General features: G+C 40.9%; 1 protein-coding gene across 1 annotated transcript; it reads left to right on the forward strand.

Moving 5' to 3' along the window:
• The first annotated feature begins 572 nt into the window (after positions 1 to 572).
• On the forward strand, positions 573 to 31296 carry enc1 (ectodermal-neural cortex 1). The gene is made up of 3 exons (XM_041810247.1): positions 573 to 873; positions 16588 to 18401; positions 30655 to 31296. Exon 2 carries the CDS (start codon positions 16594 to 16596, stop codon positions 18367 to 18369), a length of 1776 nt encoding a protein of 591 aa, XP_041666181.1. The 5' UTR covers positions 573 to 873; positions 16588 to 16593; the 3' UTR covers positions 18370 to 18401; positions 30655 to 31296.
• The last annotated feature ends 40793 nt before the right edge of the window (positions 31297 to 72089 follow it).

The following is a 72089-nucleotide window of genomic DNA, read 5'->3' on the forward strand; positions in this document are numbered from 1 at the left end:
TGCACTTCCAGATTGGCTTCATTTTCAGGACCAGAGGTTGCCGCTTGGATCTAACCAATGACTTTGTACTCAGATGTAATGGTTTGGACCTAAAATGACCTAGAACACTGCAAATACCCATTAGAAATGGTTTCCAGTGTCAGAAGTGTTCTGAAGGCTTACTTAAATTTAAAGCTAATCTCTGTCAGATGCAGGCTACTGATCAGGAGTAAACGTGTGACAACCCTGGTCTCCCCTACATCTTACACAATGTCCCAATTTTTTTGGAAACAGGGTTGCACGTAAACCTTTACCTTTCAATTTGAGTGCAAAAATAGAGTGAATTTTCCCTTTAAGTGCATAAATAGCTGGATTTGTTTAACTACTGGTCAAATGCAATTGAATAGTCAATAAATTTCCACCTCAAGGATTGAAATTCAGTGGGGATGTGTGGGAAGACAATCCACATCTTTCCACCCCCTCCCCTCTCTCCCTCTCTCTTCATTTCCTGCAGGCTGACGGTCCTCCCCCTCTCTCTCCCTCCCCGTAAACACACCCATCCCTCCCAGTGAGAGGAGGAGGACTGGGAGCGCAGGAGGAGGAAGCTCACAGAGGAGCAGAGCCTCGGCACAGGAGCCTCCAAACATCTCCCTGCCTCTCCGTTCGTCCTCTTTTTACCGTCTGTCCGTGTTGGTGTCGGAGTCTGCAGACAGCTCGGTGTGACTCTGAGTGTGTGAGCACAGGTCGTCCTCACCCTGACTGTGGGCATTTTTGGGAAATAAACGCGGAGTTGTTCACACTCCCCGGGCGCAGGCTTGCATCGTGGCTCTACCAGAAGTGGCATGTTCGAGGGATACTGCGGGCACTATTGAACTCCTGCTTTCACCCAAACAGGTAAAATTCACTTTAAATACAACCTGTACGCTTTTAGTTTACGCAGCTCACCTACAGCAGCTGCTGCTTCATTTTCTCTCCAACTGAAGATGGAAAAATCACCAAAACGCACCAGAAAACAGCCTTAGGGACAAAGGATTATTAATGGCACCCATTCATTTTACTAATATCATCTTATTTCTGCATTATACCCTTAAATCTGACAGGTTTTTGCTCTTTTTCACTACTAATGCTACAGATCTGCTCCGGTTCCTTTGCGCGTCTTGTTCCTGCATTCTCATGCATGCTTGAGATGTTTTACATATTTTAAAAGGCACGTCAGGTGTCACGTTTTCTTCTCAGTGATATAAATTGATTGACAGGGCTTTAATCTATCATAAAGAGGCGAAGCTAATTCATTTCAGCAGCAAGGCAATTCAAAGTGCATCACTATAGACATCAGAAGAGCCAAAACAAATGGAAATAGATGCATTTGAAGAGTGCATTTAGTAATGATTGACAAGAGAGATAAGACCTGCAGAAACAGAGGCTAAGACAGTTTTAAAATACAAGCATTAAAGTTAGAGCCCAGTTATAAAAAGTTAAAGTTCCTTTGAATGAGAATTGATTGAGAAATAAGTGTAAAAATAGTCAAATACTTTTATTTTGTTGGGACAAATCACTGAGACTGAGGTCTCCTTTTCCAGAAATGTCATGCATTAATGCAGTAAAAGAGGAATAAAACATGTATAACACAGTTAAAATAGTAAATAAACTTTATTTACACTGCTCTTTACACAGGCAAGGTGCTTTATACCAACAAAAATAAAGGTTAAAGAAACAAAAAGATGGCTCTTAAACCAACATGTTTCAATCCTGCTATGAGTCAGTACAAGAATGCATACATCAGTGGTTCCCAACTGGTAGATCCGGACCCTAAAGTGGGTCACGGAGCTGTTTCAGTGGGTCCTGAATGTATGCCTGGAAAAAATACAGTCAAAACTCAACTCAACTCAAATCCAGACTTATGCATCTTGCCATTTTGGGACAACAAAACTGGCTTTCCCATTATAATGTGTTTACTATCAAAGGTTTCTAAAATGCAACCTAAATGTGCATGCTATCATGGGAAAATGCAAGCATATCCATCCCATCTCTTCACTCAGTCATGTGTTTTGTTCTATCTAAGGTCTAATCTGCATCAGTTTTCATTTATTAAATGTGAGTGGTTGGAAATTCTGGGGGATTTTGGTTGTGGCTTGTCATTATGGAGGAAGTGGTGGGTCCCTGAGGTTAGACCAGTGGCACACACTGGCTGAACATGGTTTTCCCATAGCACTGTCAAAGTATAAACATGATTACAAGTTAGAGATGCACTGATTGTAAAAAGCAAGGACAATAGCTACAGATGACAGTGTTTATCCCGTCACTTCTTTGGTTAACACTACAATGCCGACATTTTTTCTCATGGTCTAAAACAGGCAGCACTGTAGCTTCAGCAGCTTATTCTGGCTGCGATTATAAGCCTACATCAGCTGTACACATCTGCCTTTATAACTGTAAAACCACCTTATATCACCTGTAAATGTCAGAATATATTAGCTGTTAATATCAGTCTGTATTGGCTGATACAAATATCAGCCTATATTAACTCTAATTGTGTTTTTTATAAGTTGTAAATATCAGCATTTACTGGCTGCAAATTTCACTTAATATTGGCTGTAAATATTGACATATACTGACTAAAAATATCAAACTATATTAAATGCAATTTTGGCTTTTCTAAGCTGTATAAATAGTGTCATATGCTGGCTATAAATACAGGCATATATTGACTGCAAATATCCGCCTACATTGGCTGTAATTTTTGCCTTTATCAGCTGTAAATATCAACATATTAAGACTGTAAATATTGGCAGATTCTGCCTGCATTTATCAGCCTATATCAGCTGTAAATTAGGCCTTTATCAGATGCAAATATCAGAATGTACTAGCTGTAATTTAAGCCTGTATCATCTGAAAATATCAGCCTTTACTAGATGTAGTTTATGCCTATATCAGCTCTAAATATCAGCCTATATTGGCTGTAATTTAAGCCTATATCAGCTGTAAATATCAGCCTATATCAGCTGTAATTTAAGCCTATATCAGCTGAAAATATCAGCTTATACTAGCTGTAATTTAAGCCTATATCAGCTGAAAATATCAGCCTATACTAGCTGTAATTTAAACCTATATCAGCTTTAAATATCAGCCTTTACTGGCTGTAATTTCAGCCTGTATCAGCTGTAAATATCAGTCTAGTTCAACTGTAATTTAAGCCTATATCAGCCTATATCGACTGTGGTTTAAGTCTATATCAGCTGTAAATATCAGGATTGTATCATCAGCATAAAGATGTTCTTTGGAATTTTCTATTGTTTCTACAACATCATTAATGTACAATAAAAATTGAAGTGGCACCAGGATTGATCCCTGAGGTCCTCCAGTGTTGATTACCTTAAATTGTGACTGTACATTATAAGCAGAGTCTTGATAATCAAATACTTGTGGATGCAGTTTGTAGCTATCATACTTACACTGCCTACCAGATATAATGGAGTCTCAAACAGTATCACAAGGCTTTGATTTGTCATGAATTTAATAGTACAAGGGGCAGGGATTCCATCTAAACACACTAAACCTCATTCAGATGTGCGTTGAAAGCCATAAATAAGAGATTTAGATGGACGTAGACACCCAGATCAATAGCTGACATATTCTTTCGTCTCTTGCATCTTGTTTGATTCTTTTCTCTTATAAGCAGCAGATGTATAAAAAAGCTTCGGTGATGTTTACTTTTGAAGTCACTCGCTCCCATCCCTCTTCCTGCATGAGTCTCTGGTTGACTGTGAACACCTGGCAATGATTTAAAACAGACTGAGAGCCAGCCCAGGCTGCAGATAGGGAGCAGAGTCTGCTGTGTGTGTGTGTGTGTGTGTGTGTGTACATGCCTTTCTTCTGTGTGTGTTTTCTGAGTGTGGCATGTCTGCGCTTTCCGGGTCTGGTGCTGTTTTCTGAGACGGGACGAGGACGACGACTCCAAAAAACATTGAACCAGGACACTCATGCTAACTGTTAGTGTGTAAGAGAAAATTTCAAATTTAGAGCACTGGTTTCAGATAGAAATGATTTAAAAAGTAGCTGCAAAACTCCATGCATTTGTCAGTATAGTGCTAAACGATCTTTGTCTAACAGGTTAATTGTGCAGAAACCTAAACTGAACATGCATCTGTAGCGGTTGTAGACTTTCTCTTGCATTGTGTCATGAGCCAGGAATAAACTTTAATTCTTGGCACCAGCGCAAAATTGGTTCTGATAACAACAGAAGCATACGAGGTCTCCACAGCCATTCCTGTTGTAATGAGCTCCAAAAATTCTATTAACAAATACTTAAGGTTGATGCTTGCTAACAAGCTACACCACAGAGATCAATACTAAAGCTACGAGTTCAGCAAGAAAAGCTTAACAATGTGGTGAGCCTTAATTACCCCAAAATAAATCAATATCCTCACAGAAATGTCTGATATTGATTTTAGAGATTTTTCCAAACATTTATAAATATTGCTTTAACCAAAAAAAAATCTAATTTTGAATGTTTTTGTGAGGTTATCACTAGTGAACTTGCTGCAAGGACAGCATGCAGACTGACTACAAGACTACAAGGGTTTAGCATGCAGTTCTGCAGGGGTCCAGCAGAGGGTGCTCATGCTACAGAGTACCAGGCTCAGTGGAAACTCATTAAACACATTATAAGTAGTATTAATGCAAGCAAGCATTTCTGAGAATAACAAAGCTGGTCTTCCTGGTATAACAGACTTATTTATCATATTTACTCAGGATAAAATGACCATTTCTGTTGATCTACAAACCGTTTATGTTAATATTCTAATCACCTTAAAAGGCCTGATCACACCATGCTTAGTTATGGGAAAGTGGAGTGAATAACAAAGATGCATATCCACTTCAGGCTTACATGAACCGATTTAGCAGATTTTCTGAGCTGTTGATCACATTCATGAACTTCCTCAGAACTCATTCATGTCATTGTGGTCTTATATAAACAGAATTGGCCAATCATCACACTTGAAACTGTCATATATTCTATTACTTTGGATTGAAATGAATCAAACTGTCAAAAGTTGTGTGTTATTCTTCTGTCAATCACAGTGGAGTTTAATTCATAAGAGACTTAAAAGCTTTCTGTCCATCTGCTGTTATTTTCCCTCTCAGCTGCTAAAAACAGCTCTTTTTACTTTGACACCTGATGACTCACTTTGTGCCAATTATATTCCCCATCACAAGTTATGTAAATGTTACACAACTACAAGTCAGAAAGTTGATTTTACTCACTGACAACTGAACATGTCTGCTCACAAGGCTGTCAGATCTTCGGCACTTTAGTGTATCACTTGTTTTAAATTAGTGCTGCCTCCATTGTTTTAATGATTGATGGAAGTTTTTTGCTGCTGATATTGATCATTTATGAGTGAAAAAGGCTAAATCATATTTTATGTTTTGATGTAGCAGCTGGTTTAGTTTTTGGCCGGTCTACCTAGCTTTGGAGTGTACTTGAACCTCCTACAGGGGGCAGCGTAACCTGGTAAAAGGGGCACAAAGTCATCCTTATTCACTCAACAACTTGCCTTTACTTCCTTTGTCCAACAAAGCACCACAAAAACCTCTAACTGCAGCAATTATGTCACATTTCTAAGAAATTTATCCTTCAAGAGACTTGTTCAAGTTCATCACCTTAACCACAGGTGAACAGTGTTGTGTTTAGTGCCTAGAGGAATTTATTCTGATCTAATGATCATTAGTGTTATTGTGATAATAGTCAGACAGTTATAGGCAGCTATCAGTGAAGCATCTCTTAGAACTATTGAAAAAGAATAATTGATATAGCATAATTGAATGTATATCATCAGTTTGGTGTCAGCATTTATTAGCTTACATAGTAAAGTATCAGTAAGTATGAAAATTTCACCAGATATTTAAACCTTTATCAATATGAATATCACCCTATATTAGCTGTATTTATCGGGGTGAATTGGCTGTAAATATCAGCCTGTGTTCACTGTGAATTTCAGCTTGGTCAGCTGTTAGGTATCTGCCTGTATTGGCTAAAAGTATTGACCTATATCAGCTGTAAATATCAGCCTATACAAGCTGAAATATGAACCTTTATCACATTGAAATATGAGCCTGTGTCTGTTGAAATATTGACCTGTGTCAAATTTAAATATAAGCCTTTATCATGTGAAAATATTGGCTTACATCTGGCTGTAGATATCACCCTACATTGTCCCATATTGACTGTATTTATCGGCTGTAATGGCTGTAACTTTCAGCCTGTGTCAGCTGTAAGTACAGGCCTATACTGACTTTAAATATTTGCCTATATCAGGCCTGTGTCTGCTTTAAATGTTGAACTATTTCATCCCAAAAAATTGGCCTATATTTGCTTTAAATGTCAGCCAATATCAGCCATAAATATCCACCTTTATCAGCTTTAAGTATTGACATATATTAGCTGTAAATACCAGCTTCTGTCGGCTTTAAATATTGGCCCAAATCTGCCAAAATTATTGACTTGTATTGCCTTTTAATATTTGACTATATCAGCTGTAAATATTGGCCTGTATTGGCTTTAAATATTTGACTATATCAGCTGTAAATATTGGCCTGTATTGGCCTCAAGTATTGGACTATATCAGCTGTAAATATTGGCCTGTATTGGCCTCAAGTATTGGACTATATCAGCTGTAAATATTGGCCTGTATTGGCTTTAAATATTTGACTATATCAGCTGTAAATATTGGCCTGTATTGGCTTTAAATATTGGACTATATCAGCTGTAAATATTGGCCTGTATTGGCTTTAAATATTTGACTATATCAGCTGTAAATATTGGCCTGTATTGGCTTTAAAAATTGGACTATATCAGCTGTAAATATTGGCCTGTATTGGCTTTAAAAATTGGACTATATCAGCTTTAAAATAGTTGTATGTATGAATAACTAAGTAGAGTTTTAGGCAGGATCAACAGATCTACTTCAACTGAATTCTTGTTCTTCATTCATCATTTCTCAAATTTCTGGTTTGTTTGAGGGACTAAAGTTTAAGGTCCGAACTACATTTATAAATCAGTATCAATGTCAGAGTCAGTTAAAATGATTTGTAAATATTTGCATTTTGAATACTAGATAAATTCCAACATCATGCGACCCCATCTATTGAATATGAATATTTAATGCAAAGGATAACTGGGGCATCTCTAATCACTGTTAAAACATACTGTAGTTTTTAAAGTCTTTGTTCCATAAGACAGGGCAAAGGGAAGACAAAAAGCCATTAAAAGTTGCAATAAAAACCTGCACTTTCTGAATTGCACCAAGCATTTGCACCATTTTTTTAACCAAATTGTTGACAGTCCATGCATTATGATGCAGTTTTTGGTCATTAAAATTACAAACTTCTTAACAATGGGTGCCCAGGAATTCTATCTTAGTTGCTGTGGTTTAAAATCAGCATTGTTTGATTTCAACCAGAATAGTATTAAAGTTTTAAAGTCGTTTGACCACGACAGTAGTGAGCGATAACCTTTTAATTTGCTGAACGTTTATTTTGATAATTCATAGATAGTTTTTCTACATTTTTAACTTTTGCATTACCTTGGCCTCTAAGTACTACAGACATAAGAACAACAGAATAACAAATATCTACATGTAAACAGTGCCAATGAAAACCCACAAATCACATGTTGCATGCACCCATATTGATATGATTTGCACAGAAACAGTAACAACAGTAATAAATCACATTAAGGAAAAGAAAATCTCTGTTTTTCATTTTGAAATTTCCCTTTGAAGCACTTCATAATGTCTGTTCTTGATTTAATGAGGTCTAACTGTCTTCACTTACATGCTGGATCATCAGATAAGGTTAAAAAAAGCCATCACAATGTCCGATTGTGCCGTCTTTACATTGTTAAAGTCCTCTTAAGACAACCTCAACAGAGTGACGTCCAGTAAGAATCAACGTCTCATGTCAAAATATCCCCACATCCATTTATATCACATGTTAACAAATCGATTATTTCGGCTCGGAGCAGTTGTCTTTTTAACTGCAGCGAGTTGCTGAAACATGAGACGCTAAAGTCATCCAGACAGTTGTCAAGAATTTCACGGTGACTTGTTTCCCTCAGGATGCAGTGAGCGATCACACTGAAGTAATAATGTGATTTGAGCGCTTATTCTGGATTTAGTAATCTGATTTCCCTAATAATCTGGCTCCATGTGTGCAGAGATGTGTGTGTTAAATACGAGCAGAGCTGTGAAAGTGGAAGCGCTGGAAAACATTTACAAGAACAAATGTCCTCCGCTGCACAGATGTTGGCTCATTATTAACAAAGGACAAACTCTCATTTAAATTACAAATATATGAAGACGGGGTTTTCAGGACCTGCAGGCCTGGTTGGTAATCCAGGCTTTATCCTTTAGTATGCAAATAGTGGAGCAGAAGTATCTGGTGTACTGCTCCTCTCTTTGTGCAGCTTTCCAGCACTCACGGAGCTCTTCATCTGAGGGAAAGTTGCTTTGATTAAATGCAACCCCGAAGAAAACTTTAACTGCTTCAGTACTTTGCAAAACCATGATTTTGGAATAATATAGTCTCTTTTTAAAGACCAACAGTGTCAGAAAGTTTCAAAGCTTTCATTTCTTCAGATCTTCAGTGATATTTTTAACCCAAAGCTGAAATGTGCAAGAAAGAGAGAGAGAGCAGGTGCTGACAATTGAAATTTACAGGTAGACAAAAGCAGCGAGTCTGTCTGAGGTTTTATAGAGATTCAAAAGTCTCATTTAAGTCTCCTTGAAACAGACGGAGCAGAGGTAGCAGTGCCTTAATTGCACAGATGCATTAGTAAGTCAGTGTGCAGGTGTTTCCATGCAAATTTTGGTGATTAAAATCAAGAATAACTTCATTCTGAGTGTCTAGGATTATTCTGTTTGTTGGCACGGTGTCAACAAACCCAAAGTATCACATTCAAATTTGAAATTCTGGTATAGTGACAGCCCTACTCCGTAATTGCATGCAACAGCTTATAATTAGCAGTGGTGTAGTGGTCCCTGCAGAATGGGGCTCTGCTGACAAACTCTGTCAAGTACATCAAAAAGCACACCAATCATTTAAACATGTTGCACAACAAATTAAACACAACAAAACTGGGCTACAAGCTCATGTAAACCATTTTTCCAACACTAAACATAACTCGAACCCCGAGCAATTTAGTGACCACTTATGACAAACATCATAGCTACGCCTAGCCACACAATTTTACCAGTAGCAGCATGTTATTTAATGCAACTTCATGCTGTTCAAACAAATAAGGTGTCACATGAAAGCTGAGACTCCAGCAGTACCATTGATACATGCTTTCCTTTTCATTGTAATAAATCTGCTCTGCTTGGAGTCAAACTTCACTTCCTTGGTATGCTTGCCTTTGAAATGTTGATCAGTTTGGCTGATTTGGGGAAAAAAGAATGAAAAGAGCCAATAAAGTGTTGGGATAGACATCTGGTGAAATTTAAGTGAAAAACACAGTATAGTTTAGTATCTGACACATTCCAAATGGTGCAGATGGTCACAAAATGAGCCAATTTTGGAAATTCAGCCTGAAAACTCAGCACTTAAACCTCTCTTACTTGCTCTGGGGTTCTTTATTAGCATAACAGTTGGCACCAATAATGATAAGAAGTATTCTACAGTTTACAAGTGATCTGGGGCTGCATACCCATAATTCCCAAGAAATATTTCTTTTTTATAAAATTGTATTTTTTGGGGAGCATACAGTTTCACCTCTTCCAACCCAGCCTCCTATTTTATAGCATAAAGCTTCACCTCCTCCACCCCAGCCTCCTCCTTTATAGCAATCAGCTCCACCTCCTCCACCCCAGCCTCCTCCTTTAAAGCATAAATCCTCACCTCCTCCACCCCAGCCTCTTCTTTTAAAGCATAAATCCTCACCTTCTTCACCCCAGCCTCCTCCTTTATAGCAATCAGCTTCACCTTTTTCACCCCAGCCTCCTCATTTAAAGCATAAGTCTTCACCTCCACCCAGCCTCATCCTTTTATGCATAAAGCTTAACATCCTCCACCCCAGGCTCCTTGTTTATAGCAAACAGCTTCACCTCCTCCACCCAGCCTCCTCATTTATAGCATACAGCTTCACCTCCTCCACCCAGCCTCCTCATTTATAGTATACAGCTTCACCTCCTCCACCCCAGCCTCCTCCTTTTTAGCATACAGCTTCACCTCTTCCGCCCCTCCTCCTTTAGCGTAACACTTGTTCCACTCTCATATTCAGGATTATTCTACTGCGGATTAATTGCTTTTGAGTTTATTGCATTGTATTGAGTGTGCAATGTCATAAATGTATCTGTCTATGTGGAGGTTTCTTGCGACATGCTCCTTGGAAAGTCAAAGCATGCTGCCTAGCTAACCCAGGGAGAATCTTTTGAGCAGAGCCTTCTCCACCAAGTAAAACTGTACATCAATTTTCCAATAAAATAGATGCACGTATGATGAGACTGGCTCTGACTGATCTTTATATTGCAAATATTTTTCCTTTTCAAAATAAGAATGAAATAAAAATGATCATTCCCTTAAATGCATATGCTGATTATTTATCTATGCAAAACTGCTCCAAAGTTATAAGGACCACCCGTCAAATAAAGCCTCTTGCTGGCTCCAATTATAAAACATAAGCTGCAGTATCAGCTGCAGTAAGTGTGTGTGTGGGAGGTGACACATGCAGGTGAGAGATTCTTCTTTTAGCTCTGCCAGAGGCCAGAAGGTGACGGTTTGCCAGTTTGTTGTCAGAGCTGGAATGTAATAAATCCTGTTGAACCAACAGAGCATTTTGGTTTTGGATTTCATCAAGTTGTGGTAAATCATTTTCCTTCGCTTGTTGGTTTAGAAGGAGGCTTTAGAAATCATTTCTTTAATTGACTCCACATGCTTTTTGTTTTAAGGATCTTGTTTGGCTTAAATTGTACCTTAGAGCCTTACAAAAACCCCAGAATAAACAGCCAGTTCCTCAGGCTGTAAGCTCTTTGTCTTCTCTCAGGCTTGTCACATTGTATGAGTGAATAAGTCTCGATATTAAAGCAGATTTCTCTTTGATGAGTCACTGAAATGAATGACAGGACTAAAAGGCTTCTCACAGGTGCACACCTTCAAGTTTCTAGAGAATTTCAGACGAGGAAATTCCCATGAAATCTTCCTGAGTTGTTTGCTCAAACCCATGGTCGTTTGCTTTTCAGTCTATGAGCATTCCCAGCCTCTGCTGTTCACTCTGAGGGATTTTCCCTGAATATTTCCTACTGTATCTTCAAATCCACTCACACTGACTTGATCAAGCCCTTTTGTTTGGGTTAATTACACTGGTTAGGTTGGTTTGTGGTCGTAAGGATGGTAGGGATTGTATCATTTAAAGCTGCAGATGGTGTTTTCTGCATTGACAGTTGCAGCAAAATAGTTCATCTTTATGTCCCTTTTAGTTTATATATTAAAACATTTCATAAAGCAGAGTGAACTGGAATAAAATAATGCTCCTGAAACTTCTAATGAGAAACAAAGCCTTTCCTTTGAAGCCATACAAATGCTTTAGGGACTCTGCTAACCAAAAAGCCCTTTGGCCTTTCATTTGCACTGCAGGGTTCACACCTGATTGTGTATTCATGAGGCAGCATTCAGGGGATTTTGGAGCAGATGATGCAACTTAAAGAAAAAGGAAACTGTCCTCTGTTCTCAGCGTCGGCGTTGGTGTTGCAGAGGAATCATTTATGACCCCTGGGAAGGTTTGAACTCTGATTGTCTTGGAGAGAAGCTGTACTAAAAATCCTTTTCACCACCTGTGGGCTTGTATAACACTTCCTCGGCCGTGGTCAGCTTGATTTCAGTCATTTTTACAAGTTTGTTATCGGCTTTCATGGGGGTCAAATAGCACCAAAACAGTCTGTTTTTCATAATAACAAAAGGATGCAATTTATCTGTTGTAAAATTACACTTTTAAGCTGTGAAGCTTTGCAAAAAATCGACACTGACTGCTTTTTATTGGCTTCTTTGGGCATTGGCAGCAGAAGAGTTGGCTAAGATGCAGACATGTTTAAATAAGTTTATTAAAGGGTATTTGCAGCTTTAATGCCTGTATCAATAAAGGCTAAAAGGAACAAGGTTGGGTTTCTCAGCCTGTGACCCCCAAAACAAAGGTGCTACAGACATGGGACCCCCACCCTACTGCAGGTGGTTGAGGCATAGTGTAACACAGCCCCCCCAAACCCCAGCCTCCTTCTTAATAGCTTAAAGCTAGACCACCTACACCCCAGCCCCATACTTTAAAGCATAAAGCCTTGCCTCCTCCACCCCAGCCTCTTCCATTATAATACTAAACACATTCACCTCTACTAACCTCAGCCTCCTCATTCATAGCATACAGCTTCACCTCCTCCACCTCAGCCTCCTCATTCATAGCATACATCTTCACCTCCTCCACCCCAGCCTCCTCGTTTATAGCATACATCTTCACCTTCTCCACCCCAGCCTCCTCGTTTATAGCATACATCTTCACCTCCTCCACCTCAGCCTCCTCATTCATAGCATACATCTTCACCTCCTCCACCCCAGCCTCCACATTCATAGCATACATCTTCACCTCCTCCACCCCAGCCTCCTCATTCATAGCATACATCTTCACCTCCTCCACCCCAGCCTCCTTGTTTATAGCATACAGCTTCCTATGGAAATCCTATGGATTTCTTGGCATTACTTTGAATATAGCATAAATCTCACCAAATTACCATGTTTTTATTTGAGGCTGAAACGCTGGGAATTCACGTCTTAAGGACCAAAACAAAGATCCAGGCATTTGGGGATGCTGCTATCAAGTCTGTGTCAGTGGATGGTGACAGTGTGGAAGTTGTAGAACAGTTCTACTACCTTGGCAGCGTAATCCATTGATCTGCTGACTGCGAAGCTCAGCTCAACCACAGACTTTGACTTGCAGTGGGGTAATGGGTTCGCTTAGCATGGCATTCCTGGTATCTGAGCCTAAAAGTCAGAGTCTTTCAATCCTCGCAGTTTTACTATACTCTTGTGAGGCCTGGATTCTGACTGAAGGTCAGAGGTGCTGGCTGGACTCCTTTGTGACAATTTCTCTTCAACTTCAACATATTTTTGGGTATCGTTGGCAAGACCGTGTGTCTGATGCAGACATGCAAGAAGGGAAGGGTCAGCTGCTTGATTTGGGAATGACAGGTATGATTTTATGGGCACCTGGTGTGCTTTCCCAGGTCTGATCCCTCTGTGCATACTGGGTGGGCTAGTCCAGTCATCAAGGGTGGCTGCTTGCATTGTGGAGGGGTCAGCTGGGAGGATACCTGGAGAGATGGGGCATGGAGGATGGCCATCAGGAGGCCAGAGAAACACAGAACCTGTCAGAAAAGTACATCAATATTTAAACCATCTGGTGCCTGTTTTCATCGTAAACATCAGATTTTGATCTGATTAAACCAGCCTCTCAGTTAACTCTTAAGATTCAACAGTCTGCCTCTGCTCCTTGAGTACGAATAAATTTTCAGAGACCTTGACGAGAGCCTGAAATGTCAATAAATCTGCAGAAACTATCTGACAGCTGTATGACAAGGCCAGCTGGGGATTCAGTACCTCTGGAAATGGAATGCATGATGTTCTTGACATGTCTGGAAATTGGTTGGAATGAAAGCGAGCTGAGAGCGAGGACGAGACAAGGACAGCGAGGATGGGTGCTGCGACTTTCTGGATGGGGTGGGGGAGTGGAGTAAATTCTGAGCATTTCTCAGAGGCTTAAAAGACTCCTGCTGTCTCTTTCTTTCCTCTCCTCTTAAAGAGCTCTGCAGAGGGACTCTTGCATGTAAATTGTGCTATCTCTAAAAGAAGGGGATTAGCTCTGCTCGGGATTGAAACAGAAAAGCCTCCCAGTCTCTGCGTGAAAGACAAGTGTTATCTACTTGACCTTCCTAACTCCCAGAAGTATGCTGTTTTGCAACTTGTAATCACTGGATCTCTTGCTAAATGTCTTGCTATCTCTAGGGGAGGATTGCAGTGCTCTCTGAAAAATGCTCATCGTTCATTGCATTATGGTTGAGCTGCAGAATGAGATATTACAGCGCCGACTTCCCATAAGTTCATCTGAGGGTACGGTTTAATAAGGAAAATGAGGCCTCCGCTATTACAGGAGCTTTTTATCTCAAAGACAAACAGCACAGCACCTCCTCTCTGAAAAATAACATAATTAGCCTGATTAGCAATGCTGAAACAACACTTTTGCATTCAAACTAACAAGTTTTTAAAGCATTTTGCAACTTGAAAAGGATTGGCAAGGAGAAACGGGCGTCTAAAACTGTTACTTCTCTGCTTATTCATTAAAAACTTGCAGGAACAAAATCTCAAGCACATGCTCTACACAAACTACATCTCAAGGGAGATATCACTGCTTTCAATTTAAGAAAGACAAATCAGGATTGGGAGATTTATGACAAAAAAAAGGAACCAAGGGACTAGAGATCTTTATCGTATTTAGGTCAAGCTTTAAAATTCCTATAAAATAAGCCCTAATGATCTTATTTCCATCCTTATGCCGTGTCCTAACATGACATAAACTCACACGTCGTTACTGAAAGCTTTTCCCCTCCTTTTTACGGGAAAACTCATTATTTTGTTGCGAGGCTCTCAACTGCCACCGAGAGATCTGAAAACGTTCCTCGGCTCGCGGATGTAATTGCTCTGAGTCATTCTTTAAACAGAAGACCCTTCCCTCGGGTGTCTTCCTGGCACAGAGAAGGCATCCTTTTATTGAATTTCAAAACTGTTTAGAATTCTTCAGTGGATTTTGTAAGGTACCGAGGCTGTTTGATGGACTGACTTTGCTGTAGGGGAAAGAAATGTCTCCTCTAGTGATCAGAGCCGGCCCAATCCCAAAATATCAGATTTCTATCCCTTTTCTAGTGAAACTCTAACAATATTGATACCATGGCAGCAAATGAAGGAGTCATACACACCCAGTATTGGGCAATTTCTGTTTTTGCCGAAGTATGCCGGAGTATGCCTGCAGTTTCTTAGGATTCATGCCTCTTCTACACCCCGGTCAGATTCAGGAGACTTACATTGCAATCAGAAAGTATTCAGACCCCCTTCACTATTTGCAGTTTTCCTATTTTGCAGCCTGATGCTACTGTTGAAAAAATATTCTTTACTCTCATTAATCTACACTCAGTACCCTATCATGCCAAAGGTATTTAAACCCTTTGCAAAAGTCTCAGTCATTGTAGATGTTTCTACAGCTTGAGTGGAGTCCACCTGTGGTAGATAGAACTGTTTGGACATGATTTGTAAAGGCGCTATCTCTCTATAGAAGGCCCTTACAGCTTACAGTGATATCAGAGCAAAAACCAAGCCATGAGGTCAAAGGAACTGCCTGCAGAGCTCAGAGACAGATTGTTGCAAGGCACAGATCTGGGGAAGGCTACAAAAATGTCTGCTGCACTGAAGATTCCCAAGAGCACAGTGGCCTCGAGAATCTCAACTGGGAGAAGTCTGGCACAACCAGGACTCCTCCAAGAGCTGGTTGCCTTAGTAAGAGAGGTCAACCTGATGGTCTAGCTCCATTCTGGAGTCTCAGAATCTCTGTGCTTTCTGGCCAACCAGCCAGCATTCACACCCATTTAAGTGGAACTAAAGTGGCAGGATGTTGCTCAGGTGGTTTCTTAAATTTTTAATTGTTTGGTCTTGCGATTGGGTAAACCCCACACTTTGCCATCTCTTCCACAAGTTCAGCATATAGCTTGTACTACTCTCCAGCTTCACCTGGAATTCTATTGATGCTGGGATCACAACCAAACATTTTGTCTCCTCAGCAGAAAACTTTTTCTCCATCTTCCACTCATCTTTACAACTTAGAATATGATACGCCCACTAATAATGTCCCGGTTCAAAAGGAAGAACCAACTTTTTCTTGGTTCCAGCCGAGAACCAACTTCTAATTTTTGGGACCAATTTTTGAGGGGTTTGAACGCGCAGGCTGGTTCAAAATTAGACACTGGGCTAGCCTGAAAGGCCTATGACTGAGCTCTAGAGATCCTGTAGAGATGGGACAAAGTTCCAGAAGGACAACCATCACTGTACCTCTCCACTGATCTGGGCTTTATTGTAGAGAAGCTAGATGCCTCTCCTCACTGCAAAACACATGAAAAGCTGCTTGGAGTTTGCAAAAACTCCACGTAAAGGCATGTCTCTGACTTATGCAGGCAGTTTCTTTGACTTCATGATTTAGTTTATGTTTTCTATAGAAACATCTTAGCAAAGATCCAGAGAGATGGGAGAAACCTGAGCTAAATTTGAAGTGTTTTTGCAAAGGGTTCTCTCAGTGTGATAGTTCAGTCTTTTATTTTTAATCAATGTGCAAAAAACTCGAAAATTTGGAACCTTATTGTGACCACTTTTTAAGGACAAGCAACAAGAATCTCAGAGCAGAGAATATGCATCTGCCATCTTCAACCCACACTGTGACTCACACCAACCATAAACACTAGAACCCTTTATGATGGGCTTTAAATATAAAATCCACTAATGGGAGATTTTTCTTGTCCTCTCTTTCAGGATTCAATGAAAATGTCCGTGTGCGTCCATGAGAACCGGAAATCCCGAGCCAGCACTGGCTCAATGAACATCTACCTGTTCCACAAATCTTCGTATGCGGACAGCGTCCTCATGCACCTGAACTCGCTGCGGCAGCAGCGGCTCTTCACAGATGTCCTGCTTCACGCTGGGAGTCGCTCCTTCCCCTGCCACCGTGCCGTTCTGGCCGCCTGCAGCCGATACTTTGAGGCCATGTTCAGCGGCGGGCTGAGGGAGAGCCAGGCCAGTGAGGTCGACTTCAGAGATTCCATCCATCCAGAGGTTTTAGAGCTCCTGCTGGATTACGCCTACTCGTCACGTGTGGTCATCAACGAAGAGAATGCAGAGTCGCTACTGGAGGCTGGGGACATGCTGGAGTTCCAGGACATCCGAGATGCCTGTGCTGAATTCCTGGAGAGGAACCTTCACCCGTCAAACTGCCTAGGCATGCTGTTGCTGTCAGACGCCCACCAGTGCACCAAGCTGTCAGAGCTCTCCTGGGGCATGTGTCTCAGCAACTTTCCTGCTATCTGCAAGACAGAAGACTTCCTCCAACTGCCCAAAGACATGGTGGTGCAGCTTTTGTCACATGAAGAGCTTGAGACAGAAGATGAGAGACTTGTTTACGAAGCTGCCCTAAACTGGATCAACTACGACTTGGAAAAAAGGCACTGCCACCTCCCAGAACTCCTGAGAACAGTCCGTCTGGCTCTCCTGCCGGCCATCTTTCTCATGGAGAACGTATCAACAGAAGAGCTAATCAATGCCCAAGCAAAGAGCAAGGAGCTGGTGGATGAAGCAATCCGATGTAAGCTGAAGATCCTACAGAATGATGGCGTTGTCAACAGTCCATGTGCCAGGCCTAGAAAAACTAGCCATGCCCTCTTTCTCCTGGGTGGGCAGACCTTCATGTGTGACAAGCTGTACCTGGTGGACCAGAAAGCCAAAGAGATCATCCCTAAAGCGGACATTCCCAGCCCTAGAAAAGAGTTCAGCGCCTGCGCCATTGGCTGTAAGGTCTACATCACTGGTGGTAGAGGCTCAGAGAACGGTGTATCCAAAGATGTCTGGGTCTACGACACAGTTCACGAGGAATGGTCCAAAGCAGCGCCTATGCTCATTGCAAGGTTTGGCCATGGTTCTGCAGAGCTCAAACACTGCCTGTACGTGGTAGGAGGTCATACCGCTGCAACTGGATGCCTCCCAGCTTCTCCGTCAGTCTCACTCAAACAAGTTGAGCAGTTCGACCCAGTGGCAAACAAGTGGACCATGGTTGCTCCTTTGAGAGAGGGCGTGAGCAATGCAGCAGTGGTCAGCGTCAAACTCAAGCTCTTCGCCTTTGGAGGAACCAGCGTCACTCATGACAAGCTCCCAAAGGTGCAGTGCTACGATCCCCAGGAGAACCGATGGACTGTTCCTGCGTCCTGCCCGCAACCTTGGCGCTACACCGCCGCAGCCGTGCTAGGAAACCAGATCTTCGTCATGGGCGGGGATACCGAATTCTCAGCATGCTCGGCCTACAAGTTCAGCAGCGAGACCTACCAGTGGACTAAAGTGGGCGATGTAACGGCCAAGCGTATGAGCTGCCAAGCTGTTGCGTCGGGGAATAAACTGTATGTGGTGGGCGGGTACTTTGGCACTCAGCGGTGTAAAACTCTGGACTGCTATGACCCAACGCTGGATGCTTGGAACAGCATCACTACTGTGCCGTACTCGCTCATTCCCACCGCTTTCGTCAGCACCTGGAAACATCTGCCTGCTTGAGCCCCCAAAAACCCCTACACCCTTTTCATGAGGTGAGTTTGAACTTTATTTCCCTTCTCTAAGAATATGAGCTCTCCAGCACTGATACTGCTTTTTAAAAACAGCCCATATGCCACTGATTTAGCCTGACTGATCATGTTGTAGGAGGGAAATGGTGAAATGATGGTGTCCTCCTTGAAGGGTTAGACATCTGCACCATCTCCTTTTCCTTCAACCATCTGTAAAACATTGATATTCAAGCACATTTATATGCATTTTTCATGTATTTTGTTGATACTCCAGTCTGTGCAGACTTTTAAAAGTAAGAAAAATACCTCACAGGGATAAAATCTTTTGGCAGAGATGATTTGGATCTGGCATGCTGTAGCAGGACATTTTACATTTAATTGGGTTTTGTTAGAAGTGCTATCTCTAAATAATTTACACATATAGTAGAGAGGGGCCTAAATTTTATTTGGAAAATATCAAAATAGAATAGTTTCTAGAAATACCAGAGCTGCAGGCAGCACTGAAGGGCCCTCACAGCCTGGTGCAAGTCAAGTTTTGTCACAACAGAAACAGAAAACATGTAGATCATCCTAGGACTGTTATTCATCATGTAAAATGAGAAAAAAAAAACAGGACATTAAATGTTAGAGATGCTTTAGCAATAACATGCAATACACGCAGATGAGACACTGAGATTTGATGCAAATCAGAAATTTCATGTAAGAGTTACAGCGACTTCCTGTAAAATGGCGCCAATAAGAAATGGCCTGATTGGGTCTCTTCCTGTTGCCAGTAGGTGTGCTACATCAAAACAGCGAAATTACCTTTTGAATATGTAGAAGGACAGACCTTCGTTATACATGTGAAATTTGAAGCAAATCAGATGTTTCATTTGAGGGTCATGTCAACTTCCTGTGAAACTGGCGAGACATTGCGATGCTTACCATTGGTAGTAAGGCATCCTTTAATAAGACATGTATTTTTTTGAAGAGGAATATAGAGGCCTTTCTTTCAAAATCTGAGCTTGTTCTGTTCAATTCAGTAATTGGACTGAAGAAATGGCTTAAATGTATCACTTCCTGTCGCCAGTAGAGGGCACTACTATGAGATATTTGCATGTGGGTGTGCTCAGTGTGATACTGTTGTATTGCAAGAAAGAGCAGAAGATCTTAGAATATTGTTCACTTAAAATATAATAGGTTAAAGTCATTTGGCACTGTCAAAAATGCCTTATTTTGAAATTAAGATGAAGCTGGTGAACTTCCTGTTTGGATTAGGGCATTGGTCCTGAGGCTTTTGTGTAGGTCTTATGATGACTCAAATGCACACCAAAAATCATAAGCCTAGGCTGAATGGTGTGCAGGGGCTGGATATTTAAAGAGAAAATTAAAAAATTCAGAAGCGGGAATGTGCAGTTGCCAGAAGGGGTCGCTGTGATGAAGTAATGATACGGATGCATGAATAGATTCAGGATCAAGTTTTGATTATCTCTGTGAAGTTTGGTGATGATTGACATAAGCATTAAAAATTTATAAGTTATTATTGATGTATATTAACTGCAAAAAAACTACAAAAAATAGTTTAAATTTGGGTTCCAGTCACGGCTTCGCCCAATGATGAAAACTCACAGTACTCACAACTTCAGACCTCCAGGTTGTCTAATATGAGCTAAAAAATCTGTAGTCAATCAGATGAAATCCCTTGGACTAGTTGGTTAGAAAATGAAACTTGTGAATCGCACAAAAATGCCAATTTTGACCTTTAGCTGTTTATAGTGCGCTTCCTTTATATTTGAGAGGATGACCCCAAGAGACTTTTTTTTTCATCTAATCATGATACATACATGTACGGATTTTCAAGCCTGTGGGTGTTACCCAGTCCCCTATTTCAACCCCTACGCGCAGTGGAGTTGCACAATTCCACCAAAATGCAAATATTTCCACTGGGGGACACTTTCCTGGAAAGTCTGGTGACTTTCTGAGCATCTTTAAGGCCTCAAATGAGTGGTTCTTCCGACAGAAAAATAGCCCCTACAGATACAATAGGTTCCTTGCCCAGTAAGGTCAGTGCTTAGGCCCTAATTAACATTAAGGAGGCCATAGCAACTTAAAAAAAATGCAAAATGGCTGCAGTTTTTTCTGTGCAAGTCCTTCAAAGTACAATTCATTTTTGACAATTCATAAAACCCAAGCAACTGACGAGCATGTGAAGCTTCTTTAAGGCTCTAGGATTGCCAGAATAAAAGAAATAAGGACAGAACAACCCTCTAGATAGACGAGAGGATGAATTGCCAGAGGAGGGAGGGTGGACCGCTGGGGGGAATGATAGAGGCTTGTGTGCGTTAGTTAAGTGAGTTATGTAGCTGTGGGGATGGGCCGAAGGACAGAGAGGGTAATTGAAAGAGAATAGGATACTTTTATTGCTCCTGTGGGGGAAATCCCTCTAAGCGGGGGAAAAGGGGGTCTGCCAATTAGACAAGCCACACACCAGCAGGCTACAACACCCTGGCGAGGCTAATCCACTCTCAGTCGCCTTGCTTTGATGAGGTTATGGTCTTTACGCTGGGTGAGAGGGAGGCAGCCAGCGACTCACGCCGTGTCGGAAACCATTCATCATCAGTTACAAGCAGAGGTGGCGGAGAGAAGTGGCAGCGGGAGGAAGTGAGGAGGGCGAGTTGTAAGCGCTCCTTCCTCTGCTCAGTCAGACACACAGCATCTTTCAGAGAAAGGGTCTCGTTAGAGCCAAATATGTCCAGTTTTTAGGATGTATCAATACATTCTCAAAGGAGATGTGGAATAAAGCAATATTTCAAAAGTTTATATTGATTTTAAAAATATATGTCAGGTGTAGTGTTGACTTAAAAATAGTTCACTGTAAGAACCAATAAGAACCCACTTAAACGTTTAGTTATGTTTATTTTATTTAATGTTTGAACATTCATATTTGCAAAAACCAGAATAAAGCTGTTACTGGTTTGATAACATGGTAAAAAACCAGACCTCCTAACACCCAATACTTAGCTTTTAGTCACATGACCAGTGTTATGTGAGCCCTGGAGGGGCTGGTTAAACAGCAGTGATCTTTCATAAAAAAAAAAAAAAGAAAAAAGAAATTCTGTTAAATTGAAACACTTATACAGATAACCAGCCAAATACAGAATATCAGCCTTGATCCTCAATCTTATGTTAATTCAACCACTTACCAAGATTGTCACTTTCTCTGTTGGTTCTTTGCAGATGAAGTTACACAGAAGCGGCAAGCTCTAGATGGGGGGCAAGTAGGGATTTCTGCATTGCTAAATGTTACCAAAAAGGCCATGTTTTCAGTTGTTTAAGTGTTCGAAGTATGCAAATAAAAACATTCTTAATTCTTAAGCCACAAATGTGTCCAGAAAGTAGTGAAATATTCCGGCAAAACCGTTTCAAAAGCTCAAACAGCAGCAGGCGGGAATTTAAAAAGCCTCAGTCTAAAGCCTGGACGAGCCGCTCGTGTGTGGTATGGCGGTTCGGTTTGGTTCTGTCCAGTTTTGTCATGGTTTAACAAATTAAACTCTGATCTTACCCGTGTTTCCTCAGCTGGTGTCCACCAAGCCTCCATCATTGTGATGGGATTTAGGCCCCGCCCATGTGGAGACAAAAACAGGAGTATACACTAAAGTTTTTTGTGGTATTGCATTTCATCCACACGGAAATGGCATGTAGGTAAACATGTAGATGGAGGTCTGTGGGACTGAGTTATTTGTGATATTGCTCTCCTCCACCCTTAGTAAACTGGTTAAACGATGGAAAAAAGTACTTTTTTGTAAAGTGTAGGGATCGTACTTAATATATTTGACAATTTCATGATGATAATTTCAGCATACAGGTTCATTTAGAGCTGTAAAGTACTAACCTTCCTCGGCTCCCATTCATTCCTAATAAATATCCCCCACTTCCTGTCCCCCCTGGAGCATTTTGGATCGCATGATTGCAAAGAAACTGTAGTATGCAAAAGGGGGGAGCCATTCTTGCCTGCCAAATGTATAAATAGCTGGTGATTTTATTGTCTTTATTAAAAAAATGCTGGCAAATTCCTGCCTAAATTGCAGAAAAAAGTGGCTTTTTGCCACGCATTGCCAAATGTTGCAAACACATTACTGCAACCTTTGTACAGCTTTTACTCTTTTGGTTAAAAATACAACTAAAGATCTTTAAGTTTTTGTGCTTTTTGATACCAGTAATGGAGATTTTCATTGTTGTGAAATTTAAGAGTTTAGAAAATACTTACAAACCTTGCAAATGAAAATGCTGAAAATGTTTTTGTAAAGTTTAACCCTTGGCTGTCAGTTGGTGGGTTTGGACCCAAAAGTGGGTTGCAAAGCCATAATTAGTGGTTCAAGGATTTGTGCCTGGATAAAGAGACAAAAGGCCAATTATGTGCTTTTATTTTTATGGAAATTTCTCCATCTTTTGTTCCATCTTAAGTCCAGCATGCCTCATTTTTCAATATAAAGATTTAGTTCTGATTGAAAAACTGAAGACATTTTTGTTGCTGTTTGTCATTGAGAAGGCTGTGGTGGATCCTGATGCTGGTTTAGACAGTGTGTAGGAGTTTGCCCGCAAATTCTGATTATTAGAAAAGAAAAAAGCCAAAAAAGTGATAACAAATATTTATTTTTTACCTCAAAAACATCAAGTATTATGGCTTATTATTCAGCTAGAAGATGTTAAGTTATAGTTTTTGGTCTGTATAGCCCATCCTTAGGTCTCGCCCTGAAAATGTGCAGTTTAACTCTCCATCCACGTCGCCTTGGCCTCGTTCAAACCCCGCTCCCCTGCTCTGATGATAAACAGCCCAGACGTATGTGGAGCATGGGTAGTCAGCTGGCAAACCTGAGCTTTCCTCATGCTGCGGGCTCTCGATCACATCACATTGCATCGCGCCGTCTCCTCAGCCCACACCGATGCCCCCCTCACATAGCCGTGAAGGCTGTCCTTTTCATTTAGCAGTGTTTGCTGAAGTGGCTGGAGGCCCACGGCTCCTCCTGAGAAAGAAAAAGGAGGGAATTAGAGTGACTCCCCAGCTGTCCGGCACAGCACAGCCTCTCATTTGATTATGCCAGGAAGCAGCTCGGAGAAAATTCACTGCTGCGAGTCTGTGATGTTCCTCCTCTCCACAGGATGAAATATTCTTTTCGACTCATTATTCCCTTTCTTTTCAGTGACTCATCTCTGAAAGAAGAAGACAAGGCTGAAGGTTTTAACTAACTCTAAGCCAATGAAACACAGTGCTCAGTGAAGGATTTAATCCCGCCGCTGATTTAATGCAGAATGTGATTCTCAGAGCGCCTGCCTGTCATTGCAGCTGACAGTCGACTCGGTGAAAAGACGAAAATGTGTGGGAATGGAAAAGAGGGTTGAGTGTTTAGGAATGAAAGGGGAAGGAAGTACGCTAGACCTCACAGACGGAGATTGTAGCTGCAAGAGAAAAAGAAGTTTTTGGCTTTTCTCGGGGGAACAGCTTGTCTGAGACTCCCCCTTTTTTCCTTGGAAAGCTTTTAGTTGGGATGAACGGAGCAAAATCAAATGACAGAATTCATGACTCGCTCTCTTGTGAAAAACTTTGCCACTTTATCAGGATGACTGCTGGCGGTGTTAGATATTAAGAAGTTATGTACACACAGAGAAAGTATTATGAGTAAGTGGATCGTATGATTAACCAGAGAGGCCTATTCATGTGTATTTTTATTTGATATCCTGAAAGGAAGAAGTGTTTGAACGGAAAATGTAGCTTTAGGCCATGAATTGTTAACCTTTAAGCTAAATGAACAGGCCTTACGTATTTGTTGCATGTTCTTTATTGAGCTTGTGTCATGATTAGTCAGATTATTTACATGTAAATGTGCATGATGACCAGGGATGGATGCACCAACTATGAAAATCAGGACTTATGCCTATGCCAGAGTTTTTCAGCACTTCTTTTGGTGTTACACTTCCAGAAAACCAACATTTCCTTTTATCTTTGACCATGAAAACAGATCAGAGTTTGCCCAGCAGTTCACATATTCAGCCTGATAGGAAGTCTCCTCTCTAAATCAGCAGTTCAGAGTGCTAAATGCCACTTTGAATGGATAAGACACAACAGATCTGCTGCTGACGTCCATTCACGCCCACTTTATTTGCCCACGGCTGACAATAATCGCCTGATACTGATGTTGAAGTCAAGCATTTAGCAGCAAGACAGCCCACAAAGTCAAGTGCTGCCATATGATTTAGATCAGCTGATCTTGCCAAGCCCTCATCAGCTGACAGCAATTCAGCCTAAGCATGCTATTGGCTAATCACGCTCATTCTGCCATATTTATGCTGCTCTAGCCTGGCTATGCCTGCTGCAACCTGCTTTTTGCAGCCCTCCTCCACCCCAGCTACTCCTTTATTATACTTTTGAGTTCATCCATGGTATTCTGTCACCATTAACTACATTTCCATGACAATTTATTGCGAAATAAAAACGATATTTCTAAAATTTCGGCAAAATACAATTGCGCTTTCAGTGTGTTTCCATTGAAGGGTGTTTTGGGCATGAGCATCGTAATTCTCATAAAATCTCATCCCCGCAAGACTCCACTGAAAGAAAGATGGACACTCAAAACCTGTTGTGTGTTGGCAGGGGCGTAGCTAGGGATTTAGGGCCCCCAGAAAATATTACACAGGGCCCCCTTAACTTGCTGGCCAAGCAACAAATGTTACATCATTTTTACAAATATCTATGCATTTTAATGTATTTTTGAACCATAGTTTTCTAGTTTTTTAGCAATATTTTTACGATGGTCAAATTAAATTTTTTTGCCTTATTTGGCAGTGCTGGGCTGCACCATTTGGACATTTTAAAGCGGGGAACAGGGCCCCCCAGTATTGTATTTTATGCTATTTGATACAAATTTCAGTTTATTGCCCACTTTATTTAGTCACTTTTGATTCAATAATGACACTAATTACGAAGAAGAAAAGATAAATAAAAACACACTTTTCATCGCAGTATACTCAGTGGCCCCTCCCCACTGTGGGCCCGGGTAATAAGTACCTTTCCCCCCCTGTGCTACGCCCAAGCTTGTTGGCAACGAGTGATAGTTCTGAATGTGCAAAAGCCACATATAAGGGTGTAAGTACAAAAAGTCTATGCTTCAGTCCTGGTCCTGAACTGGTCATGTGACACCATACGTCAGGTTCTGCAACGTGAAAATGCAGAAAAAGTGTTCCTATTGCATTTTTGCAATACATTTCTACATTGAAACATCTGAAAAACCTCCTCATGAGAGCGTAAAAATGTTTAACAATATTAGAGGATTTTTCAAAATTCTGGTGTTTCCATTATTAGTTTTTATTGCCCTATTTAGATTTTGCAGATTTCTAAGGGTAATGGAAATGCAGCTACTGATGCCTGCTCTGCTCTGGGGTTTTTGCTGCTTCTCTCCCTGCCTTAGGCTTTAATTTTAGATGAAGGAAAGGCAGGAATGTGTGCTGTTGCTGTTGATTCTTTCCATGTAAGTTGGTGGAAGGGCAGAGGGATCATAAAACAGCCACATCACTGAGCATAAGTAACAGCAATTAGTGCAAATTCATAACCGCTAATATAGAAAATATTTCCATCCAACCATCTTCTATACCGCTTGTTCCGTTGGGAGACGCAGGGGTGCTAAAGCCTATCCCAGCTGTCATTGGGCGACGGGGTACACCCTGGACTGGTCGTCAGTCAATTGCAGAGCTGACGTAAAGAGACAGACAACCTACGGCCATGCATGCATGGGTAGAACATGCAGACTCCACACAGAGAGGCCCTGACCGTGAAGTGAACCAGGTTCCTTTTTGCTGTGAGGCAACAACGCTAACCCCTGCACCGCCGTGCAGCCCCTAGAAAATATTTATGATTGCAAATCACGCAGAGATGCCAGTGATGCAGGTGGGCATCCCATCGGCAAGAAGTGTCCTACTACTGCCAAGCACCCCAGCCTGTAACTGTACCAGGCAGTACAGCTGTGTTAATGCTTGCTTTATTATGAATGTGAAACAACCAGTTGAACGATAAATGCACAGTCAACAAAACTAACAGTGATATGCATCAGTCCTGAATGCTCTGATGAGTAAAGATCAGCTATGCTGTCAGCTCTGTTTCAAGTTTGTATCACAGTAATCATCTTCAAGCATCAACACTCTTAAAAAGTTTTACAACTTTATGCAGTTTGCTCTAGTTTGTGCCTGATTGTTCACTGACATGGAAAACATTTTTGCATTGTTCAAATAAATCATTAACAATATACTTTATACAGAAACAAGGGGAAAAGCAAATTACAGTGTTATAATTACAGTATGGTGCAGAACTTTTAGGCATGTTTGGGCAGAAAATAGGCCAGAGTAAGGTGTAGATGTAGTGAGCTAGCTGCCTGAGGGCGCCATGGGATGGGAAGGATGACACAACCAGTGCTCATGCTTTGGATGACTGTACATATCACTAGGGGCATGGGAAATGGATCTGTTAAAAAAAATAGCAAAACCCACACCTTTAGGGTGGAGTAAGGGGTGGATGTGGTGAGCAAGCATGGCCTAGGGCAGGGGTGTCCAAACTTTTTCCTTTGGGGGCCACATGGAGAACTATATAAGGATGGTGGGGCGACTTTCATACACTTTACCTTGACATGAAAGTAAGTAAAACCAATCTAACGTAGGCTAAAATATGCTCAGTGATTGGGTGTGCTTAAATGGCTGACAAGGCAACAGCCAATCATTTTAAGGATGTTTAGGAAGGCCAATTGGATTTTAAGGGGCCCTGGTTGGCTCTGGCCACCACTGGCTCCACCCCTGGAACATCAGTAGTGCTGCTGTTTGCTGCTGTAATCCATTAGGGTGTTACAAATCAAGATATCTGTATTATTTTGATGTCCAGTGCTTACTATTTATAGTTTTGTCCAATTTAATCCTTAGAAAAACAGCATAAAAACGTATCAAAATGTTTGCTTACAGTGCTAGTGTGGTAGCACTGCCTTGCTGAAAGTAAGAAGAATAGTGCTCTGTTGAGGGCCATATTTCATTTAGTTTGAATGGGCTGCGGGCCACATTTGGCCCCTGGGCCATAGTTTGGACGCCCTTGGTCTAGGGTTTTGTCATGGCAGTAGCAGCCCCTGGTCATGCTGTGGATGTCCCAAGAGCCTGAACATTGCTCGCTGTCTCTGTGCATAGTACCGGGTGGGAAAAGGCCCGGCAAAAGAGATGCCGCCGAGCTTGACCTTGGCTGCCAAGGTCACATTTATCACATATGTCATATATATATATATATATATATATATATATATATATATATATATATATATACACATGATTATTAAAGATGGCGGCATTTTCAAGTCTGAGGAAGAGCATGTTGGCTCTAAACAGTGCAGAAAAGGAAACTTTTGTCACATGTCTGCAGAAACACTCACATCCTAAGGCGATTCTCCAGTTTCAGGGCTCTTTTTCCCTGATTGCAACTGCACTAAAAGTCAGATATCTTCAAAAATCACCATTGCAACAGCAGACACAGGCTTACCTGTTTAACGTCTTCATCATTCTGTCATGATTGATGTGAAAAATCTAGAAAATATCTCCAGAACACCAGCAGACAGGGATCGTTTAAGATATAGCTTGCTAGTTAGCTTGTTTCTGTTGGTGATGTTTGACCATGCACCTTCATCTATTATTATATCTTTAGTGTAATACATGTTTATCTGACCCCAACTTTGTCTGGGGGAGCTTTCAAAGAAAACTTTATCGACAACTGTCACTGCTCTGCCCTGGTATAATAACATTAATGGATCTCTCTCAGTCTAAGATGACATTCCACCACTATGGTGCCATTTTTGCTAAGTGTAGGAGATAGAGATCATTTAGCTTAAAGACACAAGTGGTATCGAAGGAGAAGAGCGATCCCACTCAGCTTTTTAAAAATGACATTGAATCTTCATCAGCGGAAAGCTTTTCCTGTTAGCCATAAAGCTAGTAAAGTACTCTTCAGGGTCTAATTTCACTGGAACGACCTGCCGTACCTCCAAACACAGATAGCTGATTTTATTACATTCACATTAGCCACACAGAAAAACTGCCAAGCCTTTGAGCCACACAGATGAGTGTGTATGAAGTAGAAGCTTTAAAAATCGAAAGGTCGGAGTGAATTTGTGAGAGTAAAACAGACTCTGGAGTGAAAGTGTTGTAGGCAGAGGTGAAATAAGAGGCTTGGAGAGGAAACAGTGGGTGGATTCACAAATATGTGGAGAGTGGAGGCAACAATAGTACTACAACACAGTAGAAAACAGTGTTATATTAGAATTAAAGTTGTGTTCAGGCCAAGTCAGAGAGGTGCTGAAGTGTTTCTGGGGTCCTTGCTGTTAGGCGGTTTCTAAAATTTGATGTGATATTAGTAAAAATCCATTTCTATCACCACAGCAGAAAAAAATAGAAGTCTTAGGCATCTCTAATGGGACGTTTATTGTTTTCAGTGGTCAAAAATTGCAGGCAGACTCTTGCACACTAACTAAACTGTATAATAGCGTTGGGTACCAAAGCATTCCCAATATTTGGGATGGTGGTGTCAAGAGCATTGTAGACAGAGTGCAGGAATTTGCCTGTACTGGTTGAAGAGTTCACATTTCTTCAATGCTTCTGCCATGTAAAATAGATGCAGTATTTAAAGTTTGGTGCTTTTCAATACCATTAATTGATAAAAGAATTAAGACTGAATCATTTTGTATAAGGTATAGAAAAGTATTTATGCAGCAGGAATGACAACTCTACTGGTAATTTGTGCAAGCATTTTACTCAGTTAAAATGGACGGTAAATGAGGTTTTAGTCATTAGAAAAAAGGAACTCACAAGCAGTGATTCTCAACATGTCTGATATCAGAAAACATGGGCAAAATGTGGCTGAATTGAGAGAACAGCTACTTAAATAGCCAGAAAGGGCAACAATGGGGATGTGAATGATAAAAGAATTGGCAAAATAGTTGTAAAGTGGCAAAAGGTGACAGAAATGGGTTAACAGTGGCAAAAAGTGGCAAAACCGGCAATAATTGGTTTGAAACTGCAAAAAGAATTGGCAAAAATGGGTTTAAAGTGGCAAATAATCTTAAAAATGGGTTACAAGTGGTAAAACTGGTGAAAAAAGTGGGGAACATGTGCAAAGAGTGGCAAAAATGAGTGAACGGCCACTAAAATGGATGAAAGGTGGTAAATATGGGATTTAAATGCCAAAAAAATTGCAAAAATTGATGCCAAGTGGCAAAACTGTGGCAACAAAGGGCAAAAAGTGGCAGAAATGGGTTAAAAGTGGCAAGAACAGCAATAATTGGTTCGAAATTGCAAAAGAAGTTGGCACAAATGGTTGTAAAGTGGCTACACAATGGCAATACGGGGCAAAGATAGCAAAATTCACTTAAAAGTGGCAAAAAAAAGGTCAAAAACAGCAAAAAGTGGTTTGGAATTGCAATGCAAATTGGTAAAAAAATGGGTGTAAAGTGGGAAACAGTGGCAGCCAGGGCATATTGGTTATGAGTGGCAAAACAGTGGTTAAAAACAGCCAAAAAGCAGAACAAATGGGTAAAAACCGGTAAAAGAAGTGGAAAACATGGGCAAAAGTAGCAAAAATGAGTGGACAGCCGCAAAAAATGGTGGCAAAACAGTAGCAATGAAGGGCAAAAGAGCAAAAATTGATTAAAAGTTGCAAAAAAGGGGTAACACTGGCAATAATCGGATTGAAATTGCAGAAAGAAGTGGCAAAAATGGGCCAGAAAAGTGTTGAAAAAAGGTTGAAAAGGACATCAGAACTCAGTTAGTTTGACATACATTTCACATGATGGGACGGGCCTGGTCAGTTCCCATGTCGATGCCTTTATTCCACTTGTAGGTCTTCTTTTGTAATATTTCTCAGCTCTATACACAGTTGATGTTTTCTGCCATGTTTGTGGACTATGAAAGTATGCTACATCCTGTGAGTGATGCTTCCCGCTATCATTGGTTATTATAGGCTTTCCATCAGTGGAAGCCCTATCTTGAATAATGAATATCAAACATGCATGTTAGATTAGGAGGCCCTCTCTTGATCAGGAGCATTAAATTAGCCATGTTGCATCCCCATCAGGCCTCAAACTGGGCCTGAAATCATCTCAGCTGTAGCCATCCTGTGTCTCTTTGTGCTTAAATTTAAAGTCCCCTTTAGTCTGTTGTAGTTTGTCTGTGTCTTCATTTCCAGGCATCTAATCAGCTAATCTAACAAGTCATGTCTTTCTCCTTTCAGATTTCTCCGTTTTGCATCATCTACTGGACTCCGACTGTGAAGAAGAAGCACACATCATCGTTCTCTGAAAGAGACACTGAGCAGTGATGTACAGACACCCGCATTCATCTCCAACGCTGCAGAGCTGCGGACGCAGAAACACGTACAGCTGGACGCTTTACTGGAATGATGTCACGTCTGCTTTCCAAGAAGGAGGCATACGGCGCAGCCGCTCGTGTAAACAAACAAACAAACAAACAAACCAACCAAACAAACTGCTGCTTGTTTTATGAGGCACGGACTGCGACTGTGTGGCACATCAGGCTTTCATGAGGACTGCAAACATCACACAGCATTCCCATTAGATCATGACAGGCTTCTGAGGATGTGTTCTACTCTTTTTCACCAAGATGTAAAGCATGATTCTGTAAGATTTAGGGAGGAGGAAGCGATGATTGGTGTGCTTTAAAAAAGAAAGCGGCTCGGTTTGACTGAGTTTCGCTGATTTATAAACGGCACAATGAAGGAGCTGATCTCCCCCTCCTCTCCTCTAATAAGCTCTGTTATTCCACCCTTTTATATTTTCCTTAAAGATGTGCTCGGACACAAAAACAAAGCTTTGAGTGTTCCTGAAGGCGGCTCCCCGAGGTGTTGACGGATTGACACCAGCTGAGGTGGAGGAGACAGCGGGGGGGGGGGGGGGGTGTCGTGGGGCCTCGGGGTCATGACCTTTCATGTTTGCTGTTTTGCAGCTCCGCATTAATGCCCGCCAAGCGCCGGTTAACTAACACACAGAGGCGTTATTCAGTGTCAGGATTCTACACCGTCACATTCAGCTGTACGCTTCTCGCTGTAATCGACCGGCTGTGCTTCTGTTCTTCTGAGAAAAGCTGCATCTCGCTCGCTGAGTCACAGCTGAGTCGTTTTTAGAGCATGTCCACTCATAGTGATTCAGTGAAACTGGCATGAACTCTTCTCTGTGCTCGCAGGAATACTGTTACCTTAAACCTAAACTGAGAATTAATCAGTTTCTTTTTTTAAAACTTGCTGCAATGTAGTCTTAATTTATATGACAATGATATCTCTGTTAATATGTTTAATCCTATTTATTTCTTCTCTGCCTGCATTCTTCTGTGAATGTACGTCCGGGTTATGTCATGCATGGCCAGGTGTTGTGTGTTTGGATTTTTGTTCATCTCAGTTGGGCTGCATTTTGCACAGTTCAGTCTTTCCGAAGAGGAGCTTGTTCTTTTTATAAATCCTCTCCCAGGATTTCATTTATGGCTGAGCGTGGATGGAAGAGGAAGACTGGCTGGGGTTACTGATGGTGAGAAGCCGTTTAGGCCGTAAATAAGAGGACTGAAGGGACGCTTAAAGTCCAAACCAGAAGAAATCTTCAACCCCTAGAATGTTCATAGCGGTCATTTTGACTTATTTAGGATGTTATTTGCACACAAATTAAAGCAATCTCTTTTAAACCTCTAAATAAATAGATCTCTAATGCCAAGATAAGAAAGAATCTCAGTAAACTGCAGTGATTTGTTATATTGCAATGGAAACCAATGCAAAATTAAATGAAAATCATGCATGCATTCTCCTTTTTGCAAGGTAACATTTTTGCAGAAGCTTACCTTTTAACTCAAACCTAAAAGCAAGACTTAGCATTGCGATGCTGTGTATAGATACTCAAATGTGGTAAAATGTTGCTATTTATAGCCTAGAATGGACCAGAAAGATTTCTGCTGCAGTCCAGTTTACCAATTACGTGTTTTAGCAATGTTTATTTATGTTTTATTGAATGAAGGAAGGTTGTTGTTGAACTAGATGTGGTAACTTGTGAGGAGACGAGCCTCGGTAATGCTTCTGCAGGACGCCGTCTGAGAAAGGAAACCCAGAGAGGAGAAAATAGCAAGTTATACTAGTGACTGCTCTGCTGGCTTTGTACGTTATAGTAGACAGTAGTAGTGTACATCCTTCTCCTAATCCTGCAATCAAATATTGAAGTAACTTGAGCAAACATGGCTGCCTTTAGCTAATATAACAGCACCAGAACACTGGCTAACAGCTGACAGTGATCACGATAAAACTGTTAAGTAACGTAAACTAGCTAACCAGCATTACTGACCCAAATGCACTGAAAATACATCAAACTGTCCGTAGCCATCATCCTGATGGCTGTGCTAGGAGAAGGATCCTCCTCTACTGTAGATATACTACTACGTAAGCATCACTGGAGCCCAGACTCTCTTTATCTTAGAGATTAAAATAGTGCCAGTTTGCTCTGTAAGAGTCAAAAATAACAATAACATAGTTTTCCTGCACTTGCAGGTGGTGCAAGATGGAGCTGACACGTGCCGCAGCATACATGCAGCTGACATGCACCCAGTCTGAAACGGGCTCCTAGTAAATATAACCAAAAACTCTCCCAAAATATCAAAATAAGCTGTGAAAAAGAAATATGGAAGTTTTGGTACATTTCCAGCTCAGTTTTAACTCAAAAGCTTTATTTATGAAACAGCAGGGTCTTGCAAGCTTGTTGACTCTCAAGATTTTCAAGATACAGATACAAAAGATTATGGACAAGCATCTGTTAGGACATAGAAAGCCATTAAAAAGAAGCAATATGCTTAAGTCTTAGGTTTATTAGACATTTTGATAAAAAAAAGTGAGAACATAGCATGCATATACCCAGAAAAAGTGTGAGTCCTGCAGTTGCATGGCTTTTCTTGCATTAAAAGTTTAATTTGTGCAAAAATCAAGAGTCAAAATGACCGCTTTGGTACTTCTAAGCTTAAACCTTCCTGTCTGATTCAGAACTGTGTCACTAAACAAGCAGATATGAACCATGTAACAGATAAAGCTTCTGTAAAGATGCAGTCTGTAAACGCTTAAATATGCGGCCGTCTCCGCAGCTGTCGCCGGGACAGCTGGGCGACCTTCACACGTGCAAACTCGGCTTCTTTGAGAGTTATCCCACAGTCTTCTTCACCGTCAGGACGAGGAAGAGTTGAATCCAGTAAGCTGTGCATTGATAAGGGCAGACACCGCAGTGCTTTTCACCATAGTGTCAATAATGCACATAGAAAAAAAAAAGAAAAAAGAAACATTGCAAGTTCCTAAAGACCAAAAAGAGAGAATGTCTTAAACACTTGCATACTTGTTCACTCTGATCAGTGTTTCTGTTTGTCTGTCTGTGTGACCTGAACATTGACGTTTTGCATTTGAATATTAATGATATCATTGAGTTTCAATGTAAGAGGTAATGTTTTGGTAGAATATGTATATATTTTCAGATGTCCTTCCTCGTGGAGTCATGAAACCAGTCTTTGAACAGGAAGCGCTCAGTAAATTCCTTCTTAAGCCACCCAGGAGTTCATCCTTTTATTGGCCATTTCCAGGGCTTCTATAGGGACCCTTGTGGCTCTATAATGTTGACCTCCCCTGACCACTCAACACAGAGCCTCAGGGCTCCAACCAATCAGATCAGAGCGTCCCCTTCCCATAGAGCCCAAGTTTCCCCAGCAACAGTGAGTAATGAATGCCCCCTTCAATTTGCACCTAATTGCTGAGTGGCATTTCCCTTTTTCTGCTCTCGCCCTCCTCTTATCCCGTGTTTTATCTGGAAATCCAGCTGGCTCACATTAAAGCGCAGTACCCTGCCTCGTGTAATGATGTAAATTAGACAGAAAAAAAACACTGTCAGTGTGCATCGGTTCATTGTTTTGTCATGTAAGAGTTTAATTTCTATTTTTATGGCATTATTTTGTACATGTGATTTTTTTCACAATGTGAAATTCATGGCTAATAAACATAAGAGTTTTTTCCTCTTGACTGTAACCTGCTGTCTCTTTGATTTTACTGTATGGATGTGTAAATTTAGCAGTGATTTGAATAAGAAAAGCAGCCTTAGTGTGTGTCTGTGATAGGGATGGGGATCGTTATATTTTTTTCATAATGATTCTCTTATCCATACTCCTTAAAAAGGTCATGATTCCATCAGTTATCTTATATTAAAACAAACAGATTCATCTTAACTTTTATTATTTAAATTCCCCATGAAAACATCAATTTTTGTGTCATTAAGTCAGCTAATTAACTTTAATTCTATAGAAATCACCAAAGCTTTTCTACACTAGATTGACATTTTAAACTAATGGTACTTTCTACAACATTTGGTAGCACTTTCCAGTGTTGATCTGAGCAGATGAAGATGAAAACGGTCTTGTAGCAGCTGAAACATTAATTTGGGAAACCTCCCATATGAAGAATTTGGCATATATTACATGCCAATCAGAGCAGCAAGACTAAATGAGGAAGTATGCATACTCTGCTCTATTAGTAACCTGAGCTCGACAGTAAAGGATTATGTTCATAGTTTATGAACAGTTGGGCTTGTTGGTGGATAAAACTCATCTCCTCCGCCAAGAGAGGATTCAAACCTGCCTCTTTGCTCATTTCAATAAATATGGTCCATGCTTGATAAGCTATACTATAGCTACATCCATGCTACATCGATGGTAGCCATTGCTACCCAATAAACTAGACTCGGCCCATAGCTACCGCCTAGTTCTTCCCAAATGATGCTGATTGGTCAGGTCCATTTTTAGATGGCTTAGCCTGATGACGAACATGGAATCTGGCCACTCCATTTGTAGCAGCCCCAGCTGGAGCAAAGGAAGACTCGACCTGATGGTTTAAGACACCTTTAATTTTTCTCTAAAGCAGTACAAAAAGCCAAAAACACAAAAAACGAACAATAATTAAACAAAATCTAAGCAAAATGGCATTTACACAGAAATTTTACACAATCAACTGCTAAAAACAGGGAAAACATATGAATCAAATCTATGTACAAACAAGTGCAATACAAAACATTAGAAGGTCATAATTGTGTTCAATAAGTTCACAAACAAATCAAAACACAAAGGCCAAACGTACAGGCCTAAGAAACAATGGACATGGCTACAACAAAAACAATGGCTAATCACTAAGCTACAAGCTAAGCTAAACAGCTAACAGGATATACATGCACAAGGGAAATAAATCACAGAGCATCACACATTTAAAAGATTACAAAGCATACCTTGTGCACATTCCAGCTAAAGTTTTCCTTCAATCAGTTAACTCTGTGACCACCTGCTGGTCTCTTCATATCCTGTCTATCATGTGAGTAGAAAACTCACCTTCAAAATAAAAGCCCACACAGAATTCAGAAACAATTGGGAACACCAACCCCAGACATCATAAGATATACAATTTAAACATTTTTGCTCTCTTAAGTGGCCCTTTACACCGTTTTCTCTGCTAAGCTAGAAGCCAGTGTTATTGTAGCTAATAGTCCCAGCAAAGCTGCAGTCTTTTTTTCACAATGATGATACAAAAACAGGTTTTATGCACTTTTTTACATTTCAATCTCCACCACTATGCACATGCTTGCAACAAAACTATTTCTGAGTTTTTTGTGTTAAAAACCGTTGTGTATATTTTATTCACTGTTTACATTTTGCTCACCAGCTATCTCTATACATGTGACTGTAAAACATTGGATTTGGCACAAAAACACAAATCTAAAATAGCTCTGATACCATTTTAGTGTTAGCATGGCAGCATAGTTTGACTTTACTAAATAGTTTCAGTCATTTGAAAGCCCCCGGCAAAAACCAGGGTAAGGCCTAAAAGCAGTCATAGAAAGTCTCTTTAAGGTACGGTCTTTATAAGGTCAGAAAACTACAGGATACACCCAAATCTGAAATATGAATACCCAAATACTCAACAGCACTGACTCACCATAACTAAACTCCCTGGTCTGTGCTGTGAGGCACAGATTGCGCTAACCCCTGCGCCGGCATGCAGCCCCAGCTGGAATTTCCATCCATCCATTTTCTATGCCGGGAGGCTGGAGCCTATCCCAGCTGTCATTGGGCGAGAGGCGGGGCACACCCTGGACTGGTCGCCAGTCAATCACATGGCTGACATATAGACAGACAATCAGGCACACTCACACCTAAGGCCAATTTAGAGTCACCAGTTAACCTGATCAGCATGTTTTTGGTGGTGGGAGGAAGCCAGGGTACCCGGAGAAAACCTGGGTGTGCACAGGGAGAACATGCAAACTCCGCACAGAAAAGCCCTGATCAGGAGGCAAACCAGCAACCTTCTTGCTGTGAGGCAACAGCGCAAACCCCTGCGCCGGCGTGCAGCCCCAGGTGGAACTTATTAGAATTAAAAAATAACACTCACTTTATGTTATTCTGCCATAGATTGTAAATTTTTTATTTATTGCATGCCATTTTACCACATAATTATGCACATTTTCATTGATTCAGCGTCTATAAGGATTGACTTTCTTGATATAAAGACATCTGTGGATTTTTATAGGGACTAGAGCCTCACTGTTGTGACTCGGGGTCCTCCTCATGGACCATTTTGGATAATTAGAATAAAATTGGATGCTACTCTGTGCACCGTATTTACAATCTAAATACACATCATTGGAAGTAGTGATGCGTCATTTGGTAATTAAGTGCAACTGCAATATTATTGGCCAATATTGCAATTTGCAATTAAAAAACAACACATAAATGTTATCATGAGTCTACTTGCTTGGTTATCAAGAAAAATGCATTGAATAATGAAAGTTTTGAAGTGTCTTTTTACAGTTCTGCTGGTAAAAGAACTCAATATTTGCAAAGAAATCTTGAAAATAAAGATAATTCTGCAAAATGCATTAGTGGCACTCTTGTAAACCTAAAGGTCTGTCTGCAGGCATACTTGTAAAACTCTCAAGTACTATTGAATACAATAACAATTGCAGCCATTTACACAATTGTGCAGCTCTAATTAAAAGTAATTTTGGACATATACTTCATTCTAGAAACACAAAATTCTTGAGGAGAATGTATCATTTCTGTATTCTGAGGCCCTTTGGAGCTCGGGCTCCAGGCAATTGCCTACCTTTGCCCACCTATGCTCATTATTAGCCATAGCTTTGAGCCATTGTGTCTCTGTTACATAAATTTAAGTGGTGAATTACCCAGACATACACATGCTTATTACCTTGTTAATTACATGTCATTACCTATGACTTATCTCGTCACGATCACATCATGACTCCATAATTACTGTGGTATTGTGGTGTTGTAATATAAGGATGTTAATAAAGATGCTAACGTGATTTAGCTCCAGCATATTTTAGGCAGATTTGGAGTAAATAAGCAGCCAAAGAGTCCTGAGGTATTTAAAGCAGTATATCATGCGTAGAGCTTTTGTTCTGTGGAGGAGGTACTGAAATCATCTTATCTATGCCTCTGGCTCTCTAAGCTTCCTGCACATGAACAGGCGAAAACACAGCCAGATACTTTCCCTTTCTCTGTCAAGTCACCTTGGCAACGGCAACCTTTATCTGCAAACTGTGGGGGCTGGAGGAGAACATGAAATCTTAAAAAGCACCTTTCTCTATTCTACACCCCCCCCTCCTCCCTCTGTGGCCTTCCACCCCTTTCACTTCCTACGCCCCCCTCCTCGCTCACTTTTCATCAGTGAAATGCTTTGTGAAGCGGCTGGCTGCTTCAGTTTGACGTTCTCTGGTTTGTAACAAGTCTAACATCCCATTAGTGAGTGACTGCAGAGCACACGGCCACTCGCCGCATTCCTCCAGCTCCAAGGAGTCCGGCTCTGTTTACATTCTTCACCCTGACGGGACTGGAGGGGTTGAGAAACACCCGTTTTACTGGATCCTGACCCTTATGCACGCACAAACAACATGCACACATGCACCATGGGTAATAGTGGCGAGAAAAACACTTGACAATCACAGCAGTGCTGGTAACCAGACTACTTTAGTACATGCAGCCGTAATGGCACTCATTTAGCTACTGCATGTGAGCGGTTGTTTTAGAAAACAGAGGTTTTCTGAGCATTTTGACCTTTTGTACATTCTAGGTCGCTGATATTTAGGTCAATGAAGATGCACCTCCTGTCCCTGAAAACTCCTGTCAGGGTCATCCTGTTTACTCTTTGGCTGACATTTTTGGTATGCAACATCATCCGTGTCTGTGAGTGAAGACAGACTACTGTTGACATAGATGCTCTCACGCCAGAGCGTTTTGGTGTTTTCATGAGAGCAAAGATGTTTTTGGAAATGCCTTATATGTGGATGAAATTATTGTTCAGTACTGAGGAGGAAAACCAGAAATCTTCGACTTAGCCTGAGGCTGCTGAGAGAATCAAACCAGAGCAGAGTCAGGTCTGTGTGGCTGATTGGCCTTGATTAGAGCGAGGAGCTGTTTGGAAAACCCAAAATTTCCTTCCTAAGTCATTTCCTGTCCACTTTTCCTTCAGCCTGATGCAAAACTTCACAGGGTCAAGGAACGGTAAGAAACCCCTAAATTCCACCAGATGCCTGTTAGAATCGTCTCTGCTCCGTCACGGTAATGGAGCTGAAAACACAGCCGGTCAGTCCGTCGGTAGGGCGATGTTGACGGATGGTGGGGGAAGCAGTCAAATCACAGTTCAGAGACAGGCCGGAGATGGACCCGGTGTTGTTACATACCTGGAATGAAACACTCAAACCTGAATGATGAATAAGAGCTCATTTCAGTTTCTATTAATGTCTCCTCATGAAGAGCAACGTCTCACACACCTGGCAGGTTCTTTCTCGATAAGTTAAGCTACAGTTTGATTCATCATTTAGTCAAATTGCCTTGTTTTATCTCTGTCTATCCATTCTATATTTATAACTTCAGATCAAGTTGACAAAAATCATTTAGTTGTCTTTTCTAATCTCCTTCGGTAAAGGATGATCCCATCTATCCTCTGCTAAACAAGATAATAAAGAAACCAATGAAGAGAATTTGAACAACCCCTATCATGGCTGACACTCAAATGTTTTCAGTTCATTTCCCTCCATTAAAGCAGCTCAGACTGATATTTCAGTGTTACAGTTCATATTCAACACATTTTAGCCAATCTTTTCTGCCAATTGTGACCCCCCCCCCCCCCCATTTTTGCAATTTCAACCCATTTTTGCTACTTTATTGCCAAATGTGGTCCATTTCTGCTACATCTTTTTGAACTCTTTGGCAGTTTTTAATGCTTCAACACAATTTTGTCACTTTTTGCCACTGTTTTTTTTTTTTTAAATTATGGCTTCTTTCTGCTTCTTCTCATTATTGCTTTAACTCATTAGGCTTTTGCCATTTTTTGGGCAATTTTGACCCATTTTTTATGTTTCTTGTCATTATTTGTGAGTTTAATCCAATTGTTCCATTTTTTGCCAATTGTGGCCCTTTTTTGGTATTTCTTTTACCACTTTAACTCATATTTTATTATTATTATTATTTTTGTCCTTGTTTGCAATTTAAACATACTATTGCCACTTTTGACCCATTTTTGGTACTTCTATTTGCCACTTTCAGCCCATTTTACCAATTCTTGGAACTTTATGGACACTTTTAACCCAATTGTTCCACTTTTTGCTACTTTTTTTTTGCCACTTCAACTCATTTTTTATGCTTTTTGGTCCTTTTCTTCCAATTTTAACACATTTTCACCAATTTTTTTGCCAATTGTGGCCCATTTCTGCTCCTTCTTTTTGCCTTTTTTGGTCATTGTGAATGCTTGTTGGTCCTTGTTGCCAGTTTTAACACATTTTTGCCACTTTCAGTCCATTTTACCAGTTCTTGTAATTTTATGGCCGCTTTTAACCCAATTTTGTCACTTTTGGCCACTTTCTTTGCCAATTGTGGCCCATTTCTGCTTCTTGGCATTACCACTTTGACTGTTTTATTATGCTATGTGGTCCTTTTATTGGCAATTTTGCCCCAATTTTTGATGCTCTTTGTCCTTTGTTGTTAATTTAACCAATTTTTGCCATTTCTGCTACTTCTATTTGCCCTTTTTGATCATTTTTCATGCTATTTCCATATTGCGTTACCAATTTTAACCAATTTTTGCCACTTCTGGCCCATTTTTGCTGCTTCTTTATCTCACTTTCAGTTGATTTTGTCAATTCCTTGAACTTTATGGACACTTTTAAATTCAAATTTTTCCATTTCTTGCTACTTTTTGCCAATTGTGGCCCACTTTGAGCTCATTTTTGCTGCTTTTTGCCCATTTTTTCCCACTTTTTGCAGCTTTATGCCAATTTTCATTGTGACTTTTTACCACTTTAACCCAATTATTGTGGCTTCTTGCCTGATTATGCCTCTTGCCAATTTTACCCTTTTATGCTTTTTAACCCATTTTTGTAAGTTTTGCAACATTCAAAGTATTTTGCCACTTTCGGACCAAACTTCATCCATTTTTGCCATTTTTTTCCCCAATTGCTACTTCTTTTTGCCACTTTCACTCCTATTGCCACTTTCTTCCCATTTTTCATCTCTTAGTAGTCTTAAGTTTCTTCTACTTCAGACCTCCATGGTCAGATCTCCCCTCTATCCCCCCTTATTTGGCGGCCTTGTCTGTAGTAATTCTACCTTGACTGGTTATGACATTATGACATTATGGCTAATGATCAGATCTACTGTGGAGTAAATGAATGGTGTTTTACTTCCACAACCACACAGTTGAGCTCTATACCAGAGGTATAAATGGAGGGAACAGCCTCTTTTATTGTCAGAATACGTGATGACATGTTTTAATGAGCTGTTTAAATCTTATCTGCATTATTCCAGATCATTTAGTCACAATCTGGTGTTTCCAAAGCTCTCTGGAAGAAAAGGGTCAACATGTGAGGTGAAATGTGGGAGCTCTGAGTGCTCAGAGGCCCCCTTAGTTCCTCCATGATCCAACAGTCCCCCCATTAATCACGACAGGAAGTTGAATTTCCTGTCCGCCAGGAAGTAGGTCTTCTCCCCCGTTGCCCCCACCCCCACCCCTCCAAGGAGGCGGCGCTGACGGCTCGGCCCTTCAACACTGTGAGTCCTCTGGGTCCTGTTAGCTTATGCGGAGCTTGGCTGAAGAGACTGTAGTCTAGTATTTTGTGTGGGCAGTCTGCATGTGTGGTCGAGTGTGATAAAAACAATGTACCTACATGTCACCGTTGCCTGGCAACCCAGGAATTATCCCTGTCTCAGTCATGCGAGCTCGACACAGACGGAGAAATGTTCCAGTGTGAAAGAGTCTATCATTAACGGCAGAGATTATCATTAAAGGGCCCACAACAACATACAGACCAGAGTGTCCTAGTCACCATAACAACAATTACTCTACAGGGTGTGTGCCGGCTAAATTCCACCAAGTCCTGCCAGGAATAGACTGTCAGTGCGAGGAAACATCAGGAAAACTATGCACTAACCAGGAGGTGTCATTCAAAATCTGTCATTTAAAGGTGCAACATGTAGAATTTTAGCTCTGGAATGTCTATATTGATAAAAAAAAAAATAGCTTTAATATGTTATAAAGCTTCGGGATTCCAGCTCACCCTGGTGAGAGCCATTATCCACAAATGGAGAAAACTTGGAACTATAGTGAACCCTCCCAGGAGTGGCTGGCCTATCAGAATTCTTCCAAAAGCACACTAAACAACTCATCCAGGTCACTTGACTCAGTTAAGGTCTGTGGTCCCCAAGTCTTTTTGGAAAATATTCCATGGAATGACTAGACTAAAGCTGGTTTATCTGATTTATCACAACTCCAGCTGTGAATCATGTGGGATGCCAAGTGTGTGTGGGTGTGTGTGTGTGTGTGTGTGTGTGTGGGGGGGTGGGTGTGTGTGTGTGGGGGGTGTTAAAGATGAGATTCTCCTGTTCACAGAAGTTTGCAAAATTTGACCATATATATATATATATATTCAAAAATGTGTAAAACATGCATGCTTTAGGTAAATTTACGCTACCTAGAGCAGTGGTTGTCAACGTGGGGGTCAGGACCCCCTTGGGGTCGTGAGACACTGAGATGGGGTCGCCAGATGCCTTAAAAAAACTACGAATATATTTTTTAGATTGTTTCATAATGTATATTTTGTCAATTGTCATGAAAACATATGCATAGAATGGGTAAATGTAAAATAAAACACTGTCATGGTTGTTGGTGAGATTTGTGCTGAAATCAAAGTAATGTTTAAAAAATCTTTGGAAAGTTAGTCTGCACATGGCATGCAAACAGGTCTGGGCCCTCCCATTCTTTGGATTCTAATGTTAAAAGTAGTCATTTGTGCCACTTTTTAACAACTTTTCCCACCCAGTTTTGCCACTGATTGCCACTTTTCATCAATTTGGCGCCCAATTTGCCAAATTTAACCCATTTCAACCACTTTTAAATGGTTTTCATCAGTTTTCCCCACCACTTTTTGCCACTCTAAACTCATTTCTGCCACTTTGCAATCCCATTTCACCACCTTTTCCATCCATTTCTTAAACTTCAAGCCATTTCCAATTCTAAATTTGTTGGAGTGCACCAATTAAGAGTACACACCCACTTTTTTCACTGCACCTGAGAAGCAGTTGACTGATTGCAAGGCAGCTGCCACAGCCTTGAAATTCTGTGGACAGTCACTTGTTTTTAAATGCCCTGATGAAGACTTTGTGAGTTGAAATGCGTAGGCGCATTAGCCCATTTATTAAAGGCTTTTTAACTTTTTCAACTCAGTGTGCCTTTGTTTTTTCTGGTTATGACTCTTTTTTACCATACATAATACAAGTCTGACCTCCTCCTCTGTTTTTGGTATCATGAACTTTTCCTTGAGACCCAAGAGCACCTGTGTTTGATATTTACAAATACGTGAAAGCAGCACTCCTAAGCCATCTTGGCTTTTTTATCAAACATTTTCTTCTTTTCAACTACTGTTAGATTCATTATTGGCACATTTAAACTTTATTCACCACTTTTTCTGCCCATTTAACCGAATTCACTTATTTTTATGCCCTTTTCTGCCAGTTTAGACCAATTTTTTCAACTTTTTAAACCCCATTTCACCACCTTTCTACCCCTTTTTGCCCCTTTAAACCCATCTCCACCACTGGGTAATCTACTTTCACCACTTTTTAACCAAATTCTGCCACTTTTAAGCCAATATTTCCACTTTGAACCACTTTTACCACTGTTTATGTAGGTTTTTTTTACCACTTTTATCTACATTTCACCACTTTCAACCCAATCTGTTGGATTCTATTTAAGAAAAGAGATTTCCATTTTTAAGATGGTTTTATACGATGGCACAAACGAATAAAAAAAAGGTTTTCAGTCGCTCTGATAAGAGCAACAGAAAAAAAAGGAAAAAAAAAAGTCTAGATATGACAGTGTAACTTTATAAAGACTCCTTGGGCCCCCAGTTAGTCTGGGTCCCAGAAAGCTCGCCCCGTTCCCCCCCTCATGGACAGCTGTGTTTGCACATGACTAATCTTGATTGTGCATGGCTGTGTTCAACCACTTTCAGGTAAAGTGGGAGTGCCCGGTCTCTGGCACTTTTATTTTGGGGGTCATGGGCTGAAAAGTTTGAGAATCCCTGATCTAGAGGAGGACAATGAACTCTGTGAAAACAAACAATGCACAAGGGTAAAAATGACATTATGCACTGATTGGCGTTGACGGACTAGTCCTTTATTCTTATGTTTTAGCCTTCAGCTCTCTGTTTGCAGACTGAACGAGGTTCATTGTTGACTTGGATCTTTGCATGATTTGTTGACGCTTGTTTTGTGTCTTTCTGCACTTGACCACGGTGCGGAGCCTCCAGAGTGAAAATATTACACATTCTTCAAATATTTTTTTAATTCCACTGCATGAAAATAAGATCCCAGAGATCTCAAGCAGCCCATTTCCCCGTGGGTTTCTGAGGATTTCATCAGCCGGCCGGAGGTGCTGAAGAAACCGTTCGAACTCCGTAGTTTTCACCCTCCCACCAAAAAAATAATCATCCTGCAGGGTGGAGCCGGTTGAAACCATTACCAACACTCACACTGTGATCATGTCAGGGATGTTTTCAGAGTGAGGGAGCCGTCCGCTGGGCTGTGCTCGCTTTGACCTTTGAGTTACATCAGCATTCAAGCAGGCAGCTGAGGACCAAACAGGCCTCAGGCAAGGGGACTGTGTCGGGGGGTCGGTGTGACGCTGTCAGATTTACTCAGCTGAAACTCGGAGCGATGATCTTAGGGAAAAGTTTTAATTAAAGAGCTGATATCGTCTGTTCCTGCTGGACCCAACTTCCCAAAATGCCAGCTGTGCCTTTGAGGATTCATTTTATTTCAGTGGAACATGTAGCAGCAGACTGTTAAATAGATCATGATCAACATTTTTGTATGCTGTGGATTTTAATGAGTTATCACCTTTGAAATAGCCACCTGAAGAGACGTCTACCTGTCCTTCCTAAAGCCCTGCAGCTGCCTCTGCTTATCTTTTCTTCAAGGCAGCCTCAGGAGGAGCCATCTGAGAAAAACAAAAGCATCTGCTGGTCTTATTTATTCATTTATTTGGATCCCCGTTAGCCAATAAAGAGGTAGCAACTTCCTCTCCTCCAGTGCACATACAGTAAGTGGGCCCATAGGTGGCTTTACTCATAGGCAACTGCCTCGGGCATTAAGCTCCACGGGGCCTCGAGATGTGTGCATCAAAGGAGGCATGCATCTAAAATTAGTCTCAGTGATAAGACGAGAGTTTGGAAGAAAATAAGAGGCAAAAAATAGCATGAAAATAGAGTCTGATAGTCTAAAAATGACCTGGAAGCATGGGTGTAGCACAGGGGGATAAAGGGTACTGATTACCCGGGCCCAGAGTGGGAAGGGGTCCTTTAGAAGCCTGTGATGGAAAGTGTTTTTTGATTTATTTATTTTTAGTGATTAGTGACATTATTAAATCAAAAGTGACTAAAGCAGTGATCCTCAATGCCCATTTATGCTGCCTTGTGCAGTAAAATGCCACTTATTTCCCATTTTGCCATTCTTTGATGCTTTTTGCCCATTTAAGTCACTTTTAACTCATTTTTTGCCACGTTTTTGCCACTTGAGGACCATTTTTAGCCATCATTAACTAATTTTTTGGTCACTTATCACCTATTTTTGCCGCTTTCTGCCCTTTTTTTACCTTTTTCCCCCAGTGTTTGCCACGTTTAACCCTTTTTTGTAACTTCTTTTTGCCACTTCTCGGTCATTTTTGACACTTTTGTCCTGCTTTTTGCAATTTTATTTGCCTTTTTTGCCACTTCTTGCCTATTTAAGCTGCCATTTGCAATTAAATGCCACTTTTTGCCTATTTTCCCCACCTTTTTTTCCAATTTTTGCCCAGTTTGGTCACTTTTCACTCATTTTTTGCCACGTATTTGCCACTTTGGGACCATTTTAAGTAAAAAATTAAAGTAAAAAGTAGTAAAAAATTGTTAACTGAGGCAGAAAAACAAAGAAATTGTTCAAACTGTCAAAAAAGGGCATAATTAGTAGTAAATTGTGGGCGTAAAAAGTGGTGAATACAGGTTAATTGTGCCAATAATAGGTCTACAGAGGCAGAAATGGGTGGAAAGAGAAAATAATTTGTTTTGAAGTAGCAGAAACTGGAAGAAAATTGATGGAAAAGGTTTATAAATGAAAAAAATGGCTGAAATTATAAGAATTGGGCAGAAAAGTTGGTGAAATAGGATTAAAAAGTGGCAGAAATGGGTTTGAAGTGGCAACATTGGGTAAAAAGAAGTAAAAAGAGGCCAAGCTGGGTGGAAAAGCGGTTAAAAAGTGACATAAATGAATACTTTCAACATCAGAACCCAAAGAAGGGAGCGCCCAGTCTTCGGACTGTCAGGGACCCAGACTAATCTGTTAACATGCCGGTTTTGCAGACTTAGTCTCTCCAGATAATTACCTCCACAAAGGAGGTTCAGCAGGGTTTGTAAGTTAGTTTGTTTGTTAGTTTGTTAGCAACATTACTCAAAAAGTTATGGACGGGTTTTGATGATATAAGCAAGAACTGACTAGATATTGGGAGTGATCCGGATCACCGTCTGGATCCAGGAATTTTTTAAAGGATTCTTCACTATTGGGAGACAGGGCTAATGGCGGAGGTCTGTGCTCTCCGAGTGCTTTTTTAGTTTGAAACCTGAAAATCTTCTGAGGCCCTCCAAACCCCCCAAAAAGTCAGAACATCGGGCAAAAAGTATCAAACACCCGATTTTTACTGAAAGAACAATTTCACGCAAAATCGTGAGTTGCTGGAGATACAGATGCATCTCAGAAAACTTGAATATCAGGTGAAAGTTCATTTTTTCCCAACTTTAGAACCAAATTTACTTCAGAAAGTTACATTTCCATATATTTCAGATTCATCTCATACAAAGTAAAATAGTTCAGGACTTTTCTGTTTTAATCTTGATGATTACAACTCATGAAAATCAAAAATCCACTGTCTCAAAATATTTGAGAAAAAGTAACCTTTGTAAATTGGACTTTTAATTCTAATTTTTTGAGATAGTGGAATTTTGATTTCCACGAGCTGTAAGCGGTGAAAAAAAATAAAGCAGGTAAAATACAAATTAATACATTTAATTCTGTTAAAATCAAATAACAAAAACAATAATAATAACAATCAACACTACATCTACTGTCAGGCAAACATTAAAATGCTTAACCAAACCCTCTTATACTGCTACTTTAACCTGCAGCACAATACAGATATTAGGACAATAATAAGATATTCAGTTCTCTTATAAAGGTGCATTACCACTGGTTTTAATCCCTTTAGTATCTCTTGACTGTGTTCTAGATTTTTCATGCATGCCTTCAGCAGTCCTCTGTTTCTCCTTCACAGCAGGAGCCCCTCCCCCGGCGTTATCATGAGAATACTCAATGAAAATGGATGAGAGGTAATTAAGTCTGAGGAGGTTTGCTCAGAGGCACAATGGCTCCTCTCTTCTTCTCCTTTTCATTATTTTCTGCCCCTTCCTTTGTCTCTCATTACCTCAGCCTCCTCCCAGGATAATCCCTCTGACCCCCGTCCTTAAAATTTGTGGCCATCCCAGGAAAGATACCCAGCGTCCTTTGCAGTCACAAGTTAATTTAGAGCCTGAACATCACCTGAAGAGATTCCCATCAGATGAGGACGTTTGGTAAAACTGGGTAATTAATGGCACGCCGGGGAGCAACAAATACGTGACTGACCTTGAGAGCATTCCTCCCAGCTGATTTTGGACACCAACTTTATAAGGCAACAAACTTAAACTCGCTGCTCTGTTGGCTGTATTTCTGTGGTTGTTGATGTAAACACGTTTTGAGGAAACATTTCATGCTGGTGCTGCAGCTCCAGAGTGGTCAACAGTAGACTTTTTCATAGATCCATTGCATGCATGTATTTCACACTCATCCAGGAAACCTTCCATTGAAGTGCTTGGGAAGCTTTAAAAAATCTAGGAGTGTGATTGGATCTGTTATATTCATTATGGGCCAATCAGAGCAACAAGACAGAATGAGGTATAGGCGTGCACAGCTCTGATAGTAACCTGAGCTCGACAGTAAGGCACTGTTTATGAACAGTTGGGCTTGTAGGTGGATAAAACTCATGCTGCACCCGTTTGGAAGAAGAGCAAAAACATCTTCTCTGCCAAGCATGGCTTTCAGTGTGGCTCTTTGTTCTTGTTTTAATGAAGAAAAGTGGCCCGGTTCTGATCAAACTGATGCTATACTGTAGCTACTGTAGCTAATCCCTACACCAATGGCAGCCATTGCTATCCAACTCCAATACAACTAAACCCCGCCCCTAGCTACCACATAATTTCCTCAAATGACGCCGATTTGTCATGAGTCCAGCACAGCCATGGTTTAGCTCACTAAGCTCTGATATTACCCGTATTTCCTCAGCTGATGTCCATCCAGTCTCTCTCATAATGGAAAGCTCAGTTGGCTCAGTTGTTTGGCACCCAGATGAATCCTCATTTTCTACCAGTTTGACTTTTTAAATGCAGATTGGATAACAGCAAAGGATGGAGGAGAGGACACTAGCACTCAAACAGGAGCTAGCTACAGTGGCTAACATTAAAGGGCCATTTCGTAGAGCAGGCTTGTTCGCAAACTTGTTCGCACCCCACAAGGTTTGTTCAGTGATAGTATATCACTATTTCCAAAAAAGCACATCTGAGACAAAATTAAGGTTTTTATATGTTAAAGGGAGCATATTTCCCCCTTTTAAGACAAGTTTATATTCATTTTAGAGGTCTCCAAAACCTGCCTGTGAAGTTTGTTGCTGATTAAACACTCCAGTATTGGATTTTTGTATGTCTAGAAAACCCTCTGTTTCAGCTCTGCTCAGAACGAGCTGTCTGACTCCACCTCTGACTCCGCCCCTTTCAGGAAGTGGATGTGGCTTAATGGATCTGGCTCTCCTGAGCTGAGAGGCGGATCAGGAGAGGAGGACGGAACTTTCTTCCAAGTGGGGATGGCCAACCGAACCTGGGGGCGGGGCTAACTCCCCATATGACATCAGGAGGGGAAAATCTGAGAACAGATTGTTAAAAAAGCATGAAAAAGTAATTTTTGCGTAATATGTTCCCTTTAAAAGGCGCTTCGCTAGCCTCTTGGCTCAGTACTAGACTCCTCTAGTGTCTTAAGTCCCTTTATCTGACTCCATGAGAAAAGCAGTAGATGATCTACAGGATGGAGTTACTGATTAACCTCAGTTAATCTATGTAAATAAATCACTTTTTTTTGTTAAAATATAGGGATCATACTCCATGCATCTAGAATTTTTTTTGATGATATTTGCAGAATAGAGGTCCATTTAGGGCCCTAAAGTTCTGACTTTCTTCTGTTGTCATTCCTAATGGCTTTCCCCCACTTCCTGACCCCCAATGGATATTTGGGATCACATGCTGCAAAGACCTATTCATGGGCAGCAACTGAAGAAGCATTTGAGGATGCAGATCCTGAATTAGGACATAGGTAAGAAGAGGGCAGAGACTTCACTGGTTAAAAACAATGTTCTAAATGACAAAAGTGTGAAAAATGACTCCACCTTATCTTCGATTCATAATCCTTGGATGGCTGGAGGTAAAAGGACATGTTTTTTCAGGGGTATTTGGGACCGCCTTAGACAGACCATCTGAAGAATGCAGCCCCTGAAATGGGACAGAACTGCTTCCTCATGCGTCAGGCTCCAGACTGCTCTCATGGGCAAGAAGTTGGACTAAAGATGCTAAGCTCGTCATGCAAACATGCTGATGCTTAGGTAGATAGAGCACTAAGCTTTATTCACTATTGAATTTAACAGTTGGCTCTAAATGAAAGCGTGTTCTCATTTTTCTCTGACAGCTGCAGATTTATGAGCCTGTGGATCAAAACAACATTTCACCCTTTGGATATCTAGCAGCTTTATCAGGCTTTTTATGTTGATAAGACGTGTTCGGGGGTCATTAGTACGTACTTATTAACCGCTTAGCGCTGCTTTTAAGGCCACTTAGCTTACCTCAGCGGGCTCGGGCTTATCTCATGGCTGAAAACCACAGAGAGATGAAACGGCGCTCGGCCTCATAAGGTGGATGTAATAACAGTTTGAGGTGAGTCACTGCAGGCTGCGTGCTCATAACATTATTTACGTTCTCTTTGAAATCAGCCTGTTGGGTCTTTTAATCAGCTGGGCTCGGAGGCATTCGCCCTGCAATTTCTGCTGTTATAAGGATTTTCACTGGGGTGTGGTTAGACGGGGAGGCGGGAGGACAGGGGGGACGACTTTGAAGCAGCATACCTCTATGATAGCTGCTAAACAGCAAACATCGCTCCCTCCTGACGTGAATGAAAAACCAAAAACAATCAATTAACGCCAGCCTTCTCATTAAACGGGAATCCACCAGAGAGGAGGCGGTGACCGAGTTCACTGTTATCTTCTCTCAGTCCCTCGTCAGCTGCCCTTTTCAAACAGACAACACAGGAGGCTGGTATGATCGTATACGTCAGTGCTGACCTATATCACTCTGACATGATGGCTTTAACAATCCTTTAAAATAACCAGCCGTGGAGGGAGCAGGCAGAGCATTTATGCAGGAAAAATGACGCCTTTAGACCCAAAGATGTGGAAGTTACTCCACTAAAAAAGTAGGAATGCACACTTAGAAATACATGTGGCTGTTTAATATCATATATCATGATAAAATCAGACTGTTTAGAGAGGGTGTAAGCTGCTAGGTAAGTTAAAAAGCCACACACTTTGTAACTAGATTTAAATACTCAGCATAGAGTTTGCTGGTTCAGTCCGTTGAATCCTGACCTCGGGGGTCAAGCCCCTTGGAAAGGTCTCCAGAATAATCCTTGGGGTCGTGGGATGATTACTGGGGGAGCATAGAGAGAAAAACAACCCTGCTTCACACATTTGGGCACATTTCTAAAGATTTATTTTTTTTGAAATTGAAACTATTTAATTATGTTTACCTTTTACACTTTTCAGGATGAAAAGTGTGGATAATTATCTCTCTAAGGAGGAAGAAAGCAAGTGGTCTATATTCCAAAATATTGTGAAACATTAAAATTTACACATAAAGATTAGAAGTTCTTTAAATGTTAAATCTTAACCGAAAATGAGCAGTGTTTGATGAAAAGGTAAAGCACAAACTGCAGTCATTGAAATTCAATGGAGTAAAGGCCAAACCAACCAAGTTAATATGAGAGTAAAAGTCCCGTATCTGGGCGGGGTTGCCTTCAAATCTCATCCAAACTGAGCCAGAATCCACCTGAACTGGCCTCCTCACCAAGCGGAGTTCATTTGCATTCACACTGACCAAAACAAACTGGACTTTAGGCTCATGTGCACTTGGATCTGGGACTGGGCTCCTAGTGTGAAAGCCCTTAAAGTCTGTCTTTAAAGGTGTGGTGTGTCATCTAACATCTAACAGTCAGTTCTACGTTGTGACTGTCTATTCTCTGGTGGAAAATGTGGCAGCCAGTGGAATTAAAAAACTTGTATCTGTTATTTGGTGGTACCATAGAAACATGCAAAATGCAAAAATCCAACATGGCAGCATCCATTGAGGAGTCCCTCCTTTAGTATGAATAAAAATAAAAATATTTTTTGGATTCAAGTGATTAAACACTGATTTCCATATACCTAGTTATTATATTAATATTGTGTTTCATTTTTGATGAGTTTATTGCTACTGGGATAAATATCAAAACTGCTCCTTTAAAGCTTGAAGTTTAAGGTCTAATCTACATTCATCTCTGTATCAACATTGGTATTATAGCTACAGTGAATTTGGTAATATCAGCATGTCGAATCCAACATTATGCATCCCTAATAACACACTATGTGGAAAAAAGTATTTGGCCACACCTGTCAATTATTAAATTTATATCTTAATTTCAATCAGACCTGATATTCCATGCAGTCTATGTTTGAAAAAAACATTTGTGAAACAAAATGGGTCGCTCTGAAGATATCAGTGACTTCAAACTTGGTGCTGCGATGGACGCCACCTTTGCAATAAGACAGTTTATGAAATGTGCTGGATACTCCACAGTCAGCTGTAAGTGATATTATTAGACAGTGGAAGAGTTTAGGAACAACAGCAGCTCAACCATGAAGTAGAAGAGCACATAAAATCAAGACTGTTGATTCCATAGCTGAAGATACACACAAAACCAGCAGCGGGAGCTTCATGTGTAGGAGAGCAGCTGCATGCAAGCCTCACATGCCAAGCGTCATATGGAGTGGTGTAAAGCTCACTGTCGCCAGACTGTGGAGCAGTGAAAACATGTTCTGTGGATTGACGAATCATGCTTCTCTGTTTGACAGTCAGATGGCTGAGTCTGGGTTTGGTGGATGCCGGAAAAATGCCTTAATGTTGTGCCAACTATGAAGTTTGGTGGAGGAGGGATAATGGTATGGGGCTGTCTTTCAGCGTTTGGTTTAGTCCCCTTATTTCTAGTGAAGGCAGATCTCAATGCGTCAGCAAACCAAGACATTTTGAACAATGCTATGCTTCCAACTTTGTGGCAACGGTTTGGGGAAGGCCCTTTTCTACTCCAGCATGACTGTGCCCCTGTGCACAAAGCAAAGACTGTAAAGACATGGGTTTGAAGGAAGATCTTGGCTGACCTCAACCCCAGTGAGCACCTTTGGGATGAACTGCAAGCCAGTCCTTCTCATTCAGTATCAGTGCCTGACCTCATGAATGCTCTACATCAGAGGTTCTCAACCTTTTCAGCCCACGACCTCCAAAACAAATCTATCTGAGTGAGTACACCTGCCTTAAACCAGTGGTTTCAGCCCATGACCCCCCCAAAAATAGTGAAATTAGATTCTTAAAGTAGCAGAAATGGGTTAGAAATGCTAAAAAATCTGATTAAAGTGGCAGAAAATAGCAAAAATGGGTTAAAGTGGCAAAAATGTGCAAATTAAGTGGTACAACAGGATACAAAAGTGGCTGAAATAGCATTAAAGTGACAAAAATAGGTGGACTTTTTGTGAAATGGGATGAAAATTGAAATAAACTGGCAACAAAGGGTTAGCTGAAGCAGAAAAAGTCTGAAACTGGACAAAATTGGCTTATCAAATTGTCAAATGTGGCTTAAAAAGTGGTAAAAGGGGTTAATAGTGGTAATAATGAATCAACAGAGCCAACAATAGGCAGAGTTGCAAGATTTGGTTTAGAAGGGGCAAAAACAGGCAGAAAAAAGTGCTGGAAAGGGTTTAAAATTCACACACACAAAAAAATGTGTTAAAATTGGTAAAATTGGTGGGAAAAAGTGAAAAAATTGATCAAAATTTGGCAAACTGGGTGTAAAGTGGCAACAGTGTAATTCAGAAATGTTCTTAGTTTTTTTTAAGGCATCTGAAGACCCCCTCTCAGTGTCTTGCAACCCCCAATGGGGTCCCGACCCCAATGTTGAGAACCCCTGCTCTATAGAATGAATGGGCACAAATTTCCACAGAAACATACCGGCTAAAATCAGGACAGGGTTTGCTCAAAAACAGGACATTTTAGCGTTTTTGTCGATTTTTGTTGGGGCAGGCATAAGCCCTGGAAAAGGGACCGTCCCAGTAAAATTGGGACGTATGGTCACCCTAGTATAGTATAGAATCATGCACGTACGAAAGAGCAGTCACTTGGAATCCAAAAGCCTGCTAATGCACAATGTTCAGCACTGGTTTTATGAGATTTGATTGGGCTGAATAAAAACTGCAGGCAGTTGAATTCATGCAGCAAAAAACAAGGTGAATGTCTGTCCAGTCTTTGCCAGAATCAAACCGTCCTTGAGAAGAACCGTTTGTTAATGTATTTGAACTAAAGCCATCTCCTCCACTGGAAAATCACAGCAGCAGAAACCGGATCATTCCTATCTCTCAGACACCCCAGAAATGACAGGAATTTTCCAGGTGCACGAGCTGATCCAATGTCTTCATTACCCATCATGCTCTGCAGAGTGACCCTCCCTGATCCCCTGAAACTACCTGCCAGATAAAGGTCAGCGTGGCTCTCACTGTGACAGGCATGTCTGCACAAACAACTCCAGGCTAAGACTTTAATCTGCAAACCAAAACACGGGGCTTACCGAGGAGGAAAAAGAATGAAGAAAACAATCAAAAAGAGTCAGAAGGGATGGGAGCGCTGCGAGCTGGAGGGCTGATAAATGCCTGTGAGGTGGCCTCGCCGCGGCTAATGAATGAGCGTGAGTGCTGAGCAGAACTCCAATTTCTTTGGCATTTTTATAAGCACTTCAAGTCAGGCTGCGGTTTTGAAGTTCTCTTTCATCAATTAAGAGAGCCTCCTTCACTAAACGCCGGGCGTAAAGATGGAGCAGAGGTGAGGCTGGGACAGCAGTCGGTGGAGAGTTTGTAATTAGCCTGGTTACGCTGGACGCCTGACAGCTGGGGAGGATTCTGACTGGTTTCATCCTCTGTTTGCCGTCCCCTGTGGCAGCTTATTATCTGTGCCTCAGGGGAGGTTTCATGGCTTCCACCGACCCCCCGATGGGCGCTGTGAAGCTGTATCTGAGCTCCGTCAGCAGGGGGGAACCTTAAACTTTTAGTATTAATCACACAAAAAGATTCCTGGCCTGGCTCAGGCATGTGGTCCCCATCGGAGTCTCAGTGAAGATGAAAGCCTTCCACTCCTTCCTGCTCCTGACGTGGCGAGCACACGCCAGCTCTGCTGATGAGTGTCCGCCGCTTTTGTTCTGGACCACACACACACAAACACAGCAAACCGCACATGGGCTTAAACACACTTCCAGACACCCACAGACACAGTCAGTTAGCCACAGTCACTCAGACTCCCAGGCCTCCAGCGTGCTGGGAGACCTTTAAAACACACCGAGATCTGCAACACAGCTGAGGACATCAAGATAGTCCACACTGCAATACTTTTTCATTTCTATGTATTTTAAACTATATTTACCGGGTAGTTTAATGATCAGAATCATTAAAAAGTACCAAAACTTAAAGAAAACTGCATTTATTCTATAAGAGAGGCATAAATCCATCAAACGTTGCTTCCAAACTCCTAAAGCAGGGGTCATCAAGTACATTTGCACGAGGGCAAGATTTAGTCTCAACAGAAACTCTGGGGGCTGGACTTTCAAATACACAAGCATTAAATAAATATTTTGGTGTTGTTAACAAATTGTTGTAGATTTATTTTTATTTTCTTTCAAAACGCAGGACATTCCAAGTCACTACCAGTGAGATCTAGCCCCATTATGCAACAGGCCACAAGAAGAAAGGCCCGACAACAGATTTGGCTGGGCCCCTGAAAATCCCAGAGAATGGGCCCAATTGGGATTTAACACCAGTAATAACTCATTTTAAACCCTATTTACCTCTTTAACCCCTTTAAACCACTTTTCCTGCAAGTTTTATCTCCTTTGTGCCGATCTTATCCATTTCTGCCATTTTTAAACCTCTCTCCATTACATTTTTTCAGCAATAGTTGCAACTTTTAACCAATTTTTGCCACTTTTCACCTATTTTTTGCCATCCTTAACCCCCTCTTGCAGATTTCCTGCCAATTATTTCCCTTGTGTGCCACTCTTAAACACCTTTTCACTACTTTGCCAGGCTATTTTTGCTGTATTTTTGCCACTTTTAACCCATTTTCAATACATTTTGCCCCTTCACCCAACTTTTGTCATTCTTTAACCCCTTTCAACCACTTTTCTCGCATGTTTTATCCTCTTTATGCCACTCGTTTATTGATTTTTATATCGATAGAATTTTTGCATATTTTTAACCTATTTTCATTACTTTTTTAAAACTAATTTTGTAATTTGTAACCAATTTGTGGTACATTTTGCCCCTTTTTACCTCTTTGACCAATTTTTGTCACATTTTAACCTCTTTTCGCCATAAGAGGTTAACCCTTACCCTAACCCTAACCCTGATCATAATTCTAGGCCCTAAGGCAATCCCGGGTGAATATTCCCTACCCAACAGGCTTATCCTAACCCTAACCACTTGGAAATTCATACCTGAACCTAACCCCTTCTCAGGGCTCTGGACTAAACATCTGATCCTAATCCAGAGGACTTAGTTGGTCTTCGTTATATACCCTACCCTAACCTTCACCACTTCGTTGCTAATGTCTAAACTTAATCCTATCTTTAGCCAGCCTTTAGTGGAAAACAATTATACCCCAACGAGCCATCAGCCTCTTACCTATGATGATTCACAGATTACTCACCCAGAGGACCTTGAACCTGTCCCAAACCTATCAACCCACTACTCTAGTGTGGGGTGGATGCATAGCATCCTACCACAAACTCGGGAGGGGTCGGCCAGGAGCAGCCAAGCGATGTGAGTTGGCCCGTGCCTTCCCTTCATCCTCTACTCCAAACTGCACTTGGCGTCGGCCAGGGCAGGGAAGATGACTGCAATTTTAATACCTAACCCTAACCCTAACCCTAACCCTAGCACTGCTGCCAACCTTAACCTTATTTTTAAATATCTACTAATTATGACAGTAAACTTCAGTTTAAAAAGGTCAGATGTTAAGTCATTCTAAAACTATTTCAATGTTAATTGTTTGGATTCAACAGCTGCAGACATTTAAAGCCAAAGAATACTCTTAAAACCACCACATCTTCTTTTCCTCCTTTTCTGAATGTAATGATCTTTTGGGGGCCGGACAGGAAGCTTTGGGGGGCCTGATTTGGCTCCCAGGCCGCAAGTTGATGATCAGTGTCCTAAAGTTGCAAACTGCAGGATATTGCATGCATTCTTTAATAAATAAAAGCATAAACTACCTAGTAATGGCATAAAGCTTCTATCTTTGTTGCTACATCGTCCAAACAGGTATTGATATTTTTGATTTGCATCCAGGTTTAAAATTCCTGCTTTGACCCTGTTTACACCGTCCTTTAACATCCGTGATCGGTAACAGTGTTAATTGCGTCCGCAACAAATATGGAAAATCAAAGTTCAACCCTCACCTGTGGTCATGAACTCTGGGTAATGGCTGAAAGAATGAGAGTGGGTTAAATGAGAGTCCTCAGGAGGAAGGCTGGGCGCTCCCTTAGAGATAAGGCGAGGAGCTCGGACGTCCGGATGGGTCTCGAAGAGGAGCCTGGTGAGGCACCTGATCAGGATGCCTCCTGTATATCCCATCAGGCCTGGTAGCAACTCAGAATCCCTCAGAAGGAGGTGGAAAACATTGCTGGGAGAGGGTTGTCTTGGATGTCTGCTCCCACCCTGTCCCAACCATGGATAAGAGGGAGAAGATGGATGCCTGGATGGATGGATGGATGGATGGATGGATGGATGGATGGATAAAATTTCAGTGCTTGGCTGTTCAGGTCAAGTGTAGGAGCATATGCCTGTTTGGCACTTCGCCACCTTGTCCCTGTTCTGCCCTGGCTTCCCGAGGGCCGTCATCCAGGTCCATGCTCCATCTCTCCAGGTATCCACCCAGCTGCCCTCTCCACGATGCATGCAATTGCCCCCAGCTTCTGGACCAGCCTGCTGGGTCCTGCCCTGCTTCTGCATCCAACAGCTTCCCATCCTCACTCTCCTGAGCACATCAGCATGAGACACACGGTCTTGCCAGCGATGCACCAAAAAGAGGTCAACACAAAGGAGCACAGCTAGCATCTCTGGCCATCAGTCAGTAGGATCGGGAGGACCAAGTCCCAAAATTCTCAGTTTTTGTCCACATGCTCAGATATCGCAAACGCCACTCCACCTTCTCCAGTGAACCCACTGCTCCGAGTACAAAGCCAAGTCTGCTGTTGATCTCTGTCATGCAGTCAGTGGATCGATGGGTTACACTGCCTAGGTAGGTGAACTGCTCCACAACTTCCACGTAGATTCGATCACAGCATCCAAGGCTTCCCCAAGTGCTTGGAACCTTATTTTTGGCCCATGAGATTGGCAGACCCAGCGATTCAGCCTCCTCACCCAACAAGTTAAGATCCTGGCATCATCAGCAAAGCCCAGATCTGGACTTGCCCAGGTTGAACGCCTTCCATAGTCAACACAGGCTGCAAGCAACGCTCTGTTGAATTCCTGAAAGGGCTCAATAAGAACCCAAAGTGCAACCATGCTGCAGCAAAAAATGCATCTGCAGAAAAATGCAGATTTTCTGCACAGATTAAAACTCAAATGACAGTGTACAATCACTAGTGCACAAAAGAGAACCCATTTTCCTCCCTTTGACTCATTATTTTAGTATGTTTATGGCATTTCTGGCAGTTTTGGATGAATATTTCAGCTACAGCCCTGCAGTATACGGAGCAACAGCCATGCTGGGTTTTACATCAAGGCTTCAGTGCTTAAATTAGTCTCTGTCTTTTGTGCATGTAGGCAAAGTTCAGGACTGTGACCAGCTCACCCAGAAGTCTGAGGTCTACATTTAAAAAGGAACAGCCAAACCAAAATTTAATCAAAGCAAAAAAAAAATCTGATGATAAAAGCATGCAGACTAAGAAACAGGATTTACATAAAAAAGCAGCAACACAGAGCGGCTCTAAGAAGTGCAGACGTTGAATTATTACATTTCCAATTCCCATCACAGTCCTGGGAATATAAAAATAAATGCATGTGTGCATTATGTTTTTCTCTGTCGGAGCAGATGTGTTCTCCATCAAAGCTGCTCCACATGTGGAACATGTTTGGGGATAATGCTGGTTAAGCACTGTTAGCTTCTCTCAGCCTGTGTGTAGTCTGGATGGAAAACCACAACAAAGCAGAGAGGGAGCAAACAGAGCCACAATGAGAAAAAACAAGGTCAAATGTGCAGCTTCATCAGATAGAATGACCCGGAGAAATCTCACAACACTGACACGCTTTAAGGTTGAATTTATTGATATGGGCCTTAGTTAACAGATTAAGGAGTCAACATGACTTTAATCTACATAAAAGTTCAGAATTACTCCAGATCACTTCAACCTGCTTAAATTTAAAATATTAAAATGCAATGTTTAAAGTTCGCATGAAAAATGGTGTTGTGTGTATGAGACTGTAGATCATAACTTCACAATCTGGTAGCTCGTGGTACGTCTGCCTTGATTGGTTATGACATAATGGTGAAAAGTCAAACCTGAATAGCAGCAATGGCTGCCCGCGAGTGGGGATAAAGGGGAGAGCTTTCAGGGGCCCGGCCAACCTGGAAGCCCATAGAGGTCAGCAGAATCAGCTGTGATAACTATTTATTTTTTTAACTGAATAATAAATGTGGTTGTTTTAGAAAAAAATAATTGGTTTATGCTGCTGTGCAATAATGCCCTTTACAAATATAAACACTTTTCTTAAAATAGAACCATCTTTTTATTAATGATGTAAACAATATCGATGGGCACACTGAGCTAAATGATTATAAAAGTAATGTCAGACGTCATGGAAAAGCCAAACATCAGGATGCAGAACACAGAAGGAAGTGACTCAACTTTTTTTAAAGAATAGAATTATTGTGAAAAGAGACAAAAACAGTGAAAAAGGGTAAAAAATGGCTTGATAGTCAAAAAATAGCAAAAATAGGTGAAAAGTGTAAAAAAGAAGTGGTAAAAACAGACAAAAAGTGGCAAAAAGATGAGCATAGTGTCAAAATAATGGATGAAAATCAGCAAAAAGTGGCAAAATGGGTTGAAAAAAGGCTAAAGGTGGATAAGATAGGCAAAAAGTTGCAAAAAGACAGAAATGGTTTAAAAAAAAGTGCTAAGAATGCAAATATGGGAAAAGGTGGTTAAAAAACTGGCAAAAAATGGTAAAAAAGGCACAAGGCAGCTAAAATAGGCAATCGTGCCAAAAGAAATCGCAGAAATGGAAGAACAGTAGAGAACAATGAAAAATGGGCAAAAAAATGGCAAATATAGGAAAGAAGTGACAAGACCGTGACATGATAAATGGGCATTTGTGGCAAAAAATTAGCAATAAAGGAAAAAAATTGTAAAAATTAAAAAAAAAAACGGCAAAAGTAAGCTAAAGTAGGCGAAAGTTGCAAAACAAATATTGCAGAAATAGGAAGAAATAGCAAATATGAAAAATGGGCAAAAAAAAATCAGGAAAAAGCAACAAGGATGTGACATGAATTCCCATGAACTGGCAAAAATTGATATTTATGGCAAAAAACAATGGGTGATAAGTGTCAAAATAATTGTTGAAAATCAGCAAAGGTGACAAAAATGGATTCCAAAAATGAAAAAGGAAGCCAACATAGGTAAACGATTGCAAACAAACTCAGAAAATGTGCAAAAGCAGCAAAAAAAAAAAAAAAGCAAATATGGGAGAAAGTGGTGAAAAAAATTGCAACAAATGAAGAAATGGGCAAAAGGCGGCTAAAATAGGTAAAAGGTTGCAAATATGGGAATAGTGTAAAAAAAAGTGGCAAAACAATGGAGAAAAGTGGGAATAATGGATGGAAAAAGTTGTGAAAGGGCGAAGAGTTGCAGAATAAATAAATCCAACATTTGAACCCAATGACAGCTTGACACACTTTTTAACTGTTAGCCAGGATGCTAGCATCAATGCTACTGATCCAACACACATGCACCGATACGATCAATAAACCACACCTGAGGTCCCGTTATCTGAGTGTGTCAGTGGTCAGGCCAATAATGTGGGCGGGGCTGATAGTAGCAACTTGTTGTTATTGTTGTTGAATTCAGTTACCCTACTCTGAACTATTACAGACGAGGTTCACATCAGATATCAGAGATTCCCATTAACCCACCTTTTATACACGTTTAGTGACAGCCTGTTTTTGTAGCTGCTTCTTGCTACATCTATTACAAGAATTGACAAATACTCTATTTTTGATTGTTAAGACCCCAAAGAGTGAAACGTTGATTGATACTGCAGGCCATCGTTGGATGTGCTTTTACTGTCTGTTTAAAGGAACTGGTAGTTTTGCTCGGCCCCATGTCGGGTACAGTCTTTAAGGTACAGTGAGCGGCGGAGGTCTTAGCCCAGCACATCCAAACACGAGCCCTCCAGAGACTGGTTTAGCCACAGTCCACTTATTATTAGGGCAGTAATTATAATTGGCCTGTGCCTGCTACTTCTCAATCCTCAGACCTTGTCATCTTAATCTCTGCTAATCCTCCTTTGTGTTTGCAGAAATTAGTTTGTGAAGTGGGCTCGATCTAGGTCAATCCTTTCGGGCACTTTGGAAAGAGTCTGACGGGGGTTTGTGTGTGTTTGAGCCCCTCATGACAGATTTGACGGGAGTTTACAGGGAGGGAGGACGGAGCAGGGGTGCAGTGGTGGGCACTGAGTTAGGCAAACACCTATTATCGCCGTTTTAATTGGAGATTAGCGGGAGGATTTAGCTGCAGAGTCTGCAGGGAGGCAGACAGCAGTGGGTGCTGGCACCACTCTGTGGGTGAGGCTCTGTGTGTACCCTGTTTAAGCCTGCAAATCTGTTTATGCTGCCTGCAGAGGAAGAAGAGGAGAGTCTATTTGGGGAAAGACTCTTCATCTTAAAACTCAGAAAATAACTGAAGGAAAAATGAGTTGGCCAAATAAAGTCAGAGGAAATCTTCTTATGGTGGATTTCTGAGATCATTAGCAGAAAAACAAAGACAGGCTGTTGGATAAATATTAAAGGCATTCATGAAGAAAGCAACACAGGATGAATTTAGAGTAGTCTTGCTGTTAAAAGACCCCAAAGCCAGTCTGAGTTTAAAGGTCAGAGAGGTAAAGCCATCTAAAAAGGCTTCAGCCCATAAACCAACAATGGCTGACCCCTCAAAGTGACTGTTCCCCCTTAAAACAGTGGTTTCAAGGCCGATCTTACAGCAAAATTACTTGCTTTACCGGTAAAATATTAGGCAGTTAACCTTGCAATGCAGATGCGTTTCTCCTTGAGAAGTTCCTGGAACTAAAAGGTTCTGTACTTTGGTTGAAAGCTCCAATCATGACCCTGCTCGCTGTGAGCTTCCATCCAACAATGGCTGAACCTTTCTCTGTGAGGAGCATGTTCTAAAAAGCAGCGCTGGAAAATGTCAGGGGCAGACTGTCCTGATGTTTTAATGATATTTTTTAGGAGAGGATGTGTGAAAAGGGCTCAAGTGTGCTTTAGCGGAGCTAGAAGGCCAAATTTGTTTGCTTTCACAGAGCCGGCTGAGATTATTCTCCTTTCACTCCTGCCTGTGCTCGGCTCATAAAACTGTGTGGGCGCAAGATACGGGATTTAAGTATCAAATCTTCACATTTTAATGAGTTTTATTCCCTTTACAGCAGGGGCTCTCAAACTTTTCAGCCTGCGACCCCCAAAATAAAGGTGCCAGACACCAGGGACCCCCACTGTACCTGAGGGTTGTTGAACACAGCCATGAACATCCTAGAATAGTTATGTAGAGACAAGGCCGCCCATTAGGGGGGGGGACGGGAGAGCTTTCTGAAGCCTGATTTATGCTTCTGTGTCACGTCGACGGTGTAGCTACCCGTAGCCCTCTGCATCGACGTGCACCTCCAAAAAAATCCTGCGGCGATGCGGACCGCAAGGGCTTAATGGTCTGCTCAAAACGTCATTCACCCGTTCTCAGCCTCGACTCGTTTAGTGGTCATACAGACCACCTCTGCAAATGTCTTCCCTGTTGCCTGCGCTTCAACATTTGCAACAAAAGAAACACACCCGCTCCACCTCGGTCGCCATTGTGACCTAGGTGGAGCGGTGGCCTGTGACCAGATGTGGATGTGACCCCCTGAAGCCATACACACACACAGCGGCTGTGAGAAAGCTCTTCTGTGAGAGCTTTATGCCCCTCTTCACTCGACGTAGCTGACAGGAGTGGATGACGTCATCAGGCAGAGCAGGAGGAGGAGCTTAATTCTCTGTGAGTCAGGAGTGTGGGTACCCGATCTGTCATGAAACCCCGATTTGTACTAGGCATGTGCAAACACGTGTCTACATCCGCTCGGCAGCCTATCGAAGCATTTTACAGCAGTTACTGATCGGACTACGCATGTGCAAATATATGTCACCATTTTTTTTTCTACAAAAACTTTATTCAAATTCAACAAAATGACAACATAATACATCAATCTTTTTAACAAACAAACTTTATTTAAAATTTAATACACTGATAAACAAAACAGCCAAAGCAATTTCTAGTTTATGTGTCAGGCTGTAGATCTTGATTGAAGTGAAGGAGCTTGTTTGGAATCGGAACTGTCAATAAAAAAGCAGTCATTCAAATTTGATTTTCTTCTTCTTCTTTTAACTTGTTCAGCTGTTGGCAACAACAAAAAAATGGTGACGTATGTTTGCACATGCATAGTACGGATCGGGCAGCAACAACACTGCCGGATCAGTAACTGCTGTAAAATGCTTCGATAGGCTGCCGACCGGATGTAGACGCATGTTTGCACGTGTGCAGTACAAATCAGGTTTCCGGGACGGATCAGGTACCGAAAAGAAGCAACAACAGGAGCTTGTGTGTTATACCTTTTCCCTCATCACCTGTGATTACGTGCGTGAATGACTACAGTGAGTAACCAAATGAATTTATACTTCTTTGTTTCAGAAAGAAGAAGTGCTAAATGTAGCTTGAATGATAAATCTTTGTTAGGCTTTATGCTTATTGTAACTTCTATCTTGTGCTAACAGTGCTTATTCTGTTACCCGTTAGCTGTTAGCTATCCTCTGTTCTGGTGCACGTGTTCATTTGCTAAGAGGTTTAAAGCCAAATGGGTCTCTAGATAATAAGTTTAAGATTATGAATATTCTGGTCACAGAAACCGTTGATTTATACTTTATTTATGTTCTAAATTGATACGGCTAATTTAGTATTCTGTTAATGTGAAACAGCAGCTGTAATTTATTTAGCCAATTATATTTAACCAAGAACATTATTATGTAAATTGAACACAGTACGCTAAATGTATGTTTATTTGTTCATTTCAGAACAACATGAACACACTCAAACACATACCCAGGTTACCTTGTTCAATGTACCTGTTAACCTACCTGGACCATTAAAGACCCTCGACTGTTCATCTGTGTCACGTGATTCTCTGACCTGAATACATTCCATATTGTCAAAAGAACCTTTTAAGAAGTTCATACTTCCCCACAGCCACACCCCCCTAGTGGCATGGTGGTGAATTGCAGAGTGACGCGTTCCCTCGACGCAGAACTTCGAATGGTCAATGACGGCGTGACTTCGACCGCGTACGCAGAAGCATAGATCAGGCTTGAGGCCCATTCAAACTGGGGGCCAGCAAAATCCTGGTCCATTGTAAAGTTTAAGCTGTGGAATTTTATATTTAACCTAAATAATAACCACACTTATCAAAGAAACAAATTTTGATTTATTTGTGTAGTAAGTAGCCCTCTTAAAAACGATCCTTTTGTTAAAAACAGAATTACAAATATGTTAAAAATAGCTCAAATGGGGTAATAATGGCAAAAAGTGAAAAATGACAAAAATGGGTTAAAGTGGCAAAAATGGGCATGTTAGGTGGTAAAAATGGATTTAAAAGTGGCTGAAATGGCATTACAGTGGCAAAAAGAGGTGGAAATTTGGTGAAATGGGAGGAAAATTGATATAAACTGGCAATACAGCGTAAGCTGAGGCAGAAAAAGTCAGAAACTTGCAAAAATGGGCATATCAAATTGTGAAATGTGGCTTAAAAAGTGGTAAAGTGCTATAAATATAACGTGCCAATAGAGCCAACTATAGGCAGAGTTGCAACATTTGGTTTAGAAGTGGCCAAAACAGGCAGAAAAAAGTGGGTGAAAGGGTTTAAAATGGACAAAAATGGGTTTTGAGTCAAAAAATGTGTTGAAATTGTAAAAATTTGAGGGACAAAGTGATGAAAATGGGTTAAAATTGGACAAAATTGGTGTCAGTGGCAACACTGTAATTAAAAAATGTTCTTAGGTTTTTTAAATCATCTGGAGACCTCGTCTCAGTGTCTTGCGACCCCCAATGGGGTCCCAACCCCAATGTTGAGAAACCCTGCTTTAAAGGAACATTTCTCATAAATTAAGCTTGTGGAGAAAAGGTTTTAATTTGATAATACTGCAGAAACATTATTTCCAATCATACATTTCAGTGAACTCACCACAGATTGGAATAAAAGGAATACTGGACACTTCATCCGTCTATCTGCTCACACAGGCTGAATCAGCAGCTACTAATTGATAAGAGTGTTTCATATCTGTTATCTCTACATGCAGCACCTTCGGGTGTTACCCCCTGACTACTGTCATACGGCTCCAAGGTGAAACGTGGACTTTGTTTAATCTTGCGTGTTGAAATGGGCTGGAGAGTGCGGTGCCATAAACATGCAGGGATGTAACCTTGGCCAGAGTGTGCTGGAGTGTGATAACGCTCACAGAGCTCAGTGCTAATGGCTAATAGGCAGAGGAGCTGAGGGGGATTTAGCATGATATACTGTAGCTTAACACGCTTCATGTGCTCCAAAGAACGTCTTTGTATCGTGCTTATTTTGCTTTTTAACTTCCAACTCCTGAGCTCATCTCTTCACCCCCCCATGTCTCATTTCTCTCTGTCCTCCCCAGCGTTTCTCAGCCCGGGCTTTTTGGCTCGTGTTTGATATGTTTAAGCCTGGATGAGAAATGAGAGGAAGGTCAGATAAGATTGGCTCTGCTGTTCAGCAAGACGCTGCAGGAGACAGATCGTATACGTTACTTTTAATGTTTATAACTGTAGCCCAGTTTTACAACAAAATTAGTGACAAACGGTACAAGCAGAAGGAGTTAGACAGACCAAATGAATGCATACACAGCTGTTGTGTCCTTAAATGGGACTAATATGGTAGATTAACACACACATTTCTAACAGGGGTCTGTGGATCACCTACTGTGTGAAACCAATCTTCGTATTTTAAAACTGTATTTCATCCACAAACCAAAATCTTTTCAGTTAATAAACTGACTTAATATGTCATCAAGATTGTAGGGAAACATATCACTTATTGCAACTATTCTTTCTACATTTTCCATAGTTATGAAATGCTGAGCTTGATTACAGCTTAGCATTATGTCATCTGTGATCCTCAAATTCCACATACTCCATCTGTGCAGCTAATTGCATGCAAAATGCTCTCCAGAGCAAATCGCTCCCTTTCCAGTCAATCCTTGCAATTCCACAGCATGCACTCTGGTCGATTTCATCTACATATGCCAGTCAGCTCTGTCTGATACTGGCCTATATTATCTATTAGTATAAGCCTATATCTGCTGGAAATATCAGCCTATATCTACTGTAAAATATCAGCCTATATCTGCTGTAAATATCAGCCTATATCTGCTGTAAATATCAGCCTATATCTGCTGTAAATATCAGCCTATATCTACAGTAAATATTGGCCTGTATCTGCTGTGAAATAGGCTTACATCTGTTGTTTAATAAACTGATATCTGCTGAAAATATCAGCCTATATCTCCTGTAAATATCGGCCTGTATCTGCTGTAATTGTTGACCCATATTTGTTCCTTGTATCTGCTAACTATTGGCTTATATTTGCCATAAAATTTGGCCTACTTCTGCTGTAAAAATTGGCCTATATTTTCCCTATTGGCCTACATCTGTAATTATGGGCCTATATCTGCTTTAAATATCAGCTTTTATATTGATTGTAAATATCAGCCTATATCTCCTGTAAATATCAGCCTTTTTCTTGTGTAAATATCGGCCTATATCTGCTGTAAATATCAGTCATGTCTGCTGTAAATATTAGCCTATATCTTGTGTAAATATCAGTGTATATCTGCTGTAAATATCAGTCATGTCTGCTGTAAATATTAGCCTATATCTTGTGTAAATATCAGTGTATATCTGCTGTAAATATCAGTCATGTCTGCTGTAAATATTAGCCTATATCTTGTGTAAATATCAGTGTATATCTGCTGTAAATATCAGTCATGTCTGCTGTAAATATTAGCCTATATCTTGTGTAAATATCAGTGTATATCTGCTGTAAATATCAGCTTTATATTGATTGTAAATATCAGTCTATATCTCCTGTAAATATCAGCCTATATCTGCTGTAATTATTGGCCCACATTTGTTGCTTATATCTGCTAACTATTGGCTTATATTTTCTGTAAGTATCAGCCTACATCTGTGAATAGTGGCCTAAATCTGCTGTAAAAATTGGCCCATATAATATGTAAGTATGGGCCTATATCTGCTGTAAATATCAGCTAATATCTGCTGTAATTATTGACCCACATTTGTTGCATATATCTGCTAACTATTGGCTTATATTTGCCTATATTTTCTGTAAGTATCAGCCTACATCTGTAAATATTTGCCTTTACCTGCTGTAAAAGTTGGACTATATCTGCTGTCAAAATCAGCCTATGCCTGCTGTAACTATCAGCCTATATCAGCTTTAAATATCAGCCTTTGTTAGCTGTAAATATTGTCCATATCTTCTGTAATATGTGCCTAATTTATACACAGGTTAATTTAAAAAATCACATATTATTGATGGTATTGAAGTAAACAGTAAATCAACTTCAGAAAGGCAACCTGTTGTTTCATGCTACACTCATGTAGGACTTGTTATTTATATGATCTCACAACGCCCAGGTTAACTTGTTTTTATCCCATGACCTCATCTCCAGCTGCTAAGGGCTGTGCTCTGCTGTGCTGCTCTTCAGAAACGTACTCAGGCAGCGAGGGCATGTGACGTTGGTCAGAGCAAAACCACTGTGTGCATGCAATGAAACCGCCACAGAGGATGTCAAATTTTCACCTTACAACTCAAAGAAGAGGGAGCGGATTTTCCTCTGCCTTATACTGTGTATGATAGGAGGAAATGGCCTCAGATAATGTAAACAAGTATATTTAGCTTACTTTATAAGCTCTTAATAGTTGGTCACATTTTGTTAATGACTATGTTTACTTTACAGCAGCCACAGAGTCCAGTCAGAGCCTTTAAAGGGTGTTGAAGGATTAGATTATCATAATAAGTCAAAAGGATTCCTTTGGATGCTAACCTTTATTTAAAAAAATGATTTTTTGCTGTGAATGTTGGCAGTGTAAGGTGAGTTTCTACATGAAGACCAGCGTAGAAAACACCTGCCCCTGCGCTGTAAAGATGAGTTAAGGATCCTGAGTTCAAAAGTACTGAAACGACCCTTGAAGTTGCATGAATTCCCTCTGGTAAGAAAGGAAATTATCTTTACAGCCTGTGTCAGTTGCAGGGAGAATCAGGGGAATAAAAGTAATTTAAGTGGTTTTGAAGATATGTGGCTGCAGCATGAAGAAATTCCTGTATCACACCTTACCTCACAGTTCTTATCCTCCCCAAAGTTTCACACCCATTAATCCCCGGCAGTTAGAACCGGAGCGTTTTATATGGCATGATAAAAGGCTGGGAGGCTGCAGAGATGAGAGGGAAGGGGGGAAATCTTCACAGATACTGAAGGTGTTAGCTCAAGTCAACTCACGGCAGTTTTTTGGTTTTCTTACATTTTATTTTGAAACTTTTTCGCTTTTATAAGAAATAAAGTAAACAAGAAAATGAGCAGCCATGTTTCCTTCAGCATCCATCCTTCCTCTACATCCTCCTGTGCTTCTCTGTCTCTGGTTTGATCTCCATTTACATCCCAAGAGACACTGACCCTGTCTTCAACTTTCAACTCTCTGTGACTCTTTGGTGAGATCAGCAGCAGCAGAAATTCTCCATCTATCAGATCACATGCAGGGAGCACATATGCGAGCCCACTCCTCCCTCCTGACTAATCAGCTGCAACTATTTTCCCTCCTAAAACGCAGCCCACCACCCACTCCCACAGACCGAGTTATCGGCTTTATCTCACTGCATGTCCACCGTATGGATTTGACCTTTGCTGAAATGTCTCATTGGCGACGAGAATACAAACCCACAACATCTAACTTTAATAAAGCAGAATGAAACTAACCCAGTTAGTAGGTTATCCTGACAGGTTTTCAATAAACAAACAGAGAACGTTGGCTCTTTTCACGACTTTGTCGTCTTTTTCAGGGGTTCCCAACCTTTACACAACATTCAAGAATAGTCATGTGCAAACAAGGCTGTCAATGAGGGGGGGTAAAGAGGAGAGCTTTCAGGGGCCAAACTGGAGGTCCATGAATGTCAGTGAAGTAATGGTCAACTGTAAAGTTAATCTGCAATATCCATGTTTTATATTTAACCTGACAATAAAAACTCTTTTCAAAGCAACAAATATCACAAATATATTTTATTTATTTGTGCCATAGTATAAAGCCTTGTTAAAAATGTAAACCCATTTTTTTTAGAAACAGAATTAAAATGGGCTAGAAATTGGGGGAAAATGTTGGTGGAATGGGATTTAAAAGTAGCAGAAATGGGTTAGAAATGGCGACAATTTGATAAAACTGCCAAAAAATAAGCAAAAATGTGGCACAAACAGGCACAAAAAGTGGTAAAAGGGGATTAAAAAGTGGCAGAAATGTGTTTAACATGCCAGAAAAGGGTGGCAAATCTGGTAAAATGGGGTTTAAAGCAATGTTAATTTTGTCGACTCAAACTATGACTAAAAATGTTCGTCGGCAGCCTTTTTTCCATGACAAAAACTAGACCAAGACCAACAAAAATAGACCTGTGATGACTAAATCTGTCAAAAAACAATGCATCTATAACCAGAAAAGCACTCGGAGAGCGCAGACCTCCGCCATTAGCTCTATCTCCCAATAGTACAGAATCCTTCAAAAATAATCCTGAAACCAGACGGTGATCCGGATCACTCCCAAAATCTAATCAGTTCTTCCTTGGTCCATTTCTGACATTTCCTGAAAATATCATCAAAATCTGTCCACAACTTTTTGAGTTATGTTGCTAACAAACAAACGAACCCTCCCGATCACATAACCTCTTTGGCGGAGGTAACTATTCTGCCTCTCAGCTGCAGAAAGCAGGGACCCCAGGTTTGGCAGGGTGCAGAGAACACACTAACATGATCTGATACCAGATTTAGACAAAAAAATAAATGCTTGGACTAAAAGTTCAGACTAAAAAGTGAGGACTTTTTCTGGACTAAAAGTAGACTAAAATGTTTGAGTTTTCATCGACTTAAACTAGACTAAAACTTAAAAGGATAGAAATGACTAAAATGGGGCTAAGACTGAAAATGCATTTCATTTAAAGATTGAAACTAAAACTAAAATTAGAAAAAGCTGCCAAAATTAAGACTGAATAGGAAGAAAGGGGCAGAAATAGTCTAAACTGGCCAAACTGGGTGTAACAAATAGTGAAATGTGGTTAAAATGGTAGTAAAAATGGGTAAACAGGGGCAATGATAGACAGGAAGTAGTTTAGAAGTGGCAACAACAGGTAAAAAAGGGGTAAGGGTTTAAAATGGACAAAATTTGGTTTAAGTGGCAAAAATGTGTATAAATTTGCAGAAATTGGTGGAGAAACAGTGACCAAAATGGATTAAAATTTGGAAAAATTGATGTAAAGCAGGGGTGTCAAACCTTTTCCACTGAGAGCCAAATATGAAAATATATAAGAATAGTTGGGCCACTTTCATATGCCTGTCTAATATTGAGGACAGAACAGTTAGTAACACCAACCTTATGATGGTTAACATATGCTCAGTGATTGGGTATGCCTAAATGGCTAGTGAATGGCTGAAAAGGCAAATAGCCAATTATTTAAAGGATTTCAGGGAGACCAATCAGACATGGCCCTGGTCGACCCCGGCTACTAGTGGTTCTGCCCCTAAAACACCAGTGGTACTGCTACTAGCCTCTGTAATCCATCAGGCATTAAAAAACTAAATATTGTTATTATTTTGGTTGCCGGTATGTTTTCCGTGTTGTCTTCATTTAGTCACAAAAAACTCAAATCAATAAATTCTTCTTGTCAAAACGTTTGTTTACAGAATGGTAGAACACCTTGTGCAGAAGCGAAGAAGCGTTACAGTCAAGCACAAGCTTCATGTTCAAATGTGGGCCATATTTCATTTGATGTTTAGAATTTGCTGCAGCATCTAAAAAGGACTGCAGGCCTGAATTTGGCCCCTGGGCCATAGTTTGGACACCCCTGGTGTAAAGTGTTATGGCTTGGAGTTTTTCTAGTCTGACTCAGAAGCAGACACAGACAGAGTCAGCAGTTCTGAGCCGGTTTATTACAGAGACTTGGAAGTGGCAGGACTGATGGTTGGTTGGTTGTTAGGGTAGAGCTGCTGGTCTTCTGTAGGCTAAATAATTTTATTTGAAGTGTTGTAGTGATGGCTGTAGTTCTGGGATCTGAAGACAGAGAAAAGGCAATTAGAATAACTGAAAAAATACAAAAAAGGCTGACAGCCTCTGAATTTAGAATGCACAGAGGGGAGGTAATGATCTGGCGAGGAGTGGTGACGAAACCAGGCTTCTTATACTGAGGCAGATGAGTTGATGGGATGCAGGTGTGTGATCCAGGTGATCCATCCAGGTGCTTGATTGCTGATTGGAGGAGGGTGTGGCACACAAACACTCAAAGACAGACAGGGGGAGGGGACACAAGGGAAACAGAAAAAAACAGGAGGCGGCCAGTGGGGTGACAAAAGTGGGTCAAAAAAAAGGGGGAAAACGGGTTCAAACTGTGCAAAAAATTGAAGAAAAGTGGTGAAATTTGGTGCGAGTTGTTCAAATGGGGCACAAGTATACTTTCAACATCAGAACCCCAGAACAGTCTGACCCACTCTAAAATGAGGGAACTGTGCAGACTTACTTTTACAGCTTTTTGGACCATAAGACCATAGACTAACTGATCTTTTTTTACACCCTTTAAAAAAAGATCTCTGCTTTTCCACTTTTGTGACCAATGAAAAACAAAACCAAGAAAATGGTTTGTTTGAAATGGTTTGTTAACATAACTATGTAAGCCAATGTAGCTACGTTAGCTTTAGCTAAGGCCAATACAGCTTCAGTGGCTACATAGTTAATGTAACATTGTCAGCCAATGTAGCTAAGTTAGTTTTAGCTTAAGCCAATACAGCTTCTCTAGCTTCATAGTTAACCTAACTATAACTTGTGTTTCTGTATCCTTAGCAGTTTTATGGTTGTAATAAGGTGTGTCTGCCACTGATGCTCCCTCTTTTTGCTTGCTGTTAGGACCCGTTGTTGTACAGACTCATCTCAGCACCCCTGCAGGGTGTTTTA

This window comes from Cheilinus undulatus, linkage group 17 (genome assembly GCF_018320785.1).
Source record: "Cheilinus undulatus linkage group 17, ASM1832078v1, whole genome shotgun sequence".
Taxonomy (NCBI): Eukaryota; Metazoa; Chordata; class Actinopteri; order Labriformes; family Labridae; genus Cheilinus; species Cheilinus undulatus.

Bases quoted from the DNA above. Each gene is read 5' to 3' on its own strand.
- enc1 (XM_041810247.1), top strand. From the start codon at position 16,594: ATGAAAATGTCCGTGTGCGTCCATGAGAACCGGAAATCCCGAGCCAGC.